Source organism: Hyaena hyaena, unplaced genomic scaffold (assembly GCF_003009895.1).
Source record: "Hyaena hyaena isolate Hyena2069 unplaced genomic scaffold, ASM300989v1 scaffold_583, whole genome shotgun sequence".
Taxonomy (NCBI): Eukaryota; Metazoa; Chordata; class Mammalia; order Carnivora; family Hyaenidae; genus Hyaena; species Hyaena hyaena.
In genome coordinates this window covers 246,763-318,851 of record NW_024081216.1, presented here as the reverse complement: position 1 = coordinate 318,851, position 72,089 = coordinate 246,763, and positions in this window count along the sequence as shown.

Here is a 72,089-nt window from a genome sequence, read left to right as displayed (position 1 = left end):
AAGTTACACAGGCTGGTGTTAGAGAACACCAGCCGGGAAAATGAGACGGGGCAAGAGAGCAAAGAGTGATGTGAACCAATGTTTTAGATAAGGTTATCAGGCAAGTGCCCTCACAAGAAACTGTCATCACACACCATACACATTGAAATGCAATGGTGTGTGGTTCATACACCATCTTTATCATTTAGGAACTTTCAGTGCCTTTAGGAACAGCGCATTACATTAAAACATTGAAAGGACAAAGCTAACTAACAATTCAAAAGGGCGATTTCACAAAGTAAAAGAATGAGGCACTCTTTGAGAGCTTAGAGCTCATAGGAAGAAGTCCCTGTCCCAGAGAAATCAAGGGAGGCTTCGGGAAGGAGGCGACACCTTTAAGTTCCTTGACGGATAGAGACATTGACTAGGCAGAAAGAAGGGAGGGCATTGTGGGTGGGGGAAGGGAAGCCAGTGTGAGCAAAGTTGCAGAGGTGACAATGAGGTATTGATAATAGGGGAGCATGTATGAGAGCTAATGAGTTTTGCAGGCTGCAGGCAAGGATTCTACATATGCTTTGAATTACCCTCCAGCCAAATGACATCAAAATGTGTTAGGGCAGTAGCTGGCTTAGTGGCCGAGTCAGGGCTAAGTTGAAATTTTCTCTCTGCTCATAACGAGCTGTGTAACTCTATGCAAGTTTCTGAGCTTCCTTGAACATCAGTTTGCTCATCACTAAAGTGGAGAGGAAGTCCTAATTGGGATGTTCATTGCTATGCTTGGACGTGAAACATTTGGCACAGTGTTTAGCAAATAGTAGACACTAAAGGACTATTCTTCTTCTTGGCCTAAGAAAGGAACAATTAAATGTTCTACTTGTCTGGACAAAAAAAAAAGCAATTAAGGTTGAGATAGGAAGCCAACTTTTATGGTAGTGAAAAGCACAGGCTCTGGAGTCAGATCGACTGGATTCAAAACTGGGCTTCTCCACTTACCAGCAAGTGAAGTGGGGTAAAATGGTAAGTAACCTCTTTGGACCTCATATTTTCATCTGTAAACTACTATGCTTACAGGGACTATGATGCCTTGTCGTGAGGAGTCCCTAGAATGCCGAAGAGCTTAGTGTGGTCCCTGGCACAGGGCAGGTACAGCTACGGTGTGTTTATTGTGATAACAGTCATTATTGACTCAGAGAAATCCCTGCAGTGCTGGGATTCTCATCTGCACTGAAAGAGAGATTCCACCGGAGGCTGAGGGATGGTGGCTGTGGTGGGGATGACTCGTGTACAGCTCTCATGGGTGAGATGTGGAGCGACCCATTTCGATGCAGGAGAGAAGAGACTGTGTGTGCAAGAGTGGGGAAAGCCTGTGTCGCAGCCAGTGCACGAGCAGCCCCACTCCTGCCTTAGCTCTTTACCAAGCCCGTGAATTACATTACAGAGTTGGGTGCACTCTGGGAAACCACTGATTCACACGATTGTACCACCCTATTTAGAAACTGACAGCTAAAGTCCAAAGATGGGTAGAGACAGATGACCCCTGATTCCATCCACTGCTTTCTCTTTGCAGGCGTTGAAAATGCATGACAAAGTCAGGGTCAAATCCAGACCCACTAAAACTCTAGGCTATTAGTTTTTCCATCAGCGTCTTCCCTTTGCTCCTTCAAAAACACCATGCACTTTCAGAAGCATCCTTCCTGAATGCAGCCACCTCAAATGCTCTACTGCCTTCTCTCCCTCTCCGTTCCAGTGGAGAGAACTAGACGTCCCAGGAGGAGTGGGGAGGAGATGGAGCAAGAAGCAAGGAGGGGCTGGAGTGCCCCTCCCAGACTGCAGTCTGCAGTCCAAGGTGCAGGGTCCAGAAAGACACTTGTATACTGTGACTTTGCCGACTCATTCATTCATTCTAGAGTACTAAGAGACCTTTTCTGGTATATTCTAATGGATTTTTAACATAGATGATAACGTCACCTGTGAATAAAGACAGCTTTATTTTTTTCCTTTCCAAACTCTATGCCTCCTATTTAATTTTATTGCCTTATTTCACTGGCTAGGACTTGCAATGTTTTGGACAAGGGTTGTGAGAGCAGGCATCCTTCCTTTGTTCCTGATCTTAGGGGGAAAATATTCAGTCTTTCACCATTAAGCATGATGGTAGTTGCAAGGTTGTTTTGGGTTTTGTTTTTTTAATTCCTTTTATTAGGTAGAGAGAATTTCCTCCTATTTTCGGTTTGCTGAGTGTTTGTTTCTTTTTTTTTTCCTGAGTTATTTTTTTAATCATGATTGAGAAATTTTGTCAAATTGATAAAACCATACAGTCTTTCTCCTTTAGAATATTAATAAGGTGCTTATGTTGATTGATTTTTGAATATCAAACTGGTCCTACACTATCAGGATAAGCCCCATTGATCATGGCTTTACTATTTAGTTGGGATTTGATTTGCTAATTATATGTTGAAGATCTATGTGTCTATGTTCATGAGGGCTGTTGGTTTCAAATTTCTCTTCTTGTAATGTCTTTGTCTGGTTTTGGTGTCAGGGTAATGTGGGCCTCATAAATGAATTGGAAGTCTTCTATTCTACTGTCTGGAAGACAGCATGTAGAATTGGTGCTATTTCTTCTTTAAATATTTGCTGGATTTGCCAATAAAATCATGTGTAACTGAAGATTTCTTTTCTCAACTCAAGCTTTCTAATAGTTACAATAAAAACTTTTTAAATGATGTATTTCATTTTGGGTGAATTTATGGTTTTCAAGGAATTGGTCCATTTCACCTAATGTGTCGAATTTATACGTGTAGGGATGTTTTACTAGCCTTCCTATGTCTGTGGGGTTTGTCATGATATCCTCCCATTCACTGCTGATATTGGAATATGTAGGGTTTTTTTTTAAATCTTCCTGTCTTTGTTAGCATTGCTAGAGGTGTATTAACTTTATTGATACTTCCAAAGAACAAGGTTTTTATTTCATTAAAATTCTCTATTTTTTTCTGATTTCAATTTTTTTTTATTTGTGTGCTTTATTTTTGTTCTTCTACTTGTTTCGGGCTTATTTTGCTCTTTTCTCTAGCTACTGAATGTGGAAGTTTAGCTTATTGATTTGGGATATTTCTTCTTTGCTTCTATAAGCATCCAGAGCTATAAATATTCCTCTAGGCAATGCCTTAGCTGCGTCTCACAAATTTTCACATGTTGTATTTTTATTTTTCAGTCAGTTCAAAGTATTTTCTCATTGTCCTCTAGAATTCCAATTTGATCCATAGGTGATTGAGAAGTATGTGGTTTAATTTCCAAGTATCCTGTTAACTTTCCAGTGCTGATTCCAAGTTTAATCCCATTTTAATAAAAAAGCACACTTTATGTGATTCAAAGCTTTCAAACTTGTGAAGGTTTGCTTTATGGCCCAGGACGTGATCTTTGTGAACTTTAAAACTGTGACTTCTCCTCTTGGCTGGAGTATTCACTAAATCCCAGTTAGATCCAGGCAGCCAGTGGTGTTATTCAGTTCTTATATACCGCTGCTGGTTTTCTTTCTACATGGCCTGTCAATTACTGAAAGAGAAGTTTTGAAATTTCTAACTATCATTGTGGGTTTGCCTATATTTTCAGTTTGGTCCATTTTTACTTCATATGTCTTGAGACTCTGTTGGTAGGTGTATCCACATTCAAAATCATTAAATCCTCCTGGCAAATTGACTCTTTTATCATAATATCCTTCTATATTGCTTATCATTTTCTTTGTACTGAAACCAACTTTATCTGATATTTTACAGCTACTATAGCTTTTCTTTTAGATGAGTATTTGCATGGTATGTCTTTTCCCATCATTTCACTTCTCACCTTTTCATACTACTACATATAAAGCGAGTTCTTTGTAGACAGTTTTAGAGTCTTTTATATTTAAAAATATCCATTCTGAGAATCTCTTTTACTCACTTTTAACTTACTTTTAACTGCTGTGTTTAGACCATTTGTTTGTTTTTTTTTTTTAATTTTTAACGTTTTGTTTATTGAGAGACAGAGAGAGACAGAGCATGAGCATGGGAGGGGCAGACACAGAATCTGAAGCAGGCTCCAGGCTCCAAGCTATCAGCACAGAGCCTGACGCAGGGCTTGAACTCACAAACAGCGAGATCATGACCTGAGCCAAAGTTGAACGCTCAACAGACTGAGCCATCCAGGCGCCCCTAGAACATTTGCATTTAAATGTAATTATTGTTACATTTGGATTTAGGCCTACCATATTATTATTTGTTCCCTATGATTTATTGCCTTTGTTTCTTCTTTTCTTTTTCTGGATTGTTTGAAAAATTTTTTTAATTATTCCAAATTAATTTAATTGTCATGGTTTTCACTATGTATTATTTGTATATTTATATTTAGTGGTTATGAAGATATTAAAATATACATACTCATATTCTCATAGTCTATTTGGAATTAATGTTTTCTACTTCAAGTGTAACGTAGGAACCTTATCAACACATAGGTTCCTTTGTGCATTTTATGTCATAGTTTTCTTATGTGTTATATCTACACATATTGAACACCCCATCAAACAGTGTTATGATCTTTGCTTTCAAACATCATATATTTAAATAATTCAAGAGAAGATCAATAGTTTTTCGTACTTAACTAGACATTTACTATTACCATTGCCCTTCCCTGATTTGTGATATTCCAAATGTCCCTGTAGTATCATTTCCCTTTTGCCTAAAGAATTTTCTATATCAATTATTTTAAGGCAAGTCTACTGGCAATAAATTTCTTTATTTCACCTTTGTTCTTAAAGGATACTTGCATTTCTTTTTTTCTTTTTTAATGTTTTTGTAATTTATTTTTGAGAGAGACAGACAGACAGACAGACAGAGCATGAGCAGGGTAGGGGCAGATAGAGAGGGAGACACAGAATCCGAGGCAGGCTCCAGGCTCCAAGCTGTCAGCACAGAGCCTGATCCAGGGCTTGAACTCACCAACCATGAGATCATGACCGTAGCTGAAGTTGGATACCCAACCAACTGAGGATAGATATTTGTATTTCTAAGTTGACAGTTCCTTTCTTTCAACAATTTAGAAATGTTGTTCTGCTTCCTTCTCCAGTGACCCAAATGTTGACACCTTTGTTATTATATTAGATCATATGGTAGTTCTATTTTTAATTTTTTGAAGACCTTCCATTCTGTTTTCCATAGCAATTGCACCAACTTACATTCCCGCTGACAGTGCACAAGCGTTCCTTTTTCTCGGCATCTTTGCCAACACTTGGTATCTGTTGTCTTTCTTATTTTAGCCATTCTGACAGGTGTAAGATTCTATCTCACTGTGGTTTCAATTTGCATTTCCTTGATGCTGAGTGATGGTGAGCATCCCATTTACTCTTGAGAACCTGTTTAACCTAGTGGAGGAGGACTAGGATGTCAACAGGTAGAATTTAAGTCCTAGGTTAGTCTGAACTGAATTCTGGATTGTTGTTTCCTTTTTCTGTGGATATTGTTAGAATAACAAGGGGTCCCAGTCTTTCTGCTTCCCCCTTCTCCTCTCAGCCTGAATCATAACCAGAGCCTAGAGGCTTCTAATGTTTTTCAGGGACCAGGTTTGTCATCAGATCCAGAAGGCAAACACTGCTTCGCAGAGTTGCAGTGGGAACTATACGGTGCAAATTGCATACCAGATGGCCCCCTACCTGTTTTGGCAACCACAAGATGGGCCCTTTATATACAACCTGGGAGAGTCCTCAGGAACATCTTTCCATTGAGGGGCGCCTGGGTGGCTCAGTCGGTAAAGCGTCTGACTTTGGCTCAGGTCATGATCTCACGGTTCATGGGTTCGAGCCCCGCTTCGGGCTCTGTGCTGACTGCCAGCTCAGAGCCTGGAGCCTGTTTCAGAGTCTGTGTCTCCCTCTCTCTCTGACCCTCCCCTGCTCACACTGTCTCTCTCTCTCTCAGAAATAAAAAAAAAAAAAAAAAAAAAAAAAAAGAACATCTTTCCATTGAAATACAGAGATGATGAATTCAGCCCCTGTGGTAAAGTCTCAATGGAAGCCATTCAGGTAACAAAACCCAAAAATGTATTAATGACTCAGGTTTTCTAAGGTGAAGAACAGCTGGAGGGATAGAAGAGGGAGAAGAAAGAGATGCATGTGTGGCCCCTATCTTGACTGATAAGTTGGCAGTGACATAGAGAAGTAACTCAATGCAGGCTGAACGTTGTTCCTCTAGTTCCTGAGTCCTGGTAAGCAAACTATAGACCTAAAGAGTGTTAGAAATAGAAGGGTCAGAAACAGCCTTATTCTGTACTAATCACAGATGGCACTCCTCCTTGCCAAGCCCGTTCATAGCCTCCAGATACTCAACACATCTCTACCAGAGATGGGACTCCGAAGAAACTTGTCATCCTTGATCCAAACCAACATTCCAGCAAGAGCGAGGCAAACCTGGGACTAGAATCTAAATCTTCTGATCCCCCGTCCATTGCTATTTCACTTGTATCACACCGTCTCTCTGCTCCAGAACTCAGAAATAATAATGGTAACCCTACATGTTAGTAGGACTTTGTATCTTCTAAAGAAATTGAGAAATTCCCAACTGTTGTTCTCAAAGACCTGTGGGGACGACAAGAACCCCTAATCCTAATGGTAAACACACACACACACACACACACACACCACAACACAACACAAAAAACACACAAAAAACAAAAAAACTGCACTAGTTTTTTGTCTCAGGAGGGCTTTCCAGAGCATTGAAGAGGATACACACCACACCCTGCTAAGAGATGAATCTTACATGCTGTAGTAACCCTAATATGACTTTCACAGCCCAGACATTAGCCTGACTTTATTTTTAATGTCAGTGAATGCTTTGAAATATAAGGCATGCAAGTGCCCACAAGCGTGGGCAGCCCTGTGAGTTTATTGTGCTCATGACTCCTGACAGTGTGCTATGCACAAGGACCATGTGAACATGCACGTTTTATATGCCGACCTGTGAGCACGCTTCCAGGAGTGGCTGAGGGCAAATGGGTTGGTGTGGATGCATGTACGCGTGTGAACGTATGTGGACGTGACCTATCCTGTTTGTCCCCGAAGCTGCAGGTATAGGAAGCAGTGTTGTGGCAGATGCCACCTCGTTTTCTTGGCTGACTCCCCAGCCCTCATTAACACCCACAATTGCTCCCCAGCCTTCCCATCAGTAAGCTGTCCCAGCAGCTGGATGCCTGCCAGTTAAAACCAGGGACTCCTGACATTATCCAGGAGGTGCACAGATCTGCCCCATTAGCCCTGGCTTCTCCCTAGGACCGAGAATACTCCTGAGAGCCAGCGAGAGGGAATTCACCAAGTTCAGTTCCTCCCATGTCTGCAGTGTCTCTCCTGCCAGGCCCATTATTAGTGCCCCTGGCAGCCCTCGGGCTCCTGCGCCTGCTACCTCAGCCCTCCACTGAGCCTGTGCTAAGGCCAGGCTGGGCCATGAACCTCAGTCCGGAGCGTGCCAGACAGGGCCCCCCTGGCAGACAGAGATGTGACCCCACGTAGAGGCATTCTTTGCTTCGGGGAGCAGCAGAGAAGGAATTTCATCATCCAAGAGGAACTTTCCTCCTACTATAGTTTCCAGTGCTGAACACATAATTAGTTCTCAATATATGTTGAATAAATTACTAACTGACTTAATGACTGAATGTGGATAACACATACTGAGATAAGAGATCGGGCACTGTTTGGGGATAGAGCTGTGTACTCTTTGGTTCACATGTTCCACTTGAGGCTGGTTTTGGAGTTAAAATTATGAGTGGGCTGTTCCATTGAGGTCAGCATTTACTGAGCACCTACTATGTGTCAAGCCCTGGGCCAGACACTCAGGAAGAGCTCCTTCCTCAAAGAATGTCACAGTGTTTTGGAGTGACGGCTGTATTTGTTCTCTACGCTTGCCATTAGTAAAGTACCTCAGATCGGGTGGCTTCCACAACAGAACATGTCAGCAGTTTCCTTTCCGAAACCCACAAGGGAACGATCTCTGCTGGACCTCGTTCCCTGGTTGGTAGATGGCCATCTTCTTGCTGTGTCTTCCCATCATCTTCTCTCTGTATGTGTCTGGGTCTAAATTTCCTATTCTTACAGAGTCACCGATCATACTGGATAAGGACTCATCCTAAGGGCCTCATTTTAATTTAATTACTTCTTTAAAGATATCTCCAAATCCAGTCACATTTTTTAAATACTGGAGATTAAGACTTCACGATATAAATTTTGGAGGGCACACAATTTAGCCCACAACATACATGGATGCAGATCATTTAAGTGTCACGTTGCCCATGAAGGTTGCTTTGGCTTTCTTCAAGAGAACTTGATACTCCCATCATAACTGCTGTCCTGATATTTTTCATGGTCATTATGTGTTTAAACTACTGTCTTCCTTCTAGTCTGAGGACTCATCAGCTGGGCTTCAAGAGTTCATACTCTGTGCCTAGTATCTGGCATAGCACGTGGTGCCTCGGAGTGCAGTAAATGCTTGTTGTACAGAAGGGTGCACGGAACTGATAGAAATGGAACAGAAGGAGATCGCTAGCAAACACTTGCGGCGGACCCCGTGGTCCTGGTAATAAGTCTAAGGGAGCAGGGAGGAGTTGGACAGGAGTCTCAGAGGGGAAGCCCTGCACCAGGCTCTGTCACGGGCGGTTAATCTTGCTTTGCTAAGAGGGCAGTAGGAAGAAAGTATTCCCAAACCAGGAATCTCTCCACCACTGGAGATTGCATTGTTCCTGGCTTTTCGAGCTACAACAGGAAGAACAGTCTGATAGGCCCATGACTCCTGAGGTCACGCTGGCAGAACAAAGAGACCCCGCACAGTGTTTTGTCCTGTTCCGGTCCCAGGCCATATCCCACCTACTCGCCCCTGCCCTGGTTGCCGCGTTCCTTTCCTGGAATCAGTATGAGAGCAGCCAGGCGTTTTCAAATAAAAACCCCAGAATGGAGGTTGAGAACAGTGAGCGATGCTCCTCCTCCGAGGACCAAAGCCCTGAATGTACCAGGGTCTTTATGGGGGGGGAAGGTGGTAGCCCCTGTTCCCATACTGCTGGTCCAGAGCGCTTCCCTGGTACAGTCGGACTGCTCCCTGCTCCCACCACCCAGTCCCCTGTGTTTCTGGGGTTGCTGTCTTCACCAGTTTTCCCCTCCACGAGGGCCCCAGAGTCTAGGGCGGGAAAAGTCATCCACGCCCCCTGCCCTCCCCTTCTGAAGCTGTACCTTTATCCCTTCCTCCTTCTCCGGGCGGTGGGCATGCTTCACTCTGTGATACCTGGCCCGGAATGGAATCGGAGCAGCCTCTTTCTTGATGAGGAGTCTCGTTTGATTGCTTAGGCCCTGCAGAGGGCCCGCCCCAGCTCTTCCTGTTTTGGCTTCCCCTTGACCGGGGACTTTCTGGGCCTGCTGGAGCCTGAGCTCCGGAGAAGGAGAAGACTGGTCTTAGTCGAGTGTGACTTCAGGTGGCCCTCACGTGTAACGGCAGCAGGCGTATCCTGACGCCTCTCTCAGCCCTGCCCGGGCACCTCACTCTAGTAAACAGAACCGTGGCCCAGACAAAAGCCATTAGACATCACGACGGCAATCCATACCCATACCGTGCCATGCTCCCGGCATAAAGCGCCCGGCTAAATACCTTTGCAAAGCTCTTATTGTGTTGCATCCTGCCCGCCCTCCCGGCCTTCCCCGCACTATCACATCTTTCTGGGGCCCTTTGTTGTCAAACCAAATATAGCGCTACATTGTCTGGCCTTCCACCCATTCTGGCTGGATAAAGGGGCTCGGTCCCCAGACTGGGGGCGCGCGGCTCCGGCAGCCTCCTCAATGCTATCTCACCGCCCCAGCCCACGCTGGGGGCCCGCAGCCGCCCCGCCCGCCTGCTCCGCTCCGGGGCCGGCCGCCGCGCCGCTGATACGCTGGGTATTCTTCTCCGGAGGTTCCCACGAGCATGTCACTAACCGTTTCCTGGGCCTTATCACCGGGAGGGAAAAAAGGAGCGCCTTTGAAGGGTGGAAACAAAACATCAGGCCCCATTGTTGTGTGACTTCCCCGGGCACAATCTAGGCTCTCCATCGCTCCACACGCAGCGACTACAAACGCGGCCTAACACAGATACTCCAATCGGCGATTTGACCAGGACAGTTATTGTTCTGTATCTGCGATCTCTGCTCCGCGTGTTTGTGGCTTTTAAATGATCCTTTTCATTCCTCTCTCTTGGCTCAGAGCAAGTCAAAAGCCGCTGCCGGTGGTCGGCACTGCAAGAAGCAAGGGTCCATCTGTGCCCTCACGGGTGCCTTGCCGGTGGCCGCCCTTTTTGGCCTTGGCCTCCTCGTTTCTCTCTGCCTTCGCTCTCATTCCTCTTCTCTGCCTCTGCCTCCTTCCTTTCGCTGCCATTTTCTTTCCCCCTTCCTCTTTCTTGCACTCCACCCCGGCCTCTGCCTCTCCAATTCACTTGTCAGCTCAGCTCTGTACCTAAGTCATGAGCTGGAATGAATGAGGAGGAGCTGGGACTTGATTAGCACTGCTCGGGTCGAGCCAGCCGGATTCTGGAGTACTAAATCTTAGGAAAGTCCCCAAGAGAAGGAGTCCATCCCCTTACGTTTACATGGGAAGAGGAACCGGAGGCTCTGAGGCTGGAATGACCTGCCTGGTACCACACGGTGAGTTGGTGACCGCCAAGACGGTAAGCCAGGTCTACCCAGCTTCCGGACCCTGGGTGGGAAATGCTGTGTCCTTCCTAGCTATGACTCAAGACTCCCTCTGAGAAGCCCAGTGACATATCCCTGTGTTAGGCGTCCGACTGAGATGTACGCGGGCCTAAAACTCATGGTAGTCATCTTCCTTGTTAGAGAAAACCAGGAAACATTTCCTAGCATAGCACAGAGCGGCAAAGCACAGACCATGGGTACAGAAAACCCTAGCCAGAATATTGGCTTTGCTATTAGCTGTGTGACCATGGGCAAGTCACTGACCCCCTCTGTGTCTGAGTCCTCATTTTAAATGGGTACAAAAGCAGAACCTACCTACTAGGCTTTTTGTGAAGATTTGTATAGAGTCTCAGATACCTAAGAAGCACTGTGTAAATATTAGCCATTAAGGATTCCTGGGAAGAAGCCTGCACTAACCTCCACTTTTAGATCAGTCACTCGCTCATTTTGATATCTTGTAAATGTGGACATCTAAGAGCTTGTCTTACAGCAGGATGCTGGCGCGAGTACACTTTGGTTGGTTCCCTGAAGCTAGGGCCCTTGCTCACCACTGCAGCGGCAGCACCCGCCTTCCAGTCCGTAAACTCCCTTCCCCACCCTACAGCATATACTACTGTGGGTGGCTTGCCCTGTGGAGCCTCTGGCGAAAACAAAGGGATTGAGAACGTACACAAATAAATATCCAACTACAAACTATAAAGTGAGGGAGAAGTACACGGTGTGATTAAAAGATGTATTGGTGGACCAAATCTAGATTGGGAGTTTAGGGAAAGCATCTCAGAGAGACAGAGAGACATTCTGGTTGAGTTTTCAAAGAGTGATGGAAGGTGGCCAGGCCAGGAGCAAGTGAATACTCCTGGCGGAAGCATGATGCGACCCCTCTGAGGACCCGACCAGAGACTGAAAGTCTGGCATGCCTGGCACAGACAGCTGGACAGAAGGGCATGAAGGCAGCAGAGGGTACACGGTCACTCAAGATCATGTGTGAATTCGAAATTTTTCCCCCTAAGGCATTACAAAACCTCCCGTAGATTCCTGGAGTTCCACTGGCTGCTAGACAGAGAATGGATAGGGCAGGGCAGTTAAGTGCAGAGCAGTGAGGCTATTTATCTATTCCAGGCGAGAGAAGAGAGGAGCTTGGACCAGCATGGTGGATGTGGAAATGCAGACAGGAACTCATGGGGTATCTGGAATAGAATCTATAGAACTCGGTGATGGTTGGCCTATAGGGTGAGAAGGGAGAGCAATGACTGAAGGAAGCTTCTGATCTGACCATCCAGGCTTCTTACTGAGAAGGGGAGCCTGTAGGACTCTCTGGACATCAAGAGCTCCAGTTGTGCCTGAGATGACTTGTATCTGGAGTTTGGAGTAGCAGTCTGAGCTAGCGTTGCACATCTGGGCATTCGCAGCACTTTATTGTGGTGAATGCATGCATGAATGAAGAAAGTGTTACTAAGACTGGAACTCAGATTTGTCTAGCCAAAAAGTTAATATTTTATATACTATTCAGTCACCCTCCAATAAACTTTAATTCAGTAAAATGGTGGCTCTTCCAGCATCCAGAGACCAAGTCGGGAGCAAAAGGTGGTACCTCCCAGATCAAGACAATAAGCTGGATTCTCAGAAGTCTTGAGAACAGGCAGAACCCAAGAGCCTCTAGACTCAGGGATTCTCACATAACGTCTGGAGGTACATAGGAAGAAGAAGAATCTTGGGGAGTGCAGGACCCCATCACATCCCAAAACTGCACTAGGCTGAAACTCTCCAGAGTAGACTTTCATAAGCACATACATGTTACTCAGTATATTAGTCAGGCTGGGCTAAACTAGACGGCAAGAACAAACAACCCCTACATCTCAATGACATAATGCCACCACGTGCCACAGGGGTCAGGTAGCATTGGAGACAGTTGTCCAAGAGCACTTCCTGGATCAGGACTATCTGCCTCCTCCCAACAGTAATATCCTGATGGTCTTTGCTTTCCACACCGTGGAAGGGCAAGAAAGTGTGGAGAATTTATAGCTGCCTCTGACAACTTTGAACTGGAAGCCGACAGATGACTGCCACTCCCAGCCTCAGGACACGGCATGTGGCCCCAGCCCAGCTGCAGAGGAGACCCCGTGATGGAGAGGAGCCTGTGGAGGCTTCGTGAGGCGTGATTGTCCCTGCCTCGTGAGCAGGTACACATGCTCTTCCCTTCTTCTGACGGGAGAATTGATGCAGAGACAGGATTGGAAGATCTAAGTGGGAGATGATTGGAGAGAGTCAAGGCTGGGTATGATGGCCTTCAACCAACCTTTGACTGAAAGCAAGGATCAGAAATCTGTGACTGGGACCATGTCTGTTTCCCGTCACGTGGATTCCATTTTCTCCCATCCTCTACATGTGCTATTCATTGGAAAATGCTGCTACTTCTGTGACCTGGAGGAGAGGTTAAAGGGATTTACTCTGTCACAGCATGAGGTCTGTGCCCTCTCGTGCCTGCTACCACCTAGGATCCATGTGGAGGGGGGAGCTGGGAGGGTGGAACAAGACTGCCCTGACTGAGCAGAATCTTGGGCCACATGCAGGGAACTCCCCACAGGCCCCACCTGCAGGAGTGAAACCTTCCCAAGCCAGGATCATGGTCTCTGCCAATGAGTTTCTGTATCCTTTCAGCATAGTGATCTTATCCAGGCAGATTAAAAACGAGAATGGGCCCATAAAACATGCATTATGGTCTCTCAAAGCCTCATAAAGGCAGATAAATGCCTTGCTCCAGAGGTCCTTACACTGAGTTTACACCTCTCTCCCTCCCCATAATGGAATCATCAACAACAGATTATTGAAGTTAAAAAAAAAAAAAAAAAATCAGTTACCTTGTAAAGTTCAACTCACTTTGAATTATTTGGCCTCATGGATTGCCTGGAGTAAAGTGGATCCTGCCGGAAGATACCGGTCTTTCCTTGGCCCCAAATAGCTCCTCCACATTTTCCATGAAGCTTGGAACAAAGGCACAGAAAGAAACCTTAGGGACTGCTCTCATCTTCTGGGTGGTTCCATCTCCTTTTCCCACTTTCCCACTGGTGCCTGAGTCTCCAGTCCCAAAACAAAGTGTTTCAATTCAGGCAGATACCAGGCTTCTTATGAGTCTGTTCCCAGGATTTCAGATACTCTCCTGCGAATCAGCCATGACAGGAAGAAGAGAGGGCTGCTAGTTATTGGGCAGATTTTCTGTTCCAGTATCTCCGACCACCCCTGGCTCAGGGTAGGTTACCCACACGTTTCAGCTCAGCCTTGCCTTTCTGTTCTCAGGCAGGAAGGATTGAAGGTGCTAGAGTTGAGCAATGATCCCGGCTCTTGGCGTGTGCTCTGACCAAGCTGCCACCTCGTGCCCAGACTTGGCCAGTGGCTGTGTTCCCAAATCCCTTGTACCCAAGTCCTTGACTCGCTACTGTGTCCTCTGAGAGTTGAGATTATCACAGTGAAGGGAATCCTTCACTGGGATGAATCCAAGCCAGCCATGGGGACTTCTTTCCTATCCAGCCTCCCCCCAGAAGCTCATTTTCTTCCTACTGTTTGAATAAATCCTTCCCTTGACTCCTTTCTCTGTGCTGATCCTGGGTCCCAACCTGACCTGCCGCTCAGTCTCCAGAGCTCCAAGGCCCCATTGTGGCAGGAATAGTGAGAGGATGAAGCCATGATCTGGAAGGGGTTTGGATCCAGGTTTATGCCTTTCCTTTAGACTGGTGTGATAGCTCAGCCTACATAGATATCAGCCCGAATGTTCCCAGCAGGCTAGACTAAAGAAGGCATATTCTTTTGAATGAAGTATTTGGGCCTTCTTTACTACACCTCTGATGGCCTGACCCTAGAGATGGGCTGGCATCCCTTCTCACTAGAGTCTCTGTTCTCTCCCAGACCTACGGCTTAGACCACACTTGTGCAGAGTATCCTTCATACCCAGCCATACAACTGCAACGACAATCTCCAGGTTCGTCCTCAGTCCTATAACACTTCATGCTACCATTGATTTAATCCGAATTTATTTGTATTGTAATTGCTTCCTTGCATATCTCCCTCCTGACTAAATGATGGGAATGTGGCAGGCTAGGGCCAGCCAGCTTTGACTTACTGTTGTATCTCCAGAGCCTTACACAATGCCTGGCACATAGTACATGCTCAATAAATATTTGTAGAATGAATATACGTATTTAATTATGTCTTCTTAGTCCGATTCTAACCAGGCAAGAACTTTTGCGATGTGTTGAGACTGTTCGCCCGTAAACCGCGTAGGGAAGCTCACTGATTCCGTGACCTCCTGGGATGGGCTCTAAAACACAAGTGAGACAGAATAAATGTCTGGCTGTTCTGTTTTGACTGGTGACAAGAGTTGCAAGCTGATTAATACATTTAAAGTGGTGATCAATTTGTCTTATTCACATCCTCTTATCTTGATTGTAATGAGTAGATCTTTTAACATAATGAAAACTGCATATTTCACTCAAATTCACAGTTTTGCATTCCAGAGGAGATGAAATGCTGTTTTTATTTCACGTTAAAATGAGGTGTAAGCTCTTGTCTTGGGAGGCCAGGGAAGGTGACAGGCAGCCTCTCTCCTTGAATGCCAGAGGTGTGGCATCTCCTAAGATCTTGAGTTTGACTATAAAGATGTTTCCCAGACTGTGGAATGGGACTGCACCTCTTCGGCCACCTTGTCCCTCTTTTCCCCATTGCTGAGTGACCTATAACCCAGCTCTGACTGGAGGTGATGTAGTTTTGGCTGGAATACTCTCTAGTAATGGAAAACTCACCACTTTCCATTTTATTTTTCAAAGGCTCCACGTGTGAGAATAATTCTTATATTGGCCCCAAATAGACCTCCCTATCATCTTTCTATTTCTGTGTTTTTTCCTTTTTCTCTTGATCCCTCTCTCTCTTCCTCCTTTTCTTCCTTTTCTAGCTTCTTACCAGTTTTCCCTAAACTGATATCTAATATCATAATAACCTCTTAAAATTGCACAAAGGCTTAGAACTTTCATTGTGCTCTTCACACAGCCTTGCAGAGTTGGATGAGTGAGTAGTTTCTTTTTGATTCTTTGCCAGTGCTCTTTCTCTTGGAATGGCCTGTCCTCAAAGACAAGGGTGGCCTCTCTTACCTACACCCCTTTCTTGCCTTTTTCACTGCCATATCTCCAGCACCCAAAAAGTTCCCAGTACACATTGGGCTCTAGTCAACGGTTGTTGACTGAACGAATGCATCCGTGAATGACTGAATGGTGCCTGGAAGGTGTGACCTTCCACATGATCCTCTGCCCCTGTCCATGCTTGGTTGTATGACAGGCACCACTAAGAGCTAGGACCACACAGGTCCAAAGTGGAAATGGGGACAAAGAGGAATATTTACATGCTCTTCTGTGGCTGCACTCTCGTTGGGAAAGCTCAGGAGCTATGAGAAGGCTGGGTTTTTGCTGTGGAGACCAATGAAGGGATGAGAACATTAGGTGCACAGAGAAGAGCAGAGGTGAGAAGCAGAGAGCGAGTTGAGAGCTTACCCAGCTTGGCTCCCAGGGGCGTGTGCGGCTCAGCCATATCCTTGTGCACGGCTTCAGGAGATGACCCATGTCCTCATCCAAATCCCTCTTTATTGCTGAAGCCAACTCAAAATAATTTCCTTTACTTGCAACCAAGCATGTCCATCTAAATAAAGGTATACATAAAGATGTCTGTTTCTTAGTCTTGAAAGGGAGGCTGCAGAGGGTAGGAAATTCTCCCAAGGCCATGCGGACAGGAACGACGGAGTCAGGGCTGAGCGCTCACCCAGTGTCCCCTGATTGAGCTTCGTTCGGTGCAGTCACTGAAGCTCGTCCCAGTCCCCTGCTGGAGCTCTTCCCCAGCACTGCTCTCGCTTTCAACAAAAGAAAGAGTCACTCCTAGAGCAGCCAGATGTAGCTGAGCGGTGGGAACCCAAACCAAGAGGAATTCACTCTCCATAAATTATGCTTTAATAGATGTCAATTATTAATTCCTAAATAAATATTTGTTAATATTCAAAAGAGTTTGCCTACTAAGAAAAACTCAGGCTACACAGAATAATTAGTGCTTCTCACTGTGCAGTGGCTGTGGCCCATAATGATTTTTTCCCCCTTTCTGCATCTTTATTTTTCCTGAAGTGTGAATGCCTGGCTGTGTCGGGTCTCCTGGGGAGGGTTTGGCCAGCCATGTGTGCGTGGGAGGAATCAAGGGCTGATGCTTCTAGGGAAGCTTGTGTACAGGCCAGTGGACCTTTCTCTGTAGAACAGGATTTGGTGAAATGCTGAAGTTGTCCCAAGTCTAGGGACAGGAATTGGAGATCCAGCCCAAACTGGGAAAATTTAACAGTCAGTTTGCCAATAGCCTCATAACATATCGCAGTATTGAGCGCCACGCTACAGCTGGGTTAGCAGGCCAAGGGTGGGGGTGGATAAGGAACAGAATAGGTGAGTCTCCAGAGTTCAAGGTGTGTGCAGACTAGTAGGTCAGAGCTTCCTGATAAATTCTTAGCACAGGGGAGAGGGATAGCAGGCCACAAGAACAGGGTCGGCAAAATGCCAGGGCAGCTTGGAGAAGCCAGAAATGTATCAAATTGAGAGCGATTTGATTGCAAAGGAATAGATTCACAAAGGAAGTAGAAGGGTGAGACAGACCACCCAAAATGGATAGGCTTTTCATGGGCAAAGACTGGCTTAGCATTTGAGTTTCAAAGGGCATCCAAGCATTTTCTCCCCTGTTTTAAGATGCATTTCCTGTATTTGGAGCAACCAGTAGGTGCCAAGTCCTGGTCTAGGTACCAGAGATATAAAGAAACATCAGACTGCATCTGTGACACATATAATGCCAACTCATAATATCACATATGATACAAAAATAGTTGCCATACAGTGAATTATGGATCCAAGAGAATGACCACCTACACCAGGGGGGAGGGGTGGCAAGAGACGGCTTCAAGAGGTGGGAACTCTTGATCTAGATCCCAAAAGACACATTCACTCAATTATTCATTTACAGAAAATATTTACTAAATGCCTACACATGTCAGGCACTCAAAACAAACTAAGCCTTTTTATATCCTAAGAGTCAACAAATTAAAGAGGAAGGGCATTCCTACCAAATGCTCAAGGAAGGGGATTGTCAGGAGGTGAGCCTGGAGAAGTCAAAGCCACATTTGGAAGGACCTTGCAAGCTACGCTAAACACTGAGAACTCTCTCTGGAGGCAATGCAAAACCAAGGAAGGTTGTTAAAGCAGAATTTGAGGGAGGTGACCCTGAAGGCTCTGTGGAAGCCAGACCAGAGGAAGATGAAGCTGGAGGCAAAGAGGTCCATTAGGAGGTAGTTGCAATAGCCCAAGATACCCCTGACGAGGGCTTGAGGCCAGGCACAGGTGGCAGGAATGGAGAAGGGATGCATTTGAATTGGAAGAGTGGTTCTTTGTCTTGTGTATATGTCTGTGCACGTGCCCAAGCTCTTTGCGAATCTGATCAAGGCTGCATGCCCCAGAAAAAGTCTCATACTCACCTACATGTATTATTTTGCAAACAACGTCAGGGGGCATGAATTCCAGATTAAGAAGCGCTGAGTTATGGAAACAACGGGGGTGCCCGGGGGCCAGGAGGTGAACACATAAAATAGGAGGTTGCAACAATGATTTGGGTGTGGATCTGATGCTGGTCTAGCTCCCCCGTCAGGTCCTGCCTCCTTGAGCCCTTCCTCCTGACTGCCTAGTACCCCCATGCCTTTGGTGGGCCTGGGCCCACAGGACCCCGCAGCTACCCTATAGATGTTCATGTCCCTCATTCCTATCTGCCATCCAGACACCCACCTGAGCCACGGGCCAAGGGGGCAAGTTCCTTCCTGCCGTTTCCATTCTGAGGAAGAGTTCGAGTATTTCACCAGTGGCACCAACACCTCGGGGTCCAGACCCGAGAGCCCCTCCTCATAGTTGCCAGAGGGCTGGACTGGAAAGGCGGAAAGACGTCAACAAACCTCATTCCTTCACTGCACAGATGGGAAAGTTAAGAATCAGAGAGGGGGAGGAGTTTGTCCCAGGCCATGAGGAGCAGGTGGCCAAGCTGGAACTAGAACGCTTGCCTACTGATATCTCTCATCCCCTGCCCCTCATAGGAGACGCTGGTCCCCTTCTTTGTGCTTCGGGAGAGCAGCACTTGTCTTTCTAATGACACCAGTCATGCCCAGTCCCTGCACCAAAATCACCAGACACAAGCTCTGTGAGTGTGTCTGCACCCAACGCAGGCACTCCGGGAGGGCAGGATGTAGACTTGAGAGAGGAGAGGCTTTGGTTGCCGCTGAACACTTACCAGTTCGTTCTGCTGGCTCACCATCCCACACCAGGAAACAGCAGCCCTTACGGTTAAGCCCCTGGGCCCTGAGATTCCTCAGCAGTAGGATAATGGTAATGATACCCAATTCCCAGGGGTGGCCTGTGTATTGAAGGGAAAGACTGTAAATGGACTCCCACAGCGTACACTAAGGAAGTGCTCCTTCCTGCCTTTCTTCTTGGCCCTTCTTCCCACACTCAGATTGAACAGTGCTGTGGGAAGAGCCGGGGATGGGGAAGGCTGAATGTCTGGTCAGAGAAGAAGGCAGAAGCTGAGTGTTGCCTTTGTTGTGGCCTAGGGCAACATAATTTTCCATAGATTGTATTTCCCCATAAACTGGCATACATACCTTTCAAGGGACACCCAGAACCAAAGTCAAAAAAGGGCAGTAAGCAGGAAAAGATGGAGCTGGGATGCCCTTGGCATAAACCATATCTCTGCTGGCTTGGATGGGAGACGTCCAGGGGCTGGGCTCTGGCCCCTTCTGAGGGATCTCTCAGGCTCATGGGTGGCCATGCTGGTGGGAAGGAACAAGAACTGAGTGAGAGAAGGTGGGGGCCAGAGAAGCAGGATCTGGACTCAAATCAAAGGGAGTTAGTTGTACCATCCAGTTGTCCCGGGTGATCCTGATTCCTTTGATTCTGGAGCACGGACAGGAAGAATGAGGGCTTGGAGAAACAGTCTTGGGGGCAGATTCTGGCTTATCCCTTAATAGCTGTGTGCATTTGGGAGAGTTATTTAGAGTCCTTAAGCATCCGTTTCCCCAGTGTCTCCATCCATTGGATAGGGATAATAATAGGAGCCACCTCAGTGCCGAGTCGTAGATTGAGTGAGATAAAGCATGGGAAGCAGCTGGCACAGAGCCTGTATTACCTAATGGTCCAAAAATCTACCAAGACACAAACAAGAGCAGGAGGGCAGTACTGGCCCTCCTGGGACCAGCTGCTGTTGTCTCTGCCCCAACAGCTGCCTGAGTCCTTCTGCAGCCCTCTTTTTTTTCTTTTTCTTTCTTTTTTTTTTTTTTTTGTTAAACTTTTTAACAAAGGAAGACACACATACAGAAAAATATGCCACTCATAAGTTGTAGCCTGATGAGTTTTCTCAAAGTGTACACTCACCCATGAAACTGGTCCCCAGATCAAGAAAGAGCCCCTCATGTGCTTTTTGAGTCAACACCTAGTCCCCTTTGACTAGGGTCACTCCTTTCTGACTTCTCACACTGTGGACGAATAGGGTTTGTGCTTGAATTTTCTATAAATGGAATCATACAACACATACCGTTTTGTGTTTGGCTTCTTTCAATCAGCAATGTGTTGGGTATGGTTGTAACGTACTTTCATTGCATGCCTTCTTCTATTATATGAACAAACCATAGCTTATTTGTCCATTCTCTGGTTGGTGGGATTTTGCACAATGTCTAGTATCGGATTATTAGGAGCAGTGCTGCTACACCATCCTTTTTTTTTTTTTTAATGTTTTTTTTATTTATTTCTAGGAGAGAGAGAGACAGCGTGAGCAAGGGAGGGTCAGAGAGAGAGGGAGTCATAGACTGAAACAGGCTCCAGGCTCNTAGGAGCAGTGCTGCTACACCATCCTTTTTTTTTTTTTTAATGTTTTTTTTATTTATTTCTAGGAGAGAGAGAGACAGCGTGAGCAAGGGAGGGTCAGAGAGAGAGGGAGTCATAGACTGAAACAGGCTCCAGGCTCCGAACTGGCAGTCAGCACAGAGCCCGACGCGGGGCTCGAACCCACGAACCGCGAGATCATGACCTAAGCGAAAGTCGGACGCTTAACCGACTAAGCCACCCAGGCGCCCCTGCTGCTACACCATACTTATACATGACCGTTGATGAGCAAGTGTATGCATTTCTATTATACATTAGGCTGAATCAAATTAAGTTGCTATTTTTGTGGCTCAAAAACAATAAAAAGTTGGCAACTTCATGTGGTTCAGTCTACTACTTTTGAGTAGAAATGTTGGGACATAAGACATTAACGTTCAACTTCAGTAGATACTGCCAATCAGTTTTCTAAAGCGGTTGCTCCAGCTCACATTCCCACCACTAGTAAGTTTCCAGTTTCCACAGCCTTTTAAACAAGGGCTACCCAGACCCTTCTGCTGAGTCTCAGCTACTGACATCTTCCGTTCCTGTGGGCCCTCTCCTATCGCGCATTTACAGTATGCGATGTGTTTACTTTCCCCTTGGGAAGGCCGTTCTGACAGTTCTAACGCTAACTGAGCCATGTTTCAGTATGTGAAGAATGTGGCTCTGTATGCTGGGGGCAGAAGGAATCAAACCAAGAGGACAAGGCACAAAGGCCATCCCTCTTCCAATGATAAACTTGGAGAGTCTGACTTTGATTGATACTAAGGGCATTTTCTTACACCAATAATCTTTAATCTGTTCCCAGACAGGAAATGGGAAATAAGAGGACAGGAGATAAAGCTCTTCCTTCTTGTCCGGATCCGAAGAAGCTAGAAATTTTCAGAATGTTTGTGTTGATCGTTGGAGATCCATTCACCAAATGGAGGCAGAATAGGAGGCTCTCTTTCTCCTTGAGCTTGATGTCCTTGGGCCTGGCAGGCAGGGCTAATGTATCTACTAGCCACAGCAGGCTGAGTGCCCAGGGCCCACAATACACCTAGGGACTCGTGAAAACACTGTAAATTCTTTTAAAATCAGGAAACAATATGAACTTTGGGGTAGAAGAAAATGTTTTCTCTATAATATTTAATATATTCATTATATCAATGATGTCATCAAATATAACTTTGTCTTGTGTGGTTTTTTTTAATTTTTAATTTTTTTTAATGGAGGAAGGAGCCCTTGAAGGCAAACGTGCTCAGGGCTTATGGAAGTTATAATGAGGCCCAGCAGCCCCCAATCACATAACCAACTAGACTGTGCAAGATGGATATCCGGACTCATGGAGCTCTATTTTTAGTTCCCCTTGGGAACGACTGAAAGTTCTAGCCCTGTCCCAGTCATGCCCCAGGTTTAAGAAAAAGAGAAGCATGTCCACATTTGAGCCAAACACTAAAAGGCGCACACTGGGAATTTTTTTCATTTCACTTTATGGCCAAGAGGAGGGTAGAGTCTAGTGGTCCTTTAGATCTGCCTTCTGGGTGGAGGTGAAATAGGAACCTTTAGACACCATGGACACCACTTCCTAGAGGCGCATGGGATGGGGGATCTGGCGAGGACAGAGTCGTGTCCTCTGGCTCCCAAAAGGACCCCAACATGGGCATTCAGCCTGTCTTGATGGCGGCTTCAGTTCCTGTTTGTTCCTTCTTTTTTCTTCCTCCCCACAGCATACACATACCCAGAGACTAATTTAAGGGCTGGAGTCTGAGACATCTAGATCTTATTCCTTCCAAACATGTCTTTGTTGAGCTGGCCTTCAAGGAAACATCGAATGATGAATAGCTGTTCGCTGGCTGGAGGAATTTGGAAAGGACAAGCTATTTAAAGCTCCGGGAAGAACAACCAGGTTGGGAATATATCTTGTATTATATGCAGAGGTTAAAAAAGTCATTTTGCAAAATAGTAATTATTTAAAATAGGTCCAGCATGGACCTGATGTATTTTCTTTCTTTTTTAAGTGTATTTATTGGAGGGGCGGGGAGGGGAAGAGAAAGAGGGAAAGAATCCCAAGCACACTCTGCACTGTCAGCGAGGAGCCCAATGAGGGGCTGGATGCCACAAACCTTGAGAATGTGCAACCTGAGCAGAAATCAAGAGTCAGGTGCCCACCAACCGAGCCACCGAGGTGCCCCGTGATCTATTTTATTTCTACATTTTTATTCGAGTCAAAGAAGAAAGGAGATGGACAGAGAAACCCATTCAGGAGGGTGAAAAGAAGAGCGCAGAAGGGGGGGATACTGTCAGGAAGCCAGGATTCTCTGTGCAGCAATGCCACAAATTTGCTGTGTGATCCAGGAAAAACCACCCAACCTCTCAGAACTTTGATTCCTGCATCTGCAAAAAGATGTGACTAGATAATCCGCAAGGTCTTCTCCGGCTTTAAAATATTAGCACCTAGTAGGTGTTCCCTCAGTAATTATGAAGGAGGGAGAGAGTGAGTGGTTGTGGCCCAACGTCACACATTCTGGTGAAAGCCGGCAATGGAAGGGACAAATGCACTAACAATAGGAACGATACTGAGAAGCTGAGCCCATCTGTAGATAGCATTTGTATTGCCATAAAAATAGCACAACAAGATTATATTGAAATACCCCACTATTTAACTTAATAATTTAAATGTTTGCCTAATGAGGTGGACTTGATTGGATTAGGGCATTCACAATTAATTTTGATAGATCATTTTACACATCGGAGGTGCATTCTTCTGAACCAGGAGGTGGAACGGAAGTGCAAAATGTTTACGTTCAAACGAGCATGTGATTTTGCAGGAAACATTAATCCCAGATCATGCACACTAAGTCAATTTCAGAAATGGCTTCTAGATGTATTATTAGAAATTGCTCTTCAAATATAAAAAGCTTGTAATAGAGTTCTGTCCATTTTTCCTTTGGCTGATGGAAGTTGTTTTATAAATATGCCTATGATATGATGTTTTCTTCATCCAAGCCTTTTGGTACTAATTGCAACTTTTTAAACAGTGTAAGTAGTGGCTGTCATGAACACTTTGAAGCCTATTACAAATACTTTCTGAACAATTTCACATTTCAGGGTGCATTCTTTCTTCAAATATTTTTGTTTTTCCCCATTTTTTTTTTTTGAAAAGCACTCAAACTGGAAATGGTGGACCCCCCCCCCCCACCTTTTTGGTTAAGGGAATGATTTTATTATGTCATAGAAAAATGTCACCACTCCCTGTTGCTACTATTCCAAAAATCAAAGAGCCAGGAGAGGTCATATATGTCCTTGAAGGCAGGCATGAGCAATGGCAAATGGCTCCTGGAAAGACAGATTGGAATCGGGCCATCATTTCTGTCCCAGAGTTCCAGGAAAACACGTTCCTCAGCACCATAGCTGTCAGGTCATCTCTTTTCTATCAGAAAGTTATCTGATAGAAGGTGTCCATGGGCAAGATGCTTCTTGGAGGATTCTCGGTGTCTCCGGATCTTCCCCTGAAAAATAGAGATAAATAGCCCAGTCCTGAAACCAGTGCAGACTGGAGGTCCAAGATGTGACAACTTTTGGTGAGATAGCGCGCAGCAGTAGAAGCACGGCGTCGGGACCAGCTGTCCAAGCATCAAATCCTGGTTATGCTCCTATTAGCTGTCCCTTTCTGGGACTTCAGTGCATTGTTTGGTAAATGGAGACAATGACCCCTCATTGAGCATTTAATTATCAGAATTAAATGCCACATCCCTGAAGCATGAGAGCAGCTCAGTGAGTGCAGTTTCCCTCTCCGACTCTCCTTCTCTGGGAGAAAAGCAGTTACAAATTCAAGGCACCATCCCAGTTTTTGATTCCTTACGTGCTCCCGGGAGGACCACAGCCTGTAGCACTCAGGGGCTCTGGGCTTCCTGGTCTGGGTGGACATATGAGGTTCACGCTGTAGTCTCCTCCACCTCTGTTGGCAGAAGCACTTGAATCTGCTTTTCTCCTCGTAGGTCCGTATTCTGTGATGGTATTTTATCAGACGCATCTTTGTTTCAATGACCTTCATAATAAAATCCAAAGCTTTTGCACGACATTCAGGGATCTTAAAAAACCTACCCTCTCTCATTATACCATTCCCTTTATTCACCCACAAACTACTTTTCTCTGCTCACTACATTCTGAACACACCAACTTTCTCCAACCCCAGGCCCTTTGCTTATTCTGCCTGCTCCTTTATGCCAGGATGCTCTTTCCTTTATTCTTCAACTGAAGAAGGTCTCCTATTTCAGGGCTACGTAAAGGATCACCTCCTCCCTTATGTCTTCTAGGATAGCATGGCTGAATCAGGTCCACTTCAGATTGGTTACTTGTCCCTGGTGTAGAGATTATTCTGTACACACTAAGGCATGGAAACAGCCATGCCTCCTCATCTCCGTGGCCCCAGAACCCTCAGAAACCGAGCTGAATATAAAACTCTTAAAATCCTCCCAACAACCTGTTGAGGTAGGTACTACTATTGATTCATTTTGTCACACAAAGACATCAAGTCTCAGAGATGCTCTGTAACTAGTCTAGAGTCACACAGCTAGCGGGTCATAGAACAGAGATTTGAACCTATAGACTTGCACTCCAATGTTTGTGCTCTTTCTGCTACTCTGTTCTGTAAGCCTCTCCACAACCTCCTTTAATCCTGCAACAACCCAGTGAAGTGGGCAGGGAAGGCGTCATCATGGCTTCTTTACAGATGAGGAAACCGAGGCTTGAACAAGGACAGTCACTTCCCCAGCCTACGTGACTAGACATTGGTGGAGCTGATGAGAGCGTTCCCAGCTTCAGATTCTGGATGGGAGCCTCTGCACGGTCACAGGCTTCCTGCCCCTGCTTGGCGACGTGTGCCTCACCTGCTAGAGGGGACAACCCAAACAAAGGAGGTGGGGCCCCGGGCTGTTGCAACACCTGAGGAATTCACGTACCTCTCAGGCCCCATCTGAGCCCCTCACCACAGAGGTGAGGAGTGACAAGGGACATCTCTGCTCCCAAGGGATTCCAGTCATGCGAACTCCTCCAATTAAGGCTAGAACGATGTCATATCCTGAAATAGCATTTTAATGAGTGATGGCTCTGGGATAAATTGTCATCTCGTGATCTCTCGTTAGAGAGCTTAATTAGACCCATCATAAAACATATTGATCGATGGCACTGAGCAGGTCCACAGGACATTCACCACCCGCTGGAACATTCCTGCCCACTGCTTAGTGGAGCCAGGGTGGGATCTGTCCCAGGCCCTGACAGCAGCCAGGGCATAGTTCTTTTTGAGCACATGGGCACCATTCGCCAGGTTCTTTCATCCCTCCCTTCTTTCCTTTCACAAATACTTATTTAGCACCAACTGTATACCAGGCACTGTGCTACCCTCTTATGCTTTAGCCCATTTTGTCTTCACAAAAAACTATTCTTTCTTTATTCTGCAAATAGTAAAAACAAGGCTTGGAACCCCGAGCTGCCGCTAGGTGCAGCCCCAGCTTACTGAGTTCTCTTTCCAGCAATTTCTGGTGAAGTGCCTCACATAAGAAGAACAAAGGGAAAATTGAAGGAAAAAATGGACTTTATTAAACTCCTAATGCATGTCTGGCACTCTACTAGGCACACAATTTTATAAGCATGTCCCTTTTAACCTTTATATCAACCTCACAAGGTGAGGATTTTAGTCATTTTATAGTTGAGGAAACTGAGTCTCTGATATGTTAGTTGCTCAAAGTCACGCAGCAAGTGACTCTCAGTGCTGGGACTGGAACATAGCTTTGAGGAATTGCCAATCCAGACAGATGATGGTTCAAATCCAAGCCCTATCATACACTAGCTGTAACATTTGGGGCACATTACCCAAACCGTGTGAATATCATACTGATGTAATAACTGGACCCCTCTCAGAGTTATTGTGAGGATTAAATGAAATAATGCCTGTAAAGCATTTAGATAGTCTCTGACCCAAGGAATTTTTTCAGTAAAAATTATTTTTCAATGAATAGCTCAACTATTTTCTCTTGGAACGAAGCTACGTGTTTTTTCATTCATAAAATGGGTATAGAACCCCTGCCCTGAAACAATTCATAGGGAATACTTTATACAAGATAAAGTAGTCCAACTGCCCTTATTTTTTATAATGCTTATTTAATTTATTTTGAGAGAGAACAAAAGGGGGAAGGACAGAGAGAGAGGGAGACGGAGAATTCCAAGCAGACTCCTCACCGTCAGCACAGAGCCCTATGTGGGGCTTGAGCCCATGAACCGTGAGATCACGACCTGAGCTGAAGTCAGCCGCCGAGCCACCCAGGTGCCCGCAACTGCCCTTGTTGATCACTTTTCTTTATACTTGTGTGTCAGCAAAAAGCTTGAAGTGACCACCTACTTGATGGGCTTCCAGAGAGAGTAGAAAAAGCTCTCGGGCAAATTTTATCTAAACTATTATTATTATTCAATAAGGCATTAGCATAAAATGGTGGGAGTAGTGGGAGGTGGTGGATCAGAGGAAAAGACTTGGGGGGAGGTTTAATAAGGTCAAAGTATTGAAACTTCAAGGGAATGTGGTAGCTACTGTGGCATGAGTGCCTGGATGCAATGGTCTGGGCTCAGCAGGGTGGGTGTGCCTTTATGGTATGTCTGTTGTTGCGTGTCTGCAGTGAGCGTGTACGTGTGTGTGCGCACATGCTTGTCGGGCCTCGTGTACAGGGGGCCATAGACCTTTTCATTAGAAATGAGTCCGTGTGTGTATGTGTGTGCATGTTTAGGTGTGGACATCTCTGTGTGCGTTTGGAGGCCAGTTTCCATGAGACGGTGACTTCCTTCACCTGTGTGCACTTGGAGATTTTTTTTTTCCTTTTTTTATTACAGTAAATGTAGCTTGAAAGCTGAGGATAGCACAGCTTTTCCCCAAACACAGATCACATCACAATTTCTCTTTCAGAGAAAAATGCTACAAAATAACCTGCAGATGGTGAGTCTCCCGCTTTTTTTCTCTCTTTCTGCCTTGCTCTTTCTCTGCGTCTTTCTGTCTCTGTCTCTGTATCTCTGCCTCTATCTCTGAGGCCCTATTTATAGCTTAAAATGCTCTCATATTTTCACACTTAGCATATGAAATGTCCCCATGTTACAGAAAACAGCACGCATTCGAGTTTGTAATTAGATCAGTGTCTCATCCCAAGGTCCACCCAGGAAAACCCCCGGAAACTGCTCCTCGCCCCTGCTCCTACCCACAAGCATCACCCAGCCTGAGGATCCTGCCCTAACCCTTTTCTGGGGTCTGTTTTCCCAACTCCTGATGACAACCGTCCCATCTGCCTCCCCCCTGCTCCCTTCCTGACCCTCTCTGCTGCCTCCTCGTTCCAGGGGCAGCTGGAAGCATCAGAGACCTCCTCTCCCCAGAGCCCGAACGATTGCCCCGTTCCTCGCCCTCGGAGTCTCTGGGCGCAGTTACAAAATTCAGTTCTCCAAACTGCCCCAATGCAAACACTGCCCAGAGGGAAGGAAAGCTCCGTCTCTTTTCCCGAAAATAAGGAGAAGCGATTTTTTTTTAAGGAGGAAGAAACAGAGATTCATCTCTAACCAATCTGGACATGTGTTAGGGAATATTGTTGAGAACAATTAGGGATGTATGAGTGAGGGGTTTATTTCTCACTTGCTTGTCAGGTCAGAAGACAATCTGTTTATTTTCCTGCTACAATTTTATTCAATAAATTGAAAGGATGTGCGCTGGGAAAGAGGGTATGAACAGGATGTGTGCTCTCAATTTGTCAAATAAATAATCGAGCTTGGAAACAACAGATTTTATTAATTAGACAGGATGGTGTATTATTACCATTAAAGTGTTATATTGCATTGATTTTTATATTTTACTCGGCTACTAATTACTGTAAAAGATTTCGGGAATGAAGCAAAATAAAATCATGCAGCATTATACATAATGTAAAGATAGCGTGAATTAATTTGGCCGCTGCTCGTGCCTGCCTGCCTGCCTGCCTGCCGCGGGAGTGGAAAAGGCCAGGAAGGGGCCTCCCTTGCAGAAGACCCGCACCCCCTGCCCGGCCTGGGGCACCTGGGGTTGCAGACCAGGCTCAGCCATGCCCTAGCTTTGCACCCTTCGACGGATCGCCTCTCTCTCTCTCTCTCTCTCTCTCTCTCTCTCTCTCTCTCTCGGAAGCTCGAGTTTTCTCTTTCGTATATGTAAACACCTCTACCTGCCTCACGGAGTGGTTGTAAGGATCTAACGAATTCCCGGGAGGAAAAGCCCTCTGGAGGGCCAGTCTGACTTGGGGGGGCGGCAGACAGAAGGGGGTTGCTCTGGCCAGACCCCCTGCTTCGGGGTCGGCCCTGGCCGCTGGGCTTGGCCCAGGATGGGCCATTCGCCTGCCGGGACACTGCCCCAGAGCCGAGGCACACCAGCCCGGGGCCACAGCACCGCCGCCGAGCAGAGCCCCTCGCCAGAAAGCCCACAGAGGCAGTCCGCCGCCGGGACAGCGGGCGCTCCTCGCGCCGGAGGCCCCGCGGGTGCTGCTCAGCGGGTGGAAGGGTGGGCTATGGGCACACGCAGCAGGGTTCGAATCCTGCCCTGCCACGGGCGCGCGCGGTGGCCGCAGCCAAACCTCTTAACCTCTCCGAACGGCGGTGTCTCTTACTAAAGTTAAAAAAACAAAACAACAAAGCTCTTCGCTCAGGAAGTAAATTCCCAGGCCAGGCACTCGTTCTGGCTAAGGAAGCAATGGGCAGGGCCCTCCCCAGGGGGCCCAGGTCCCCCAAGGGCGCCCCACGACCGCGCAGCCATAAGGGGACCAGCAGCCCCAGGGAGCCCTTTTCAGGTCCTGCTCCGGCGCTGCCTCCCAGGTCCTCGCAGACCTCGGCTCGGCCGAAGCCGACGGCCCGGGGCGGCCCCCACGCCCCACCCCGGGGCGCGTTTCTTTGGGCGCCGCGGCCCAAGCCCAGCCACGTTTTTCTCCAGGTTGGGTCGCCGCGCCCTGCCCAGCGACGACCGAGATTTCTCACGACCCACTGCCACCTACTGTCCGCAGCGAGGAACTGCAGGGCCGGGCCGGGCCGGCCTCGGAAGCTGCCACCGGGAGGGCGGCCCCCCAGACCCGCTCAGGTCCCAGCGCCTGAAACGCGGTTCCCGTTTGCTCTGAGTACTGCGTGGCAGTTGTGTGGGAGCAACTCAGCGAGGCCAACCGAAGCCCTGGTCCTCTGGCGTGCGCTCTTATGGGGGTGACTGAGGCCCTGCCCTTACGGAGACTGAGTACCAGTGCAAGCCCCTTGCTCCCCATCCCCGACTTGACTACGGCTCCCTTTCAAGCCTGACTATCCTGCTTCTGGGCTTAAAGGGCCGTCTCCTGCCGCTCAAACTGGACGCACGTGGGTCTTCCAAAGAACAGCTGCTGTCTCTTTTTAGCCTCCCGAGGGTTACAACTTCACTGCCCTGGAGATCTGACCTCCTTCTGAGTCAGGCCTTCTCTCAGCCTTCTCTATGCATTCTGGATCCCTTCTGTCACCCTCTCTTGGAGCGCGAATCCTGAGCTCTAGGGTGGCCTTACTGGTTGTGTCATCTTGGACAAGTCACTGTAATGTTGTGAACATTGTTTTTATTTGTAAAGTGGGACTAATTACAATGTGCCGGAAGGCCGTCAAAGAGGGCTACAGTCAAGACTGACTGAAAGTAGCCTGAGCCTTGGAGATATGTGTACAGATTTTCCTTGGGCACTCAAAAGATTGCTCATTGTCCGGGGCTGATGTTTGTGTCCACCCACCCCTCCGCAGGTTCTCATGTTGAAGTTCTAACCCCCAAGGTGACAGTTTTCAGCGGTGAGACCTGTGGCCGGTCAGGGTCAGGGGGTGGAACCCTCATGAATGGGATTAGTGTCCTCATAAAAGACAGTCCTTGCGCCTTTTACCACTCAAGGTTACAGTGCAGAGACTGCAATCAGTGAGGAAGCGGGTCCCCACATGAATCTGCCAGCACTTCGAGCTTGGACTTTCCAGCCTCCAGAAATGCGGAAACTAAAGACTTGTTGTTTATAAGTCACCTCGCTTTTGGAATTTTGTTATAATAGCAGCCTGAATGAGCTAAGGTACTCATTGAATCAACATAATATAAACCTGTATAGGCACAGGCCTGTGATCTTTTGAAAAGCAGTTGGTGGGTGGCAGGAGATGGGATGATCTGGGAGACATGGAAGGTTCTAGAGGGGGGAGGATGGGGGAAAAAGGTATTGAGTCCTCCAGTGTGTCCCCCTGTACCCAGTACTGTTTTTCCTCTCTTATAGAAAATGTGTCACAGTTTAAAATAATGCATTGAGATGCTGTATGCATTTGTCCCGCGTCGGACTCTCAGTAAGCTGCATGAGGATCCGGGCTATGTCTGTTCTATAAACCGCTGTGCCCCAGTGTCCAGCATTGTGACTGGCACATGGGAGACACTCAATATTTGTTGAACGAGTAAATGACTACAAGCATGCGTTTAACCAGAGACAATTAACTACCCCCTGGGCTCTTCTACAGTAATCCATCCATCGTCTTACCCTTACCCACAAAGAGCTCATCTCCAGAGCCTTTCTTCCCTTTCAGGTTTTTTGCTATCCTTATCCTAAGCTCAGGCACCCTCCAGAGTTCCCTTCTTCTTTTTTTTAACAAACAACTAGACAAAAAAAGCAGAGGAAGGTTGATGGCTATTTGAAGCCAAAAGGTCTTGCCTTTTGATATGATAAACTACTTTTACCTCAGTTTAATGGGTAGAATTTACTATTGTTCCTATTTTCCAGATAAGGAAAATTGGGATGAACTGACTCATCCTAGGTGATAGCAAGTGAGTGGCAGAGATACAGCTAAATTCCAGCTCTCAGGGCTCTAAACCACATGATCTTTCCCCCTTGCCAGCTGCCAGGTCGGGCAGCCCCAAGTGCAGTGCAGGCTCCCCTTGGTGCCCTGGGGCAAACCACGTGAGGATTAGTCTCCAGAAAACAACTAAGGAGGAAGATGATAAAAGACTCATGGGAACACTTTTGACCCTCCTGTCAGCATTCACCTCCAGTGGCCATCAGGCACTTGGGGGACGTATCAACACATATCTCCATAGGTCCTCACCGCCTTCCAACTCTCTGACCTTGGGCAATTCGTCTAAGGTCTCTGAGCCACAAATGCCTCATCTGTAAAATGGAAATAATAATAGTGACTACATCACAAGGTTTTTGCGTGGTTTAAATAACTTAGTACATGTAAAATGCTTAGAAGAGTGCCTCATTAAATACTTACTGAACCAGCAAGGAGCTGAGTAAAGTAAAAAAGAAGGAGAAGGCTAATACAGGGAGAAGAGTATGAAGAAGTGAAGGCAAAGTGAGAAAGATAACTTTTTTTAATGTTTGTTTTTATCTTAATGTAAGAGCCGTATTACAGGAGCTGAAAACCTAACATGGAGCCCAGCTCTCCCACTCCCATGCTGTGTTACCTCAAGCAAATCAGGCAACCTTGCTGGGCCTCCATTTTAGCATCTGTAAGACAGCAGTATTGAACCTGATATTCCTTGAGGTTTTCTCTTGTGTTTTCTCTGACACTGAGGGTACAAAGTCCACCCGTATGAAACGTGATGTTGACTCTGCCTAATATCTGAGAACAGCAAGGTGGGGGTGGGGAGAAGCCAAATGTGCATTTCCCTGTGGAACCTGGTTTCCCCATGACACCGGAAAGAAGCTCATCTCCCACTGGTGTTCAGTTCTGTCTCCAGCTCTGCCTCTTCATAGCTGTGGGACTTTGAGCAAGATGCTCAACATCTCTCAGGCCCCCTTTCCTCATCAGTAGGGTGGGACTAAATGAAACGGCATAGGTAAAATGCTTAGCACAGTGATGAACACAGTAAATGCTCACTGAACACTAAAATGTTACTGGTGTGCATTATTAAAGTGGGTGTGGCATCACAGCCCTTAACAAAACCTGCTCTGAGGCCAAATGGCAACGAGTTTCCCATTAGCTGGTATTTTGGCCATTTTCCCCATGAGTCATTCACTGAAAATCCACTATGTGTTAGAGTTTGAACCAGGTATAGGTTAGAAAAATGCATGAACCATGAGCTCTGATGCCAAGTTTCAAAGGATTGTATGCGCTTTTTCAGGTACCGTAGACTCCTGTTACTGTGTTATATTCTCTTCTTTAAGCTTCCTAACAACCCTACAGGAGGTTTTTTTGTTTTTGTTTTATGTTCTTTCACTTGTTTGTTTATTTTTGAGAAAGACAGAGAGCACAAGCAGGGGAGGGGCAGACAGAAAGAAGGGGACACAGAATCCGAAACAGGCTCCAAGGCTCGGAGCTGTCAGTGCAGAGGCCAACACGGGACTTGAACTCGTGAACCATGAGGTCATGACCTGAGCCGAATTCAGAAGCCACCCCAGGCAGCCCAGCGCTGCAGGAGGTTTAGCTGGGGCCACGGGAAGGAGTGAACTAGAAGAAGCTGCAGGTGGAGGCTGGAAGGAATGGGGAGTGATGGGGAATTCACAGGGCTCAGCCTGGACCACACCAGCTCCTTCCGCTCTTCACATCTCCATCAGCCAAGAGTCATGGAGTTTCCAGTATGCGAGCAATATGGAGACTCTCGACAGCCCTCCAGGTGGAAACAAATATGAGGGTCGCCAGCAATTTCTTTCAGCCCTCTCTTCTGGCCTCCTGTCCCTTCGTTTCTAGTTCTTTTTCAGGGCATAAGACTGGGGCACAAATGATCTGTACCTGAGCATGCGTGAATATCTGTGACCCCTTCTCTCCCCCAGGGAAAGAAAGTTTTGCTTTTGCAACTTAATCTCTCATATCTTTTGGAACCAAATGCCAAGCCTCCACATTCCTACCAAGTAGAATCCAGAGGCCTTAACCCAGCACTTAAATGCCTTCACGGCCCACCAGCCTCTCTCATTTCCACTCCAACAGCTTACCTGCAATTGCTCTTGCCGAATTCCAGCCCAAAGGCCCTGGACTACTTGCACACATCCCCATAGTCCCCATCTCAGTGAGTCTACTAACACGGCTCCCTCTGCTGGAATATACTTCACACACCCAAACCCTGCCTCTAGTTTAAGGCCGCATTCAGAGATCACCTCCTCCAAGAAGCCCTCCTTAATCTCATGGCTGGAAATAAGTTTTCTCTCAGAGAAAATGTGAGAACCACACTTCACAAACTTTATTTTGGATGCAATTTTTTCATGTGAAGAAGAAATTGATTCATGTGAATCAGCCTAGGGATTTTGTTATTTATTTATTTTTTAAAATTTAAATCCAAATGAGTTAACATATCGTGTAGTAATAATTTCAGGAACAGAATCTAGTGATTCATCACTTACAGTTAACACCCAGTGCTCATCCCAACAAGTGTCCTTCTTAATGCCCCTCACCTGTCTAACCCCTCCCCCTCCCCAATACCCTTACAGCAGCCCTCAGTTTGTCCTCTGTAATTAAGAGTCTTTTATGGTTTGTCTCTCTCTCTCTCTCTCTGTTTTCATCTTATTTTTGCCTTCCTTCCCCTGTGTTCATCTGTTTTGTTTCTTAAATTCCACATATGAGTGAAATCATATGGTATTTGTCTTTCTCTGACTGACTTATTTCACTTAGCATAATACCCTCTGGTTCCATCCATGTTACAAATGGCAAGATTTCATTCTTTTTGATTACTGAGTAATATTCCATTGTGTATACACACACACACACACACACACACACACACACCCCACATCTTCTTTATCCATTCATCCGTCAATAGACATTTGTCAGCCTAGAGATTCTGTAAAAATGTGAACTCAGATATAATAGGTCTGAGGTGGATCCTGAGATTCTAAATTCCTAAGACATTTACCCATGAGACTGATGCTTCTGGTCTGATAATCGCATTGAGTAGCAAGTGATCTCCAACCCTGGCCGTGTATCAGAATCACTTGGCAAGTTATTAAAACTCCAGGTCCTACAGCCAGACATGGTCCAGGTTTTATGGGGCCAGAGCTCGGTCCATATGGAGGGCCCTTTTTAAAGAAATATAAGATTATAGGGGCACCTGGGTGGCTCAGTCGGTTGAGCGTCCGACTTTGGCTCAGGTCATGATCTCATGGTTCGTGGGTTTGAACCCCACGTCGGGCTCTGTGCTGACAGCTAGCTCAGAGCCTGGAGCCTGTTTCAGATCCTGTGTCTCCCTCTCTCTCTGACCCTCCCCTGCTCACGCTGTCTCTCTCTCTCTCAGAAATAAATTTTTTTAAAAAATTTAAAAAAAAAGAAATATAAGATTACAGAGGCATCTGGCTAGCTCAGTTGGTTGTGCCTCCAACTCTTGATTTTAATCCAGGTCATGCTCTCATGGTTTTAGAGACTGAGCCCCATGTCTGGCTCTGTGCTGAAAGCTTGGAACCTTCTTGGGCTTCTCTCTCTCCCTCTGTCTTTGCTCTTCCCCTACTTGTGATCTCTCTCCCCAGATAAATAAATAAACTTTAAAAAATTATAAATAAGAAATACTCCTTTCTGGGTGTTGGAATGGTGTGCAAGTGAAGGTTCCTAAAGTATAAGCTTCATTAAGTTCTAGGTAAATCCATTTTTGCCTGGGTTCACACACTGACAGTCCTAGGAGGGTGGAAATATACGTGTGCTTTCTTTCGTTTTGTTTTCAGAATTTTTCCAGGTGAGCCTTAGTAGCCCATCCCTGGATTCACCCCCACCTTTGGGAACCTCTCTGCTTACCTCTCTCTCCCTCTTCCACCACTAAGTGCTGCCATGTCAGGCACTGGGTCAGACCCTTCCATGAAGGGCAGGCTCCTAAGCCAAGAAGCTCGCTGTCTAATGGAAAACTGGTGACAAAGGGAACATTGCATCGACTGTCTATCCAAATGCTGTGGGGACAGGAGGAGGGAATAAAACTCTGCCCGGACAGGAGGACAAGGCCGGGAAGTCTCCCAGAGGGGCTGCCATTCAACTGGGTCTTGCTGAATGACTGAGGGAACAGCCTGGTCAAAGGTGGGGATGCCTGAAAGAACATTGTATCTTCAAGAGCCAGCCAAGTGAGCCTACACGTGGCGAAAGAGTGGGGGCCAGGGTTGGGGTTGTGAGAGGCGGGTTTGGAGGGTGGCCAGGGCCTCAAGAGTTTGGGCTCATTTGGAATGGTGCAGTAGGCACAGAGGGTGTTTGAGATGGGGCTAGCATAATCCAGTCTGTGTTTTGCACATGCATGCAAAACATGCATGTGTTTCTTCCAACTGCTAACTATAATTAGTTCTTTCTGTGGCTTATCTGGATCTATGGAAAGATCCAGAGATCTTCCTTTCCTTCTTTCTTTCCTTTTAATCTTCAATTCTTTACTATTTCTTTTAAAGTAATCGCTATAGGTCAGGTAGAGTATGCTAAGCATTTTAATCTAATTCAGTCGTACTAGTGACTCTGGAAAGCGTATAAAAGGATGTCAGTTCTCCAAATAAACTGAGGATCAGAACCTTTGAGGGACTTGCCCAAGGTCACAGCAATACAAAATAAGAAAAGCCTGGAGACCCAAGGATTAGCACAGTGCCAGTCACAGCGCAGAAATTTAAAATATTCCATGAATCAATAGCTGAATGTTGAGATGAAGACCTTCACTTTTATTTTTTTAATTTTTTTAATGTTCATTTATTTTTGAGGGATAGAGAGACAATGCGTGAGCAGGGGAAGGGCAGAGAGAGAAGGAGACACAGAATCTGAAGCAGGCTCCAGACACAGAATCTGAGCTGTGAACACAGAACCCAATGTGGGGCTCGAACTCATGAGCCACGAGATCATGACCTGATCTCTGAGCAGAAGATCATGACCTGATCTCTGAGCAGAAGTCAGCTGCTTAACCGACTGAGCCACCCAGGTGCCCCAAGACCTTCACTTTTTAAGCCAATCTTGGAAAGCATGTTTCGAGGAGTTGGAGGGAGATGGGAACTTCCTGTTTCCTGGAAGTCCCAGGTTCCTTCCCTCTGGGTGTCCAAGGATGCATTCCTCTACTGTCCTTTCTGGAAGCCAGGGTCCTTCCTCATGTTCTCTGCTTCAGTTAAGGAAAAGGTAGAGAGGTGGGGTACCCCCATGGAACTTTGCAAAAACAGTTGATTTGATGATTTTATCTTATTTGTATGTTTGGGGGTGGGTGGGTTGTAATTAAGTTTCAAACCTATTTCCTTTCATTCAATCCAACTCTTACCACAATTAAGACAAATGAACTACATTTTAAAAACACTTAGGGAGTGTCTAATATTGCCACTGGGAGGCAAATGATTGAGTGAGAACCCCAAGGATGCTATAGGCTTCTGGAAACATGGGATTTGAATCTGATATAGATCCTTGACTTTAGTTCTTCTCCTGGAAATCCATTAGAACCCACAATGAAATGTGGCTCCCCCTTCATGGTTCAAACCTCTCACCATTTCCTCCAGTGAATTCAACCTCATCTGCCTGTTATCACTGTCAAAAAATGATGATCGTCATGACATTTCACACAGTGTGTGACAGTGCTTACTGTGTTTGGGGGGATCCTCACAACCATACAAAGAGAAAAGCACAATGAGATCATTATGACTCCTCCCTGACAGAGGCTCAGAGAGTCTCAAACACTTGCCTGGGGGCACCTGAGTAGCTCACTCGGTTGAGCACCTGACTCTTGATTTCAGCTCTGGTCAGGATCTCATGTTTCGTGAGATGGAACCCTGCTTTGGGCTCTGTGCTGACAGTGCAGAGCCTGCTTGGGATTCTCTCTCCCTCTCTCTCCCTACTTCTCTCTCTCTCTATCTCTCAAAATAAATAAATAAATAAACCTAAAAAAATGAGTGGGACACACAGCTAGGAAATTGGAGCACTGGGTCCATAACCCAATTTTTAATGCGTGACAAGGTACACTTCCAATATGACATTATTGATGAGTCGCCTGGTAGGTAATCAATATTCTTATAACAGTATGTTTACTGGAGTGAGTCTTCCATCTGCTTACATGGTTTAGTCTTCTCTTCCCAAATATGCCACAAACAATTTATAGGGAGAATACTTCTCTTATTCTTTTACTTCCCATGCATTAATGACTATTACATGGCCAACACTCTAAAAGCTACTCTATGGAAGGTCCTAGGGATGCAGTTATGAACAAAAGAGATACCTTCCTGCCCTCTGAGAGTGTACAGTCTAATGGAATAATAATCTTTTATGACTTTTTGAATTGTTACTAGGTCCTAAGGTACGCATTCTCCATTTTTCGGGTGAGCATACTGAGATGCGGAGAAGAACAAGGAACTATTTGGGTTGGGAAAGCTAGATTCCCATGGATTCCCCAAAGAAGTTAGCCCACAACCAAGCCAACACAGTGTGAGAAAGCAGAGAGGAACATGGCTTTAGAAGACACAGACAGAGTCCATCTCAGCTCAACCAATTGTTTGAGTGATCTCAGGAAGGTTATTTACATATGGATCTCAGTTTCTGCACCTTTAAAATAGGATCACCACAACCAGCTCCCAGTTTTGCTCTATGAATCAGTTGACAAAATGAATGTAAGGCCCTCAAATAAACACCTGACTCAGAGCAAGCGCCCACTACAGGGTAGGTGTTACCACTATTATTATGGCTCAGTGGCAGACACAGCCCGGCTGTGCATCTTTTACATGCACGATAGTTGGGTTGTATCTTCTGCCCGAGACAGTTCCTGAGAGCAAAATGCTCGGAGTTCTCCACACCCAGCTGTGCACATGGCCGGGAACCGAGACCACTCACAACAGGGCCTATTTCCGGGACCAATGGATGCCAATGGCCCCTCACTGGAAGCATTGACGAGCGCAGCTCAGGACACAGAAGCCGCCAACAGGCTTCCGAACCCTGCCAAGCCCTCCTGCCCACTCGAGCACCAAGGGGAGGGGGTGACTGTGGCATAAACACACGTTTGCTTTCATTTGGCTTAGCTGACTGTGTGTTTTGTTAAACACATTTAGGTTTGGAAAAGATTATTTTTGGTACACTGCTGCATAATTAGATGAATTTTCATGAGTTTATTCTTGAAATAAACTTTGAAATTGTCCATGTTTTACTGTTTTTTAATCATCTGCAGATACTGTTTTTTGAGACTTAGCATGAAAAAAAAACCTTGTTACATATCAGTTTAATTTAGATTCAAATAAAATAATTTTTTGAATTTGCAGCAACAACAAGTCTGCGAAAGTGGTTGTAACTGGCGCTGAGTTGTTTGAGGATCAAGATAATTACAGTATAAAGGATAAGAGAGAATATAATATCCTGGCATCCAGTGCCTATTCAACTAATCCCCAGCCCTTGACAGATGTTCAAACACAGTATTTTTAAAAGCTGACTTTTAAAAAAACAGGGCGAGTCACTTATTAGATATAAACAACGCGATAAGAAATGCAAAGTCTGACATCCATTATGAACTGTCCATGCTGAGAAGCGAAAGAGACAAGGTAAAGAGTCCAAGGCACTGCGCGCGTTGCTATCATGGGTGCCCGAGGCAGGGCTGCGGCTGCAGCCACGACGAGCCCCCGCTTCGCCAGGATCACAGGGTCCACCTGCATCAGCCCCCAGGAGGCAGAGTCCCAAAGGCAGCTTCCATGATGCTGTCACCTACACAGCAGTAGCAGCACCTCTTTGGCGGCTGTTTGAAGGCAAGGATGCGGGCAGCCAGCACCGGGACAGTTTGGCTGGCTTTGAACAATAGCGACAGGAGCCCAAAAAGATGGCCAGGCAGATGGAGGGGTAATGAGCAGTGTGTTTGTTGGCTCACGGATTGCTCTCGTCTTTGGCCCTTGCCACTCCTGTACTCACAGGTCTCACAGATATTCTGAGCCTGAATAGCTGTTGGGTATCAAGGCCATCTGCTGACCTCTAGAGTTCAGAGATGAATAAGACCTCATCCCTGCCCTGTCTTCAAAATCTCACAGTACAGCAAAGGAGGGAAGTCACATCCATCAGTAACAACGATTATGACTGTTATTGTTATTGAGCTTCATCTATATGCTAAGCTTCATTTTAAGTGTTCTTACTGATCCCCACAGCAATGTTATGGAACAAGCACTACTATTATGCCCATTTCACAGATGAGGACACTAGAGCACAGAATGAATAAGACATGATGAAATCATTCTGACTGGGTGGGGGAGGGGGCAGAGAAGAAGATCCCAGAAGTCTTCATGGATGGAGAGAGTGGGAGCTGAGCTGGGGCTGTAAGGACTGGTGGAATTTGCAAATGTGGAGATGCTGGAGAAGAATGTTCAGGGCAGAGAGAACCATGCAGGGGGAACAGAAAAAATGAAATTAATATACCAAGCTGTACCAAGGATGGCACAGAAATTACTTGGGTTTTTTTGTTTTGTTTTGTTTTGTTTTGTTTTGTTTTTTGCTTTTCTATTTAAATGGAATTCTATACAAAGAGCCCTTAGCACACCGGAAAGCACAAACCCGACTCTGAATGCTGGTGCTTTCTTCCTTTGAGACTTTTATCTGGGATCCTTGAAACTGATTCTGTAACAGCAATGGCTCCAACGAGGCAAAGTGTTCTGGAAAGAAAGGCTTCCTTGAGGGGAGCCTCTGTGTCTGAGCCTGGAGCTGTGGGTCTGGGCTACAGAGTCAGGCTTCAACATCAGGAGGCGCTAGTGGATCTGCAGGCAGGGCTGGGCTAGTGGGAGTGCGAGCGCGTTCAGAGGTGAACCCCCTGTGCTACCTGTCTCTTTGTTTCCATCTGATGCTCTATTACATTAAGTCATTGGCTACCTCTAATCTCTTTTCAACACTGCCAAGAATTGCCTTATCGGCATATTACTTTAAAACAACTGCAGAAAAGGATCTTCTTTTAGAAAATACTCAGCCCTTCCCCCTTTCCCCCCACCAGCCCTCACCCCTGCTCAGAAAGCACATTTTTGCCTGCAGATCTGCATCCAGAGCAAGGGAGAGGGCTTCCAGGAGACCCGCAAAAGGCCTGATATGAGTCTCCTGCTGTGTAGTGGCCAGACTCTGGCATGCTCTTGCCCTATGATGGACCCAAGCTGGACCTGGCTAGCTGTCACATCCTTAGAGTGAAGGAGAAGGTGGTGGGCTGCTGGGGGTGACCAGCACTCCAGGAGTTTGCCAGGACAAGATTTTCCTGAGTGCTTTCCGGAGACCAGATGTTGGCCCTTTGTGAGTTGTATGGCCTTAGGTCTTGCTCAAGAGGGCTATCAGGGCTGTGGGAGCACAGAGCAGGGAGATAACTAACTCCTCCATCTCACGTTTACCCTGGGCACCACCTCAAGAGAGCAGACTTCCCCAGTGTGGTCTTGGAGGCACACTCTGTCGCAATCTCCAGAAAGGCACCATGCATCCAAAGAACTGCCCCTTCAAGGAGCTTCTCGATCCTGGCTTGCACTGTGGGAGGGGGAGTGCACACCTGGGGCCTCGCTCCTGCCCCACCAGCTCCGCTGGAGGTGTCCACTGCCCAGGGTGTCCTTCACTCTCCTCGGGGCTCCTGCAACAACCACAGGATGCAAGGGCCCAAGGCTCTCGTCATCTTCCTCTAACCCTTTGTAAATGTCTCCTTCTGAACGCGCAGCTCAGATTCTCAGAGCTTAGCCTCAGTTTCAAAAGCTTCCTATCATTTCCCCTAAAATAACACTAGCCAGCCTTCAGGGAGAGTGTTCTAGACACCAGTTACTGCTTGGGTTTCCATGTAGTATCTAATGTCATTCACACCCAAATCTCAAGGTGTGGAACTTGAGGTTCACATGTACTCTGAGGACGATGAGTGCCTATCTTTCCTAAGTCATCAAAGAAATTTCACGAAGCATGAACTCCGGATGAATGACAGACTGAACGAATGAATGAATGATAGAAGGGAAGGAAGAGAGAAAGCAGATCGCCAAGAACGTAGGGAAGAAGTACTCAGGAATTTCCTGGTTGGGGATGGCTTTGAGCAAATTTTCTTCCCTCTCTGAGTTTTTGTTCTTCTCTTTGCAAATAGAAGTTACTGGCACTCCCAAAGAGTAGAAAGGTAGGATGTAAAAGCATCTCGATTTGCTTACAGCAAGTGTTCATGTGTCGTTCTTATTGCTTATCTAATCTAACATTTTACCCGTGTAAGGACTAATCCCACCTCTCTGTGTGGCCTGCTTTGGGGTGAGCATCAGAATCACTAGAAGCAATATGAAAATTCTGATGTTCCCTCTTATACCTATCATAAACCACAGCTTCGTATTGTTAAAACAAAATGAAACAAACAAACATCTGTCCAGTCTGTGCTTGATCACCTTCAAGAACAGAATTCACTATTTCCTGAGGCATTTTAATCTATGGTCACTCAATCCTAATAGTTGACCAGTTGCTTCTGGTTGAAATTTCCTGTCTACTTCATTGGATGAATAAGCAGAGCTTTCCTGGGCTAGGGTTTAGCTATTCTCTAATTGGAATGGAAAAATATGGATTCACAGAATGTCAGAGTTTAAAGAAAATTTAGGAACCTCCTATTCTGGGGGCTTAATGCACAGATTAAGGAAATCTATGTGCAAAAGTCAACTTTTCTATTGGTTGGGAAGAGAATTTTATAGCTCAAACTGTCCAGAGTGCTGGACTGAATGATTTCTCCTTGGGATTTGTTACGAGGAAAGTCATTTTGGCCTTATGTGTACAAAGTGCCTATTTCAGAACAACTTCTCCCAGAACAGGCTCTGTGGTACTTATGGTAGATTGTTGCAGTAATGGCTCCTGAGAGGTTCACACCACCCTGTATCCATGCCTTTGGGGAGCTCCCCTACACTTACTCTGGGTGTGGTTCTGTGATTTGCTTTGGCTGTTGTGGTAAAAGTGGAGATTTGAAAAGGGCTACGCACTGGAACCTAGCTCCCTCTTGATTCCCTTGCAACCCCATGACTGCCCCAACGTAATCGAGCCTGGGCTAGCCTGCTGAATGATGAGACATGTAGCTCTATTGCCTCCATCATTCCAACCAACAGCCAGCTAACTCCCAGAAACAGAGTTCACCTTGCTGGCTGGTAGTCAACCGTAGGCAGGGGAGTGAGCTCATTTGCAATCAACAGAAGAACTGTCCAACTGAGCCTAAACCCAACTGACAAGTCTCAGAATAATCAGCTAAGCAAATGGTTGTTGTTTTATGCCACTAAGGTTTGGGATGGTTTATTAGGTTGAGGTCCTCCAAATTAAAGTGCATGGGCTATTCCTCTAACTAACCTGTCCATCAGTTCAGAGCAGTCTTAAGAGCAAGAAGGGCACTAGATACAAGGTTTAAAACTCACAAGAGATATTTTTATTTCACTTACACTTTTTAATTAGCAAAAGTTCACAGGTACACATAGATACACATGTGTATTCTGAGCTCCTGAGATCTTGCTTAAGGTCACAGGGACAGCAGGTCGTCAAAAAACATTTAAACCCATATTGACCTGGCTCCAAATTTTAAGCTGTAATATTTTAATAGAATCCTACCAAGGGCCTGCCTTGGTATACCTCTGTGCTGGCTCCTGATTTTCTTAGGAAGCCTGACTTGCTACCACCACGTGAGAGTGAGAACAACCATTACGGGGCCATCACGGAAGGAAAGAAAGAAGAAAATCTTGGCAGACCGTGCACTGACAATTCTAATCACTAACATTGACCATGAGTTATTAACCCTTAACTGTGTGCTAGATATTCTAATATGTTACATGTCTTATCTGACTGAATCCTCACTGCAGCCAACTCTGGGTTTTATTACTATCTCCATTTTACAAACATCTAACTAACTTGGCCAAGTAGGTGAAGAGCAAGGATTCAAATCCAGGACAAGACAGGCTGTGCAGCTTCCTGATATTTGCTCAAGCGGGCTTCCAAAAGGTAGCCAGGTAGCCAGAAAGTCTGCAAAACTACTTGCAGCTACTGGGACTAATGCTTTCTGCTCTGTGCCTGGGTTGTTAAGGGCATCAGTCTTGGGGTGAGAATTTATTGCTTTTTCTCTGCTCATTATTTTCAAATTGCTTCTGTATCATCTATAGATTGCTTTCCAAAAGCTGGAAGAGGGAACATGGTGGCCATCCCTAGGTGCTAGAACTCCATAAAAGAATAAAAGCATAGCTCAATGTATTTTCTCCTCTGTGGTCGTTACTGTGCTGAGTCACCTCTGCATGATATACCTAAGTATTCCTTACCTCCACCCCGGAGTGTCTGTGTGATTATCTCCATATTACAGATACCAGTTAATAGCAAGTCCCAATCAATAGAACCCTGGGTAAACCATATTTTACTGTAATTGGGTACTTTCCTGGCACCACAAAATGATTTGTTCCCTTTAGCTCGCCAAACATTTCTCCTCCAATTTTATTTGCTTAGCAAACTCTTTTCCACAAAGGTAAAATCCTGTTAAGACAAACCCCAGGAACATCCAAATTGTTTCACTGAAAGAAATTCGGGTATAATGAATACGTGATTCCAATTCTCATCCCCAAGCTATGGGATCTGGGAATGCAAATGGGTTAAATGTCCCGGACAGAGTCCCAACTTCAGTTGGGTGAGTGGGCCCTCTGACACTCGTGATTTGCTGTGCAGATTCTCTAACCCCTTGCACACAGCGTCTTCTTCATTTTCCTGTTGCCCTTCAAGTTCTGTTGGTTTTGTTCAGATGTTTTTAATGAGTTTGTCCTGCGGCAGCCAGGGAATGGCTAACAAGTCTTCTGGGCCCTTAAAAACCCATTAGAATGTTATTTCTTACAAAGTGAAAAACTAACCTCATGCCAGATGCAAATAGGGCTCAAGCCATCAGAAATAAAGTTTGATTCTGAAGGAAAATTCCACTGAGACATGAAAGTTCTTCAGCTTGGAAAAATAGTCTTTGATGTCAAGTCCAACTCAGCTGTCTGATATAATTATTAAGAGTATAAGTCGGCTTGGGTTCAAATCCACACTCTGTTACTTACTAGCTCAGTGATCTAGGGCCAATCAGTTAACCTCTCTGAGTTTCTGTTACATCACCTGAAAAATAAGAATGTTACCTACCTTATAGAACTGTTGGAGGATTGAACAATGTATTATAGGTGTATAAGTTAGGATTCTGTTTAGCTGTGATAACAAAAAATAAAGGTCTTCAATTAGTAGAGGTGTATTTCTTTTCATTTGAAAGAAATTCAAAACTTGATAATCCAGGATTGGTGTGATAACTCCATAGTTGTCGGGGGCCCAGGCTTCCTCTAGCTTTCTGCACTTCCGCCTTCGGCACTGTCTCCCATTCTCAAGGTCACCTCATGAAACTTATGGTTCAAAATGACCACCAGACACCAACTCTCAACCTATATTCTTAGAGGGGAAGCAGAAGGAAAGGTAGGGGGAACAGAGGACATAAAATCATGTGTCTCAAGTGTGTTGGTATCTGTTTAGGAAATTCCTGGTAGTTACAACCAACAATTTCTTGGCTCTTTTGGGCTTCCTTAGCTGCAAAGGAAACTGGGAAATGATCTGCAGATGGCCATACTGGTATTTAGAATAAAAACTTGGGGTTTCATGAGCAAAGAAGGGGAGAATACAAATGGATAGCTAAGCAGCAGTACTTAAAAATCTGTAAATTTGGTGGAGGCAGCCTGCATGGTGAAGTGAATGTAGCCTTTGGAGTCTAGTGGACTTGAGTTAACCCCAGCTCCATCCCTTACTGGGAATGACACCTTGAGCATTAGCATTCTTGACCCTCTGGTATTTCTGGGCGAATGAAGTGAGAATGAGCATTTAAAGGGCCTGATACATAGTAGACGTTCAGTAAATGTGAGGTCCCCTCCCTACTCTGCCCCACTAAGTTCCAGCTCTTCAGTGCAAAACCAGCATTAGAGGAATCATCGCCTCCCAGCAGGGCCTTAGAAGTGGTCAGAAACCTCCCAGAAAACAAAGCTGCTTTGCCCCCAGGCTGCCTGCTCTCTGCCCACAAAGTGCTGAAGTGAGTGAAGCCAACCCTGTAATCAAACAATACCAGATACTTTAATTATAGTTTTTTGCCATGATCTGAATCACTGTTTTCATGTGCATTGCCGTGAATTAATCTCATAACAGTGGTGTTAATTCCTTGATGGATAAAGGAGTATTTCAGCTACCAAGGTATTCCACAGAGAAGGGAATGGAGTTCACATTTAATTAGCTCCTACTCTCTGCCAGGCACTGTGCTGCCTGCATTATCAACCTTGTCTTGTTTTTCTCTCACAATAACTCTGTTGGTGGTTATTACCTCCTCATTTTATAAGTGAGGGCACAGAGACTCAGAGATGTTAAGTAACGTGTCCAACGTTACAGTTTATACAAGTCCCAGAACTGGAAGGGGAATCCACATTTGTCTGATTCCAAAGCTCGTGCTCTTGCCACTACCTCCGGCTACCTCCCTGCTTTCCCAGCGCCTAGAACAACCTGTTTTAGAAGAGGAGTGTTGAGGCATCTGGTAGAAGAAGGAAAGGGACACTGGGCTGGCAGTTGCCTCACGGCCTCTGAGTCCTGGTTCTGATTTCCCAGCTCTGGGACCTCGGTAAGACATTGTCCCTCTAGGGCCTCATTTTCCTTCCTGTAAGGGAAGCAGTGGGGTGGGGGGCGGGGATTAACAGGATGATCTGAGATCTCCCTTGCAGTTCCAAGAATCTCTAACTGGAGAGTGAAATTGCACACCCTCATTTCTGTATGTTCCAAGATTAGGTGCACCTACTATGAACTCAACCTCACTCTGGGGAAAATAAAGCACAAACAAGATGTACTGACTGTCTGAGGAAAGTTAAACTGAAATCCGGAGAAAGGGCAGCAGGTTTTATCTAAATATGTGGAGATACACAGAGGAACTTTCTAGAAATTGCATTTATCCAAAAAGGCAATGTCAAAGGGTAGTAGGCTTCCTGTCACTGGAGGAGGTCTTGCACACAGGGCTGGACCATCATACAATAATGGTGCAAGTATAATATTGAGTGCTTGGACAAAAGGGTATCTGAGACCAAATGCAGCCCTAATGCATCGTCATTAGAAGAGGATTAAAGATAGAGTCATAGTCAAATTCAAAGTCCCAGTCCTCACTTCCCCTCTCCCAGTTCCAATCCCTGGGAACAACAAATAGTAGTGGCTTTCCTTCTAAATCCCCTTTCAAGATATTATCTTACCAATCATGCATTCTGAAATTTCTGCTCATAGTGAGCATCCTTACATAGCTCACAAATAATTACCTTCATTCCTTTTATCAGAGGCATGATGTGCTGCAAATGACAGGGATGAGAATCATCACTGCACATGTATTTTACACGTTCTGTCCTTCTTTGCCTATTCCTACATTTCACCACCAACTCTGCCAAAGATAGTTTGTTCGTTATTGGTTCCGATGAATTTTGCAAGCTTATTTATGGTATTGTCTCCTTAAAAGTCCATACATGGCTTTGGGAATGTACATGGTTGTATCTGTCCGGATATTCTCTTTTGACGTCTGCATTTCCTATCTTGCTTTAGAAAATCTTTATTATCATCTTAGCGATGGTCATAATAAAACCGTATAACAAACCACCCCAAAATGTAGTGGCTTAAAAATTTAATCATTCATGCATCTATGGATTAAGTATTAACTGACTTAAATAGGGCATGGGGGGCGTCTGGGTGACTCAGTTAGTTGAGCATATGACTCTTGATTTCGTCTCAGATCATGACCTCATGGTTCATGGGTTTGAGGCCCGAGTTGGGCTATGCGTTGATAGTGTGGAGCCTGCTTCGGATTCTCTCTCCCTCTCTCTGTCTGCCCCTCCCCTACTCATGGTCTCTCTCTTGGGATTCTTAAGAATCTCTCTCTCTCTCTCTCTTTCTCTCTCTCAAAATAAATAAATAAACATTAAAATAATAATAATAATAACCGTGCTTGGCTTTAAGCTGTATCTTTGGTTCAGTTCTGTTCCATGTGTCCTTTACCCTCCTTGGATCAGCCGGCTGTCTGGGACATGTAATTTTCATGGTCATGGTAGACGCACAAACTAGTTCATGCCTTTGTTCATGCCACATCCGCTAACATCCTATTGGAAACCAAGTAGGATGGCCAAGACCAATCATGACTAGGGAGAAGTATATTTAGAAGTATATTCAGATCACCCTGGGAGATTCCACTACATTACACACCCCTAAATTTTAAAAAATGATAATCTTATTTTCTTTACTTGTTTTACATTTTGGGGGGGGGTTGTTCAGTTCTTTCTCTATTTGTATTGAATGATGTGTGTGTGTGTGTGTGTGTGTGTGTGCGCGCGCGCGCGCATGTTAGAGATGTGGCATTAAACAAGGGAGTGATCCTAGGCTGTAGTGTCAGGAGGTGAGTGACTGTGTTAGCAAGGGGTATGTAAATTATAAAGGATAATGGAAATGCCAGACCTCTACTTTCCAATCTGGAAGTCTGGTACTCCATATGGAGGGGTTTATGTAGCAGTTCATCCCAGGTGGAGAGTCAGTCACAGAATATATAATGTGGGTCTTGGTCCCAGAGAGCTTGTCAAGTGGAGGGATTTATATGACATTGGTTTTAGGGCTTTGGTTGATGGTGGAGAATTCTACCCAAGTTTTAGCCCCATCAAAATACAATCATTTTCACAGAAAGCACCCAAGAGGCAGTGCTAATGGACCAGGGGCAATTTGAGTTAAAAAACTGGAAATATAAAAGCAATAAAGAGACATCCTGTAGGCTGTGGTGCAGTTTTCTTCATTGTGTTTCTCCTGGGAAGGGTGACTCTGCCCACACTCCCTCCCGTGCCAACCTCAGGAAGTAGGGGGCTGCCCACTGTCCTTGAGCAGGACAGAACTGTAATACACACCTCCCCCTGCAGGTAAGAATTTGGCTCTCCATCAAACCCACAGCCTTGAAATATTTGTTCAACACCTATTTACCGGAGAAACTGAGCACTACAAGGGTGAAGGGTGTGGGAGTGAAGACCATGGTGGCTGGGCTGGCTTCTCCTCTACCATAATGGACTACAGTAAACCTTGGTTCATGAGCATAATTTGTTCCCAAAGCATGCTTGTAATCCAAAGCATGAGTATATCAAAGTGAATTTCAAGAACAATTGGCTCAGTTATGATCATGTGACAGTCGGCATCACATATTACTCGTATTACAAGACATCGCTTATTTATCAGTTAAAATTTATTAGAAATGTTTGCTCGTCTTGTGGAAACTCACAGAACAAGTTACTCACAATCCAAGGTTTTACTGTATTCTGCTTGGCCCCGAACTTGCATACGTCCCTTAACAAAACAAAAGCCCCTCAGTTAACCAGATTCATCATCTGCAGGACACTGTTTACCACAGGTTTTTGGGATCTTACCCTGTACTGAGAGGCTGATGAGATATCTCTTTGTCTTGAACGCTGTTCTAAGGTTGATAGGCTCTGTTTTGCTGATGCCACTGCGGGTTGCCATCCAATTTAATAGCTTTCTATAGCTCTCTGCAATCTCTGACCCATCACCAGTGAGAGAGCAGCCTTGGGAGTGTAAGAAATCAACTACAATAGCCTTGTACCTTGGGCTAATACTAGGACTTCCTCTATTTATACAACACAGTGGCTGTGACAGGACCTTAACTGAATGTTAGCAATATATCCTGGCTCTTACTTCCAGCTTAGAGAGCTGGTTTACGTACTTTCCCTGTACAATTCTAGGTGTCCCATTCCTGACCAGTGCCTCCAGGTGGGAGTCAGACCCAGCAGAAGATCTTCCTGGGGTGCTGTTTCTCTTTTTCTCATAGCCTCGGTTTGAGGAAATGCCAGAAAGGGGGCAAGAGTAAGGTGCACCTGGGATTTCGTGAAGTGGGGCTTGTCAGCCTACAGCTTAAGGAGTTTAGGCTTTTACTTCCTAAAGTGCATGCTGCACCTCATATCTGCTCTGTATAGCCCAGTACCTTTCAATCACATACAGTACTCTCTTTGAGCAGAGCTCCCTTAAAAACAATCTTTTCCATCTTCCATTTCTCTAAACCTTTTGGCGCCCATTGGACATTGGCATCTTGCACAACTTCCTACAGAGCTACCCCACCTCTGCTTGAGGGGGGACCGTGTAGGCTCATTAGAGACCGTAGGAGCTACAGCTCCAACCCTCTCAGCATGCTTCTGCAGGCAAAAGGAGCCACACAATTCTGATCACAGAGGACAGGGAAGTAAGAGAGGGCTCAGCATTCAACCACAGGTGCTGAGTTTTCTCTGTGTGCCATGCCGGGAGAGGACCCCCCGAGAAAAGAAAGCTGGTTGATGCAGGACTGCGTGATGAATATACAAAGCGGCCCCACCGCCAATCTGTTCCCTTTATTAAGAACGGTGAGTGATCTAATACTTTGCATTCGGCTGTGGAAGTGTTTAACTGTGACACTTTGCAAACACACAAACATCAGCTGAAATAAGAGACGTGAAGGATTATTTCTAGTTTCACAAGAGACTGTTCTTTGGAATTGTGGATTTATTGATAAAGGCACTGCTGTAATATTCTGTCTTCTGGATTCCATTTAAATCGTCTTCCTCTGGTCCACAATTCTTTGCTTGGATGGTGTATAGGTCCGAATTTCTTTTAGAAATCCGGCCGCCACCAGCTTGAGCTGGAAAAAAAAAAATTTCAGTGGGGGCTTCCACAACATTGCCAGTGTTTTTCTGACTTCTCCCTCCCATGCCCGCCCTCCCTCTTGAAATGGCTCAACTCCTCTGTGAGTCGGTCCTTTTTTTTCCTCCCACAACTGGGTTTCCTCTGTGTAGCCAGGGATGGGGACAGTCCTGGCTGAGGTGGGTGCAGACAGTTTCAGGCTTATGCACGTCCTATTACCACAAGAAATAAAGAGAAAGGTTATCTCTCTCCTGAGTTTCGATACAACATCCTGGGGAAAGTTCCTAAATTGCCTTGCTTGAGATGGGCAGTTACCTTTCAAACAGATGGCTTATAACTCTAGATGCACATTTGTCTGGGATGCTTTCGAAAGTGTCAGTACCTGTACCCTACACGCAGAGATTCTGGCTTAGTCTATCTGGTGGGACCTGGATGCCAGTATTTTTAAGAGCTTTCTGCAAGAGATGAGAATAGCCGAGCCTAACTACTGCTTTAGACTCATTTAGTTATTCTTCAAAAGTCAATTTGGAGTGCCCACTCTGTGCTAGGCAGTGTATTTGGTGCTGATAGCGCTGTGAATAAGCCAGATAAAATCATTCCCATGAAGCTCACACTCTATGGGGGAAGGCAGGCAATAAACCCATTAATAAATGAATAAATAAATAGTGCTAATAAATAAATAAGTACTATCCAGAGAATAAAAATGAGACCAAGAGTATGGGTAATGAGAAGAAGCAGGCCATAAGCAGCTCAGAAGAGGGGACAGCTAATGCAAAGGCTAAGAGGCAGGAACAGATTGACTTATTCCAGAAAAAGAAAGAAGGCCAGTGTGGCTGAGATATGGAGAATGAAGAAAAGAGCAACATGGAGGAGGTCAGAGAGACAGGCAGCAGGGAGCTGTCATGGAGCTTTGTAAACGAGGCCATGGACTATGGATTTTATTGTATAAGCAATGGGATGTCAACAGACATGGAGAAATGATGGGCTCTGATTTGCATTTTCAAATACTTATTCTGGGTGCTGGATGGAGAAGGAACTAGATGAGGCAAGAGTAGGAACGGGTAGACCAAGTAGGAGACAAAAGCAATTGTCCAGGTGACCAGTGATGTTGGCTTGGTCTAAACTGGTTTTAGGGAGAAGTAAATGGACATAAGCTGAGTTTTGGAGGTTGACAGGACACCACAATGTAGAGCCTTTTAATTGTTCCTTCCACATCCTCAGTGTCCGGAGTGGGGAGTGGGGGTAACATACTCCAGCCAATAGGTGCTCAAGAAATATTTGTTGAATTTCCAGAGTCCAGAAGCATGAAGAAGTAGGAAGAGGGATGGAAATAACATTCTGAATCTGTGGAGTCTCAGAACCAACTTCTCTAATGCAGCCCAGGGATGGGTACAGTGCTTCACGCATGAAGAAAGGGAGTGGATGGAGGCTCCAGACATTGCCGGAGGACAGTCAATTTAGTGACTGTGAAAGCTGTGCAGGAAACAAAAATCCACATCAGAGACGTGCAGAGAGGGCTCTCAGCTCTGCTCCTGAGCAAGAGGCTTGACATGGGAAGACACTGCACGGCCATGACAGTAAAAAAGAGTTGAGCCTATACTGGCCCCTGTCTAGCTAGTGCAGCCCCCAGAGAATCAAATATTCACAGGTGACATTAAGTAGGGATATATACCCTGGGACCCAGCAGTCCTAGCTTTGGTGTGTTTTGCAGAGAAATGCTTGCATAGGTCCGCAGTGACCTGAGCAAGGATGTCTGTCATGACATTGTGTGGAGTGGGTAATAGCGGGCTAGGAGTCACTCATGGAAGAGTGGCTGAGTAAACCAAGGCAGATGCAAACTATAAATGGGCATGTAGTCATTAGCAGCATCAGACTCAGTGTATCCAGAACGATGTGGGAGACCTTAAAAATGTGGTGGCCATGGGGCGCCTGGGTGGCTCAGTAAGTTAAGCTTCTGACTCTTGATTTCGACTTAGGTCATGATCTCACGGTCAGACGTGGAGGCTGATTGAGATTCTCTTTCTCCACTTCTCCCGCTGCCCCTCCCCCACTCACACATGCAAGAACCCGAGTTCTCTCAAAGAAAAAAATGTTGTGTTTAATGACAAATGGAAGAACAATGCCACACATAGAACTTAGAGCAATACCATTTACGCCAATTAAAAACATGTACACAAGGATGCCTGGGCGGCTCAGTTGGCTAAACTTCTCACTTTTGATTTTGGCTCAGGTCGTGAGATCGAGTCCCATGATAAGCTCTGAGTTGAGCATGGATCTTTCTTGGGATTCTCCCTCTCCCTCTCTCTTTCTCTCTCTCAAAAAAAGTACACTGATGGTACTCTTACAAGGAAACACGCCTATTTCAGGGCATGTATTAAATAACATGTGCACATTAGCATAGATGCTGGCAAGGACAAGGAATAGGAGTAGGATTGGGGGTCGTGGAAGGTAGAATAATGCCCCACCCCCAGAGATGTCCACATCCTAAAGCCCAGAACCTGTGGATCTGTTTTGTGATGTGACAAAGGGGAATTAAGTTTGCAGGTAGAATTCACATTGCTAATCAGCATGTAGGGAGATTAGACTAGATTCTCCAGCTGAGCCCAGTGTAACCACCAGGGTCCTTAAGAATGTTCAAGGGTGGGGTGCCTGGGTGGCTCAGTCAGTTAAGCGTCTGACTTCAACTCAGGTCATGATCACACAGTTTGTGGGTTTGAGCCCCACATCGGGATCTGTGCTGACGGCTAGCTCAGAGCCTAGAGCCTGCTTCAGATTCTGTCTCTCTGACCCTGCCCTGCTCACGCTGTTTCTCTCTCTCAGAAATAAACAAAACATTAAAAAAAAAAAAAAAAAGAATGTACAAGAGAGGCAGGAATGTGGGTCAGAGGGAGATGTGACTATTTATGAATGATGGCAGGATAAGTAAGGGCTAAGCCCAACGTTGCCAGCATTGAAGATGGACAGAGAGGATCATGAGCGAAGGGAAGTGGAAGGCCTCTAGAAGCTGGAAAAGGGGAGGAAACAGATTCACTTCTAGAGAGTTCCAGAAGGGAAGGCACCCTGCCAATACCTTCATCTTATCCAGGGAGATCCAAGTCAGACTTCTAGTGTACAGAACTATAAAACAATATATTTGTATTGCTTTAAGCTTGAGTTTGTAGCAATTTGTTACATCAACCTTAGGAAATGAACCCAAGGATAAAGGGGCTTGCATGGGCTTGTGATGAAAAGCAATGTGCATTGAACTGTGGAGTCTGAATAAGTCTGCCCTCCTTGTCCAAGGTCTAAAACAACGCTGTTAAAATTGAAGGGAAGGAAGAATAAAAGAAGTCCCCTCAATACATAACACCAGATGTGATGGGAACAGCAGATCTGGGAATGAGCTCTCATCAAGTCCCAGAGACTAAACTAGAACTTCATAGGCCTAAACTCACGTTTGATTCCTGGAGGGTGATGTTACTGGGAACTGCGAATGGCCAGTCAGACTCACTGGTCTCTAACTAGTCCGTGAAGCCTGTCCATCCCTCCTCCTCCAGGGAACATCATTGTCAACCTCTTTAAATCTTCCCAATCTCTTCTCTTCCACCCCCACCCCCCACCCTGCAGCACCTGTCCCCTGGACCACAGTGAGCATCAAGGTCAGTGCCTAGGGCACAGCAAATCTTGTGCATGGGGAGCTGATTTTGTTGACGCTTAGGGAAGATCCTGACTATCCCGTTGCCCATGCCATTCCAGAGCTTTTGCATCAGCGAGACCATTCATAAAAGAGCCCTAGGACTTCATGAGCTATTTATTCTCAACAACTTAGAGCAACCCTTGGGGCCCCAGTGTGATGTTTGCGCGTCTAATTTCCGTGAGCTATTGATAAGAGCCCACTCCAACCAGCTAGTTGTCAGCCTTGACTCCAAGGGCCTGGAAAATGTACTATTTGCAATTACTTGAAAAGAAACTAATTAGCTTTAAGGAGGAAACCATAGGTAGAAATGACTGAAATCAGCTGTTCAACTGTGCTTGGCAAAAAATTAAAAGGAGTAGGCCAGCGTACCTTGCACTGGTTTCAGTTGAAGGAGGAGTAGGAAGAAGGGCAAGCCTTGTAGAGGGAGTTTCTGCAGCATTTGCTCTGCAGGGAGAGAGGCCTCCAAGCAGAAACAGTGTAGCGAAGGTTTGGGGTGGCTGAGAGGTTACGAAATGACCTTGAAAGCTACATGTGGACTTTGTTCAGTGGCAGTGGTGAAAGGTATTTCAAAGAGAGAGTGATGATAAACTCAGGACTGTAGAAATGTGTGCTGATCTTCATGTAGGTGTTAGTTTCTGCATTTGGTGTGTAAGTTTGTGTTCTCCTTCAAAAGTGATCATTCTGAGTCATTTCGCAAAACAGATTTAAAAACACCACATTACAGTTTCTCAGAACCTAGCGCTCTGCCTGGAATACGGCAGGTAGTGATGAAAAGAGGAACAGCATCCTGGCCGTGTCCTGGAGGCCACCTTGAATGTGAGAGGGGCAGGTGTCCTCGCGGGAGAGTGTTGCAACAATTCAGAAGAACAAGAGGCAATAGCAGCACCGGAAATAAAGATGCTTCCAGATGCGAACCAGAGCGGTAACCAGTATTCTCACTGTTTACAGTCACAACAAGAGAATTGTGCATTTCCCTCTGTTGAGTGCTTCTTATGGCCTATGCTTTACATGTGTCAATGATTGTTATTTCCAGTTTATTTATTTATTTTTTTTTTTGACAGAAAGAGAGGCAGAGTACAAGCGGGAGGAGGGGCAGAGAGAGAGACACACACACAGAATCTGAAGCAGGGTCCAGGCTCTGAGCTGTCAGTACAGAACCCGACGCGGGGCTCAAACTCACAAACCGCAAACCGCGAGATCATGACCTGAGCCAAAGTCGGACGCTTAACTGACTGAGCCACCCAGGCGCCCTCGTTTCCAGTTTACTTAAGGAAATGGAAATGATGACTCTTTCTGAGCTCCGAAGAAGACTCTGGGGACAAGAGATGAGGGATAAGCAATTTATTTGGGAGCTGATTTCAGGAAATAACCGCCAAAGATGTGAAATATAAAATAGCGAAGGGAGAGAAGACAGTAACATTTAAGGTATAATTCATTTATGATGGTGGACGGCCAGAGGTCAGCCCTGCGGGGAACTCTGGAAAACAGAGAACGTTTTCAGAGTGATTATTCCAGGGAAGAAGGCAAGGATGCTAGAGCATTTATCCACAGACTCCCTATCTGTCATTGGTTGATGCTGCTTTGGGGACACCGACTCTACCGTTCCTGCTTGTCCTGTGCTCAGGCTGGTCATGCTCCACAGGTGCTTGCTGTCACAGCAACCTCAGCACTGGAGGCGAGGACCGAGGCAGGCGGCCAGGGCACAGCAGTGCCCTGGGCGCAGTCTGCCTGGGACAGTCTCAGTTTGTGCTTGTTGTCTGGAAATAATTATAAATATTCCCCTTTTTACTCTTCAAGATGTCCTGTTCTGGAGGACTTATATGGCCAGTCTTGTAAGGGAAGGAACACTGGCAAACCCGAGAGCCTAAGCTTCCTGCCTCTGTCTTGTCCTCTAGAAGGGCGGTGTGGTGTTCCTCGTCAGGCTAGGAGATGGAAGCGCTGGCCAGATACGTCGCTGCTCGCCAGAGCCTCACCAGAACCTTATCCAGGGAGGTCCCGGACCACAGCACCAACGTGGCTCATGGAGATTAGTAACACCCAGGCTCCTGATTCTGGTCCTTAACATACTGAATCAGCATCTCTGGGGTTTGGGGCTGATGATCAGGATTCTTAACACTTTCTCTGGCTAATCCACAGGCTACTGAAGGCCCCGCAAAAAGAAGACAATGAGTGTTTTCAAATCCCAGCTCTGTAACTCAGTGATTTCCAGCACATTACTGAACTTCTGTGCTCCTCACTGGGGAAAAAAAACAAAAAACAAAAAACAGGGATAATAATAGCATCTACTTTATCAGGGCTGTTATGAGGATTAGACGAGTTAATCCATATGAAGCCCTTAGAACAGTGCTGGGCACGTAGCAAACACTCGAAATGCTAGTTAGTGTTATTACTGACTTTTAGTATTATGCCAGGGATCTTACCTAGGCCGTGATATTAATCCTTAGAACAACCACACAAGGAAGGGATTATTGAGGATTTGGGGCAAATAATTTATCTGAGGCTCAGAGGTTAAACAACAAACAATAGAGTGTGTGTATGTGGGGGGAGGGGCGGGAATTCTATCCCATATCTGTTAACATCTGCCTCCCTGTCCTTGTCAGGCTCATTCCCCGCCTCCACGGTGGCATCCTGGTTTTCACCTGGCCCTTGGGCCCACCAGGGACTTCTGGGAATGGAGATGGGGGGAGGCCGGCGTATGGGTAGCACTTACCTGCTGCATCCCGTCTGCCTTGGCCGGCTGGGCTAGAGCTGCTCTCTGGGATCTGGTTAGCAGCTAATGATCAGTGGGCTCTGGCTATAATGATCGGATTAGCTGCGCTTTAATCACTGTCTATTGTTTCAGCAGGGAGAGAATTTCACAGCTCATTGACTGCTCTGACTCCTAATCTACACGGAGGAAACAATGTTGCAGCTCATCAAATGCAATCAGCTGCTAATTGAAAGGAAATGGAATTTTACAATTACAGGCCACCTTGCAGTGCTCAGGATTTCTAAGCATTTCTCCCCACCCTCCTTTGCCAGCTCAGCACTGGCAGGAGCACTTGACAACCTGCTAGAGACTTCCCTGAGAGCTGCATTTAGGCCCTGGCCCATTTCTCCCTAGCCCCAGAGCAGCAGAAAAGGGAAGCAGCGTCCTCTCCAATTCCTAGGTTGTCCTTCAAGGCTCAGTGCAAAGGAAAAAGCCCTGGGCTGGGTGTCTGCAGAACTGAGTCTGTGTCCTGGCTCACCTTCCCCCTGTTGTGACTGTGTGACCTTGGACGTGTCTTCATTTCTCTCTGAGCCCCACTTTCTTTCTTTCCAAAATCAAGGTTTGAGGATCCCCAAGGTTCTCATCAGTTCTGATGATTCTGTTTGCCCCATTCTTATTATTATCCCCATCCAGTGGTGAACATTTAAATTGACGCCCTCTTTCTTGCCCAGATATCTGCTTTTCCAAAGGCTTCCAGGGGGACTGTCTTCGGTCTCCCAAAGGATTTGTCCTGATGAAATTTTAATGGGACAGAATGCAAATTTGGGAAATATCCTACTCAGGCTTGTGATCAGACATCTCTCTCCGTGTCCTGGATCCATTCACTCGCTTGGATGAGTATCAATCACGATTAATTCTAAAGACAGTCACATAGATTTTTCTGGGGTCTGTCTTTTTCCCAGTGAAATTCTGTGGAGACAAGGCTTGGATAAGAAGGCTACCAGCCAGAAAGAGCATTGCTGCTTTTGACCCTGTCTCAAAGATCCATTTCCAGCCGGCATTTGCTCTGAGAACAGGACAACCCAGCATCTGCTATGAGCTCTGGTCTGTGTCATCCCACCATAACACTTGCTCTGTCCCGGAATGCATCAGAGGCTCACGTAACCCCGCAGTGCCGTTTTCTCTTGGTTCCCATGGTCCGTGGGCTTGTCTGATGTGCTTATCAAACAGACGCTGGAATATCACCACTTTCCTTCAGGCAGACGAGTTATGGTGTGTCTCAAAAAGAAAAGAAAAGGGAAGGGAAGGGAAGGGAAGGGAAGGGAAGGGAAGGGAAGGGACGGGACAGGAAGGGAAGGGAAGGGAAGGGAAGGAAAGGGAAGGAAAGAAAGGGGCACAATCAAAAATAGTTCTTGTTTGGCCTGAGTTCATTCTCAGTCCCATTTCCTTCTCTGGGTTGGAGCAACGCTGTAGCAGGGTCTTAGGGTCTTAGGCTGACCTGCTGCCTAGAGATGTGGGCGGCAAACAGGGAGGAGGAAGGCAGAGCCCAGCTGGCTGCCCCTCCCTTCTAACAACACTGCAGTGGGCTGGGAAGGGCCTGTGGCCTGTGACACCTGGTGTCCTTCAAGAACTCTGGCTCTGGGGAAGGCTGAGGAGAAAGAGAACAAAGGCGGGGGGCTGATTTAGGATTTGGGGGAGGGCGTGTGAAGGAAGCTCCGGAGGTCCGGGGTCTGCTCTGAAGTATGAATAGGAAAGAAGCTGGAAGCGAGTTTAGGTTGGGGACAAAGAAGCAAGATCACTCAGAAAGATTCCAGCTATGGGTCTACCGGCCAAAGGGGTGAGAGTTCAGAAAACCAATGTGGAGAGGAAAGAGAATGCCAAAGACAAGAATCAAATGGCCTAAAAGGGAGACAAAGAGCCTAAGAGATGCCAGAGAGCTGAGAAATACCGCCATGTTGACACTAGCCAGACATCTGCTAACAGAAAGGGGTATGAGGCCCGGCCCTGGCTACCCATGGGCAGTCATGTGGGCACTAGGGGAAATTTCATGTGGTGGGCAGCATGTGGCATCTGGAGATTATGAAAATAGGCACCCTGTGATATTTTTAGAGATGTCATTAACATTGGAGTCCTACAGACTTCCATGATGTTTTGACCTGTGGATGGGACAAAATGATGGAGGGTCAGAAGGAGAACTAGACCAGAAAACAACTCTGGGATGTCTAAAGATGCCTTCCTAAAAGCTTTTAGTTTTTCCAAAGTAACCAAAGCATCTTATCATTCTATTATAGGGCTTTTAATCTTTTCATGTCACGACCAAAATTCTGTTAAAAGTAAAACTCAGCATTAATACTGATGACGTTTTGGGGTGATGGGGTCTCAGGGGGTTCAGAGCCAACAGCCAAGAAAGAATACTTGAAGACTTTGGTGCAAAATGGTGTTCTTATTAAAGCACCGGGGACAGGACCCTGGGGCAGGAAGTGCTGCACTGGGGTTGTGTAACATGGCTGGTTATATACCATGGACTTTGGGGAGGTAAAGTCAATAGGGCGTTTCCAAAGAGACTCTCACATGCTAATGACTTACTGGAGGCCTAGCTATTGTGAAGCTAAGGTTGTTTTTCCCTCTAGCAAGGCATTAACATTAAGACAATAGAGAGTTCCTGGGGCACAGGAGTTGAGCTTTGGTTCCGGTCATTATTGTCATTATCTCACGGGGGGGTTCCAGCCCCGCTTAGGCTCTGTGCTACGGGGCTAACTCAGAGCCTGGAGGTGGTTTCGGATTCTGTGTCTCCCTCTCTCTCTGACCCTCCCCTGCTCAAACTGTCTCTCTCTCTCTCACTTTCTCTCTCTCAGAAATAAATAAAACGTTAAAAAAAAAAAAAGGCAATAGAGAGTTCCTGGACTTTAGGCTATGATGGGATTGCCTTTTTTAGGTAAATTGGTGAAGACTCTTAATCAGTTTATTTATTTATTTATTTATTTATTTATTTGGTCCTTTCCTGTTTTGGGGTAGCCAGGAGTGTCCAAGGAATATGACACACATCCAACCTGGTGGTGGGGGTGGGGGTGCTAGTTTCTGCTTTGCCCCTCAGCCTGCCTCAAGCTCCCTCATCCAAAATCTTGGCATTTTGACCAGTATTGGGATGCATTGAATTTTGAGCAATTTTTGTTTAATCATTTTTTTAAAAAATATAACTGGAATACTTTGCAGGGCTACCACATTTTTTGAGATGTAATAGACAAAGCCCATGGATAACATTTCATGTCTGCATTCAGATTTATGTGCCTTCATTCATTCAACAAACATCAAGTGCCTACAATATATTGGGTGCACATCAGTTAAAAAGAAAAAAAGAAACAAACAGGGAAAACACGTCCCCACCCTCTGGAACTTGTGTGCTAGGTCTACTAAAGTATTTATTTAAATTAGTTAATTATTTTATTTAGTAAGCTGTTTAATATTTTAAATCCTCTATTAAGAAATATATGAATTAAATAGGTGATATATAAAAAAGAATAAATGCATGATGTAAAATTTTAGATGTCAGTCTAAAAATAGTCAACCAAGTACGTAGTTATCAAAATCAACAAAAGTTGCAATTGACTGTGGTGGTCCACCTGCCACGGCAGAAATCCTGTCTGTCACGTGTGTCTGCCAAATTGTTGCCTAACTTCTACTCAGTCTTCTCTTGATACCGAAGCACCACATTCCATTCCACAAAGCTCTGAGCAGGTAGAGCGTTCCTTAGCTAGAACTCATGTCTCTTAACTTCCTCCACGGGGTTCTAGTTTTGCCCTCTGGGATCACATAGAGCCTTGCTATTCAAGGTGTGGTCCTCATACCAGCAGCATCAAGGTCCCCTGGAGGCCTGTTAGAAATGAGGAGTCTTACTGTCAGATTCTATGGTATAGTGGTTAGCATGTCTACCTTACAGAAGACCCTGGGTTCGATTCCCAGTGGAACCACCGAGTTACCTTGGCTTCCATTCAGAAGAGATGAGGAATCTTAGGCCCCACCCTATTCTAGCAGAATTAGAATCTGAATTTCAACCAGTTTTCCAGGTGATTTGAATGTCCATTAAAGCTGCGGAAGTACTCACATAATGTATGTCTGCTCTTTACCTGAGCAAGAGTAGCTTTTCATCTATTCAAATCGTTCCTCAGCTCTTTGAAGTCCGTCTTTTTTGCTCCAGGCATGTGATGATGAGGTGAACCTCCAGGTGAAAATCAATGTCTACACATCTTAGTAGTTCTGCACGATGAGGCTCAAACCAGGACGGGGCACCAGGTTCCCCTTCACACCGTGGGCTTCATCCCTGACCATCACTGTTTAGCTCTGAGGTCAACTATTGAACATATAGGGCTCTGGTCTTTGAATTCCACCTGCACTATTTATGAAACCTTGTACTTTGCATTTTAAATTAGACCATCCTGAATAGACCCTCTCAATTTAGCAGAAACACATTCAGGGTTTGTTTTGTTTTCTTTTTGTTTTTTGTTTTCTTGGGGTGTGTGTGTGTGTGTGTGTGTGTGTGTGTGTGTGTGTGTTAGTATGATTAACAGTGTAGCTAGAATATAACGTGGATACCAAAACATTGTTCAGAAGCCAAGATAGTTCTAGAGATAATCTCTCAGAGACCAGCGTTGATTGCTTCTCCCTTCTCCCCTATCAACCAATTACCCTATTCTCTACTCCATGTAAATGTCATCTTTGTCTTGCTTATAATTTCTGTTTACTCATAGCTTCTGATGTCTTGTGGTGACCGAGGTGACATTCTCCTTGTATCTTCTACCTTCTCCTCCTGCTAATTGACTATCTGTATCTCAAGTTCAGATATTTGAGAGACAAGACATGGCTGGTTGGTTTGTGACCATTTTCCCTGCTTATCAGAATTCTGATAGAGCAGTTCATAAGGTACTATCCAGCTTACAGAATGGATACCTTAGGTCTCTACCCTCCCCAGGTCCAGTTGGATCCAAGGATGGAGACTTATGAAGAAGGGGCCCCATAGAAAGGGTTGTATATAAATTTGGCCAATTTAGTACTTTCTTCATCTCACTTATTTGTCCTTCAAATATTTATCGAGCATGTATCTTATCCAGGACACAGTGCAAGCAAAGAACAAAGATATATATGTAAAACATGGTCTCCAGTTTTACAAAGTTCATGGTCTAGTGATGGAGGTAAACAAGTAGAGAAATACTTTTAACACAGGAAAAGTGCTCTAATAGATATCTATATAGGGTGATGTGGAGATAAAAAAAGATGAGATCAATTCTACTTGAAGGGGGTGAGGGAAGCCTTCACAAAGGTGATACTAAGTGCATTAGGAACTAAGGATGAGTAAGCTTTAAGGCACGCTGTGTTTGGGGAGGAAGCTGGCTCTCGGTGTGGCAGGGGTAAGGTTGAGGGTATTGATCCAGAGTGATGTAACTAGGTGAGAACCAGGTCACTGAGGGCTTTGTAGGCCTTGCTGAGGAGTTTGGTTACGTTCTGTGGAACAAGAAGAAAAATCTCAAGTGACTTTAATAGAGGAATGTCACATTTCAACCTATGTTTTGGGAACAGACTACTTTGGCGGCAGAGGGAAAGACGGACTGGGGTTGAATGACAACAGAAGATGAAGACCAAGTAGGAAACTATTGCACTAAATGAGGAAATAAGGGTCTAGGCACAAGTGGCAAAATAAATGCCATGCATGTTATTATTATCCAACCCAGGTCCGGGGCCGACATTACTAAGTGATCAGGACATCCTCCACTGAGTCCCAGGAGAACTTCATCATCTTAGTCAATGGAGTATACAGGGCAGACATCACCAAGGGAACAGTAGCTGAAACCTCTTTGCAAATTGGGCTCAGCCCACATCACTGATAGTGGGGGAGGAGGGGAAAGAGGCTATAAGTGTTCATGAACCTCCCATGCCCTCAAGAGCCTTTTGTTTGAGTCGTCCCACTTCCTGCTGGCTATGTGTGTGATCATCAGCTTCATTGCAATCACTTACAACTGGGCAGTCCTTTACAGCTTATAATGTAATTTTCAATGTTTAATTTCTCACTCCAAACATGCAAGAAAGACAGACAAAGGAAGTCCCACTTTCCTTTCTTTGTAGCCCAGAAACCTGAGGCTCAGAGCACCTGGACTCCTTTGGCTCTCTGAGCTCTTAAGGCACTTTATCCCTTCAACAATCAGTGACCAAATAACTATTATCCCTCAGCTTCTTGCCACACACTGAGGTTACAGTTAAGTATGACTTGGTCTTCGTATTTCTTTTTATTGCCCCATATCGGATTTATCTGAGCATATTTCTTTTATACCTTCTTCCAGATTATCAGTTCCCTGAGGGCAAAGCCTCTGGAAAATATTACTGTTCCTCATCACAGCCTGGATGCCGCACACATGAACACCCCAGAGAGACCAGCGTGTGGCCTGGATTTGCCTAACCTTGGCTGCGACATCAGAGCTCAGGGATCCAGTTGCAGATCAGCCCAGAGGTCTGTTTCTGATCAGCCCGGCAGCCATCTGTAATGCCTGCTAGTCATTTAACCTGGCAGAGAGTAAGGGCCTCTCCCCCAAATAGAGTGTAAAACCACAACCACAGCCCACAAGACCTAGAGACGTGCAAATCCAGCGATTACCCAATGGCAAGTATGGGTGTGCTGGAAGGCAGCCTTTTCCAAGTCTACGAAGTCCAGAATCACTTGGATCTCATCACATTCGCCCAAGATGGACCCAACGGGATGAGTGACCCTCCAATGTCAGCAAGCCCAACCATTTCAGAGCCTCAGGATGACTTTGAATCTGAATGCTTCTTAGGCCTCAAATACTCAAGTTACTTGGAGATTCTGTAAGACTAAGAAGCTGTGGGATTGGCTGGTGGTGATGTCACAGCCATGTGTGGCTGCCTCTGAGTGGCTGTCTGCCTCTTTGACTAGCTCCTACCCCATGTTGATTTATACATGATATCTTATAAGAGCCCAGGCAACACTCAAGGAAACTTCCTTAGCCTCAGCCTCCTATCGGCACCCCAGGCATGTAATAATGTCCCAGAAATGCACAGCCTGTCATATCTTATTACATAAATATAGGCCTGAGAAGCTTCTCTGTGTGACAGCAAGATGCGAGTGCCACCCAGGAATGGCCCCTGGGAAGAGAGAGACCAAACACTATCATCTCAGAGTTCTTAAGTGGAATTATTATCTCCCAGCCTCGTTCCATTTAAAACTGGAAAATAGGAGCCCCACATCCGCTCCCCGGTATGGCGGGGCAGGAACTCAGGAAAGAATACGTACCCAGCTCTGTTCCCCAGCTCCGCGGTGTACCGCCTCAGTGTGTGGAGAAGGTCACTCTTTTCAGAGTTGTGGTTTCCTCCTCTCTAGGATGAGGGGAAACGGTACAACCCACCAGGTGAGTTTTTGACAGAACGAGAGGACACCACAGGTGTGAAAATACAAAAACTCAAACTACAGCTACGCAAATTTTGTTTCATAATCATTATAATAACAGTGATAATAATGATAAATTTCCCTGCCTGCTGGCTTCAGTGAAACATCTGTTTTGCCAGGGGAAGGTCATGTCAACATTGAGTATATAATATTTGACACTTTTAATGAGGGTGTTGATCCCCATTCCCCCGTGTTGTATTACTGACTCCTCATTTGCGAAAGAGGCAAGTGCCCCTCACACAGTTGCATGAGCTGCCCAAGTGACACAGCAGCCCAGGGTAGGGTAGGGCTCAACTGGTCCCCCCAGCACAGACCCCATGCTCCCCTTCTTGCACTCTCCACAGGTAAGAGTGGGAGCAGCGGGGTGGGGGGGTCGTGTGTGTGGAGATGCAGAGTGGGGGGGGAGGCAGCCGGGCGCCTGGGCTCTGGCTCCTCCAAGCAGAAGAAACTCTAGGCTTCAGCTCATTTTTATGGAGACAGCTTCTTTACATGAAGCTTCTGTTGAAAGTAATAGTATTTATTGGTCTCCCTCCGCTCAGGCCCTTCATCCCCTGTGCCATTTATGGTTACTGTGCCATCTGAACTAATCCCACTGCTGGTTCTTTGGTGCTGAAAACAAATTGTGTCAAGAAGACTCTTTGTGCTGAGGTAGCTGTGCTCCCTGGTCACTCTGTGCTCAGGCAGCTGGGTCACCTTGTCCCTCTGCGCTAAGGTGTCTCTGGCTCTGTTCCTTTTGTTCTAGGGAATCTGTACACTCCGGTTCTTCCATGTTCATTGGAGGGGAGGGGGCTGCTGGCATTTTTCTGTGTTTAATCCTCTAGGCTGCTGGTAATTCCTGAGTTCACCTAGAAGCAGCATCTAAGGCAGAGGCTGTTGTGTACAGGTAGTGTATTTGGGCAGGGAGGGCTCAGGAGAGGGGCCCGATGGAGGGAGACAGCACAGACAACATGAGGATGTGTGCCAGGTGACTGATTCTTTTCCCATGGGGACTTCATAGGAGACGCAGAAAATGAGAACTCAGAGGACAAGGAAGAACATATTCATCCATCAGCTTCTCTCCTCCATTCATCCAGGTAGTCCTTAGGCCATTTACTTGCCGTGCTCCCAGTTACATGCACACAGGGCTAGCGGGTTGCATGATTGCTCTCACCTTCATGTCAGAGATGTCCCAGGGCAGGAGGGGGGCAGATATGTGATGTGCACCTGGGCAAAGAGAGCAATAAACCCCCTGCCCTTGAGAGAATCTGTCACCAACCAAGCAGATCTGAGAAGGTGAGCATGGCTGCAGTAAGATAAGAAGTGGAGCCCAGAAGCTGAGTGGTAGTCCACAGAAGGTGTCCTGGACCACAGTAGCATCACGTGGATCTTTCAGGGCCCGGGATTTCAAGGCAGATGCTCGGCCAGATCCTCTGCGTGCGCCTCTGAACCGACAGGTGGATTCCCTTGGTGGCACGCCCCCAGAGCCATGGCTTGGGAAGAGTCCCCCTGAATTGAGGCAGACATAGAATGAGCTTTTGATTGCAGGGTGACCAGTTTTCTCCATGACCTGAGTCTGATACCAAGAACAGCACAAACCATTAAGCATTTAATAACCTGATTATGACGACGAGACACAGGGTGGGGAACGGAGAGGCACTTGGCACCCTCAACAGCATGCTCCAGGCCTCGGCGAGGACCACTCCTTCCAGTGAAGGGGGGTGTTGAAAATGCAGAGCAGAAAGGTTGATAATTATTTGAAACAAGCTTAAACATTTGGATTGCTCCAACCGCCTTAAATCACTCTGCCATATTTATACTTGACTAGTGTTCTACATAACAACTTCCAAATCAAAGACTTTTGAAAAATTTCAATCACTGTGTTTTGAAGTGATTGAGAGCTCAGGGCGTGAGCGGTGTAGAAATAAGGCATATTAACATTATTAGCGCGACAAATTTCCTGAAGTAGTTACATTAAGAAATGATCAAGGCCTTAGCCTCTGTAAAAGGAGAGGGAGCGGCTTGTGGCTCAGGCTTTTGGTTTTGAAAGGATCTTAACTCTTTCGATGCTGGGAGGAGATCAGTGGTCTGAAAACTGAGAATTGCAAATGGATTGTGTTATCAGAAAGAGATCCTCAGGTCATATCAGGATGGTGGGGAAAGGGAAGACAGAAAGGAGGACAGGAGAAAGGAAAGCAACCAAGATAGTAGTTAACGCTTATATAGAGCTTATAGTATGTCTGGTGCTGTCTTAAAGCCCTGACATATGTGATAATCTACACTAATCCATCCCATGGTTACTCGATCGCGTAAGGTAAATCCTACCGTTGTCCCATTTCACAAGGTGAAGGGGAGTTAAAATTCTATATTTAGAGAGTGAAGAGACCATGACATAAGCCAGACTCACTCCAGGGTGCCTGCTTTTGAAAGAGGGAAGGAAAAAACTTATTTCTAGCCCCAGAGTGTGCCAGAGACATTAACTCTGGAGATTTTCCTTTCATTTGATAGATAAGGAAGCCAAGGCTCAGATGGATTGACCAAAGTCACATGGCTTGTGAGTGGCCAAAACAGGAATTTAATGCAGATCTCTTTCTGGCCCTTTCTTTCCCATTTGGAATGTTTAGTAAGAAGCGGGTGGCCTGGTATATAGTGGGTGTTCAGTAAATATCAGACGCTAGGGGCACCTGGGTGGCTCAGTGCTTTAAGCATCGGACTTCAGCTCAGGTCATGATCTTGTGGTCTATGAGTTCAAGCCCCACGTTGGGCTCTGTGCCGACAGCTCAGAGCCTGGAGCCTGCTTCAGATTCTGTATCTCCCTCTCTCTCTGCCCCTCTCCTGCTTGTGCTCTGTCTGTCTCGCTCAAAAATAAATAAATGTTAAAAAAAAAAATCAGATGCTGATCTGCCATGAAAACGGACACCCCTGAAGACAAGCATTGTCCTGATTTCAGGTTATTACACAAGGAACACCTGACCACTATCACGTCTCCATAACCCTAGATAAAGTTCAAGTGAAATGTAGTCTCAGGAAATCCTTGCCTTGGGACCACTCAGATGAAGGCCCGGCTCAAACTTGAGTCAAAGGCAAACTTCCCCAAGGTTTCAGGAAGAGAACATTTGTGCCCCTCCCATCAGTGCTGTGTCCTTCCAAATGCTCCCCCAGAGTGCCTCTCTATTGGGGCGGGCAGGGACAGACAGGATATTAACCTTGCAGCCTCCACCTTAGCCCTGAGACATCCATTAAGTATAAAAAAAGATAGATTTCTTAACCCTGACCTCTTGCTATTCCAAAGGGTTATGGTGAGACTTCTTAACACTTTAGACCATCTACTTGTAAATAACCAAGATTTTAAAAAAATACAAGTTCTGTGTTTTCCCCACCTCCCTATTGCTGAAGGCAGGCTGTAACCTTCAGCAAGCCTTAAAACTTAACAGAACAGAACAGAACTGTATTTTCTCATTTAAGCCTTAGAATAGTCCTTTAGAGTCAGAATTATTATCCTTGTTTTACAGATGGTAAAACTATCAGCACAACTGAGCCTCACCCACATACAGCAGATGATAATCGTTGCTCCCTATTATTTTTGGAGTGTTTCAATGACTGATAATCAGGTTAATTCCAAATTGCGTTTCAGCTTCCAAATCTAGAAGATGGAAACACTTTAGGTGATCTCTTGTTTTCTCTCAACTCCTGTGTTCTAGAATCTCTCCTAAGTTTAGGAAAAGGAAGAGAAGAAAGAAAAGAAGAAACACTTTTAAAGCTTTAGCTCTGTGCCAGGAACTTCATACTTCATTTTCACAAGAAACTTCCTGAGAACGATATCACATGCCCTTTGGACAGGGGAAGGAGTGAAGATCACCAGGTTGAGTTGCCCAAGACCATGAAGCTTGAAGTCACAGATCTGGATCTCCAATCCTCTGTCTGAACACAGAGCCTGGAAACATTTCTCTACTTTACAGCCAGACGGGATTTCTCCAATAATGCCTGTCCTGTGAAGACCATATACTTCAGAGATGGTATCTACCATACTTTTCTATGAGCCACCTATAGCTCTACTGGATTTTGGATACTTGAGAGCTCTTTGGGCTAAGCAGTCTCATTATATAAGGCTGAAATCTTGACCTTTGTCAGAGATAGTCATGTGTTATGAACATTAGCATTATGTGGTTAGCTTCTATAGTACTGGTGCCAAGGACCTCTCCTACCAATAGATTATGTTAGCTGCCTGACATAATCTAATCTGAATAGTTCCCCCTGAAGTTGTTCAGTGTGGACCTGCCACCTGTAACATCCTCCTAAAGACTTGGGAAATCTCCGTTACAACTAGAACTAGAACTAGAACTACATGTTTAATGTCTGTCTTTTTTGTTGGGCTCTAAACCTCCTGAAGAAAAGGGCTGTGTTTCATTACCCATAAGCATTAGTATCAACTCACCTAATGATGGCTGAGCTGGCCAGGCCACTCCACTTAATAGCTCCAGAGCTTATTAGGTTTAGTTTGTTTCTGTCTTTATACTGGGTGGTTCTGCAGTGGATCATGACAAGGTGTGGAATTATGGAGCTTTTCTCAGAAATTTTTGTTTTTCCCCCTCAAATATTGATATGTTCTTCCTTTGATGCACAATGTCCTTCAGGCTAGGCTGAATTAGACGAGAATGATACGGAAGTAAGCTTTGGGCAAGGTAGCTAGTTTGCACTTGACATTGACAAGAAGTCAGGGTTATAAAGCACCTTTTTGTGGGGGGCAGGGGAGGATTTGAGAGGAAGGAAAGAAAAGGAGACCCAATATCTTAGTGGGGGGCCAGGACATTTAAGAGCTAGGGGAGCTGAAGAGTATGGTTCAGGACCAAGCCGATAAGTAGAGATTATGTCCCAAAGTACAGCTTTTACTTAGTATCCATCCGTGCAACTGGTCTGGGTAAACCAAGGTAAGGTGGTAACAGTCCAGGCACTCCGATGGTCAGGCGAAGCACATTCTGCCCTGTCTCTGCCAAGTATCAGTGCAGTTGGCCGTACGCCAGTGACGATAATGAGATTTTGTATTTGTGGTAGCTTTAAGTGACTACACTTGCAGGATTTGTTGGACTTTGATCATGTTGTTCCATGTATCCCTCATGATCAGGATTCTTGGGGTGAAAATGGGATGAAGAAGCAGCTGGCAATCCATCCTGAGCTCCTGCTACACACAGACACTCCCCACACCCTCCCCACCACAGGGCAAATGAGATAATGAGTGTGAAAGTGCTTTGCGAACTACAAGGTGCTTTACAGATGTGAGGGGCTTTATGATGACGCTCCCATGTGATCTAGACGGAAGCGCTGGTGTGGCCACGCATACAGTGCTGCGGGGACAGTCAGTCGGCTCCCCAGGCTGAGATCGTGTGAATCGGCAGCGTAGAAAAACCAAGACCAGGCCCTGGAACTTTTACTTCAGTCCAGAAATGCAGATGATATTCAACTCATCTTTGTTTCCTTTTGAGTTTCATGAGAAAGGCTGGCTGCATAAGGGAGAAAATGCACAGGAGGAGTATTCCAATGAAGACAGCCCAAGGTCGTTTGCAACCCTCTCTTCCTCTCCCCCACTTGTCATGGCTTCAGTCCTCCCCTTCCTCAAGCCTTTTCCTTGGTGAGCTTCCTGGGTTGACTTCTGTCAAAGCTGGATGATTATTGGAGTATTGGATTCCTATAGCCCTGGACAGAGCCCAGCGCCCGCACTGCTGTTCATGTTTGATCTCCCATTCAAGTTTCCGGAAGAAGTTGGCTGAACTGAGGATCAAAGATTTCTCCACTTGCTGCTTCTCCCCTCTGACAGCCTCACTGCTAGCCGTTTAGCACAGCAGCAAATTAACTCCTCAACTGATCCTCTGCTCAGAATTTCTCCCGTCCTTGCAGGAAGGGCAGTTTAGACGGATCCAAGGTTTCAGAGAAGGGGGTTTTTATTTCAGTTTGAATGTGCCTGCAGGTAAAGACATAGTTCTGGTTTCTTCCATTCCAGGGGACCTCTCGGGGCAGCCTGCTTGCTCTCACCAAATGATTTTGTTTGCTGGAGAGAACTCCTTGTAGGGAGTTTTCCCACAAACACAAAGAACTTGGATGCTTCCGTTGGAACATCTTAGTTTCTGAAATGCTCAGACTGGAGACTTCACTGCTTTCAGCAACAACTTGGGCTCTCCAGGGAGGAGTCGTATTCCTGCGCAAAGCACACAAAATCAGAGAATCTTATTCTCTGGTACTAACACCCTACTAATTAACAGTGTCAACCTTCCCTCCTTTAGACCTCAGTTCCCTAAGTGAGGCCATCATTTAAAAGAAAAGGAATTCCCATCTGCCTACTGTGTGTCTGGCTCTGCGCTGGCCTCTGTCCTCAAAACGCTTGACCTGTAGAGCTTTCTTCCTCAGTCTTTGAGGTGCTTTCAAGTCACCCAGGGATCATGCAGATCCTGATTCGATAGTTCTGGAGCAGGGCTCGATCTTCTGCATTTCTGATAAGTTCCTGTGTTTTGCTGACAGTGCTGGTCCTTCAAAGCCACTTTGAGTAAAGAGGGTCTGGATGGGGTGGAGTATTAGTGTAGGCTAAGATTTCAAATAAATGTTAGCATTGCTTTAAATGGAAGTCTAATATGTAACAAACATAAATGGAATTATTCTAGTTGAGGTAGAGCAGCATGGTGGAGTCCTTGAATATACCCAGTTCAGGCTTCTTCCTTGGCCACTGCCTCTAGCCTCAGCCACTGATGATACCCATAAAGCACCTCTGTGACACCACTGAGTTCACATTGGGCACAGCTGGAAGGCCAGAGAAAGGAGTGATCTCTGGGTGCATGCTATGTTGATGAGGATAATGTAGAAAGATGTCATCTGCCTTTTAAGGGCAGGAAGGAACATGGCCTTTATGATGGTTAATTTTGTGTGTCAACATGGCTGGACCACAGTACCCAGATATTTGTTCAAACACCAGTATAGATGTCCCTGTGAAGGTTTTTCTTTTCTTTTCTTTTCTTTTCTTTTCTTTTCTTTTCTTTTCTTTTCTTTTCTTTTCTTTTCTTTTCTTTTCTTTTCTTTTCTTTCTTTTCTTTTTTAGATGAGATTAACTCCAAATCAGCAGATTTGAAGTATAGGAGATTATATATCTTACTTTGGGTGGGCCTCATCCAATCAGTTGAAGGCCTTAAGGGAAAACAGACTGAGGTCCAGAGGAAAAGGGAATTCTGTGTCTTAGACCCAAGCTCCAATATTAACTCATCTCTACATCTCCAGCCCATGGGCCTGCCCTAAAGATTTCGGACTTGCCAGACCCTACAATCACATGTGCCAATGACTTAAAATCTCTCCAACTGGTTCTGGTTCTGTTTCTCTAGAGAATTCTAACTAATAAAGCCCCTTCAAGAGCCAACAAATTTACGTAAATAAAATCTTCTCTTCTATCTTATAATCTGTGACCATTTGAGTCTGCAAATGTGTGATTTGTGATCTATGATTATATGTGGGCCCTTCTGGCTTGAAATTGCAGGGGACCTACAACTAGAGTGGAATGTGGGGCCTAGGCCTAGACTCAGGACATCTGGATTGTTCTCTTGACCTTCCTGTTTAATGCACTGTGACCTGGGGCAAATTATTTCTCCTGACTGAGCCTTGGTTTCTTCCCCTATAAAATGATATGATGATCTGTATCAACATTTTCTAAATGATTTTCTGAAGCACATTAGAATTCCAAATTAGTTTGGAAAATGATGCATGCACTTTCCCCTTTATTCATTTCAAAGTCCCTGAGAAGTCCTGCAGCAAAGAATTCTACTTAATTTTATTCCTCAAGCTTATTAAATCTAGTGCAGACATATTTTGATACATGTAATACTGGATGGCTGTTCTCTTCAGCCCTCAGATTAGTTATTCTTTTCATAGGATTCAAAGATTCAAAGGCAGAAGCCATGAAAAAATCGTCAAAATCTTTTCCATAATACTTAAGGGTGTGCTACTTTTTACATCGTTAAAATAAGAATATTAATAGAATTTACCACACTGGGTTGTTGTAAAGATCATGTTAAATAATGCATGCAAAGCACTTAGCACAGAGCCTTGCACCTAGTAAGCAGTCAATATTTT